The following is a 72,089-nucleotide window of genomic DNA, read 5'->3' as shown; positions in this document are numbered from 1 at the left end:
TCTTCCTCCACTAATCTTAACTCTTTTGAAAGCTCTTCAACTATCAACAAAATCAGATCCAAACTGCATTTATTCAAAATTTGGTACCATCTGTTTAGGAAGGCTTTATTGTTCCTGCATAACATAGGGTTTAAAGCTATTCTCAGTCCCCTTGGTATGCGCTTATTCCTGTGATAGTGTATTAAAGTTGTTGCGTGTAACCGCTGGCTTATTTCTCGTTTACTGATTTATTCCAATTGTTTAAGTAACTGATTGACTGTGTTCAACTGTGGGCTGAAAGCTCTAGTTTCCTTGATTAATCCATAAATGTGCTCCACTTCTTCTGGAGTATAAGCTAATGTTTCAGCCTTGTTTGCTGTTATCTGTGCAATTTCCTCTAGATTCATTATATGTATGTATAACCAAGAGCTTTTTTGTAAAGAATGAATTTACATAAAGGATAAATTGAAAGAAAAGATGAAAATACATTTGTTTGAACTGGGAAAATAATTTGATCAATGGTGTAAAAATTATTTACTTAATTGGAAAAAGATGGATTAAGACCTAAAACAGGTCTGAGTACAATTGTGCACACCACCACTTGGAAGTGGAAATTCAACTTTCTCCAAATTTGTTCATAATCATTTCTTCACCATGTGGGCACTCCCTGACAAACTCTGGTGGCCAGTCTTTTTCTGCTAGAAGGATATCATAGCCTTTAGATAGGTTATCCCAAAAGAGACCCCTTATTTTCCTAGTTGTGTCCCCTTCTATACGTAGTGTTATTTCGTATAATTTATGTGGCACGCTAACTCTGGTGTCTGCAGTTTCCACCTGAATGTATTTATACGTGTCTACTGTTTCCAGAAGATTCATCAGGATCTTGCAAGCTATTGTCACTTCTGCTGCGCTATCTAGCATTGTCTGGGCCCATTCTCTGTTTTTCAGTTGTGTCCTCAAAATCCTCAGCATGTTTTATTTTAATACTAGCTACCTTCTTTTTTTGGAAATTGTAATTTTTTTACTTTGATGAGCATGTTCCTTGTCTTTGGACTTGACGTGCTCTTCTTTGTGTTCTGACCGTCCTCTTCTTTCCAATTTCTGTGAGGAAGTCTGAAAAGATCGAGAGGGACGTGTATCAATATCTTGATATCTGTCAGGTTTTCTCAAATTATCCCTATTTCTAAGGTTGTATCTTTTTTCAGAGGGTCCCTGTGTGGAGACTTGCCTCCTCGTTCTGGAGATCTATCTCTCCGCTGAGGAGACCTTCCTCTGGCCTGAAAGTGTTCTCTTCTGGGAGTGGTTTGGTTAGTACCCTCCCACCTCTTTTTTGGAGTATTGAGATTATTCTTAATAAAGGTTTTTTCAGGATTTTCAGTTAGTTGTGATTTTAGTGGTTTCAGACCCAAACTATCTCTACCGAGTTCTTCATAGGATTTTTCAATTATTCTGGCAAGTTCAAAAGGTTATTCTGCTATATCTGTTTCTTTCAATTTGTGGCGGATCGCCACGGATGCTGCTTCTCCTTTTATGTTGGCTAGTAGTATAGCCGAGACTTGCTTAAAGTCTTTCAGTAATTTCATACCTAGAGTTAAAGCAGGTTCTGGACCGTATTCATTTTGAATCTGTCTTAGTACGTCTGGTATAACCGCCATGGACGGAACACCATGTGTTTTTGTGTATATCGAAGCAAAGACTGTGCCCCAAGTGTCACAGTCCTCCACATGTGTTGCGATCCCCATTGGAAGACAGATAGTCATAATTCTGTATTTCTCATTAGGAGTAGTATCAGGAAATACTGCCTCTATTTGAGTGATTTGTTGAGCTGACCAGAACAGAATTTGTTCCCGTTTTGCGGGTATTTCGCCAATGACTGATTGTATAGCCTGTGGTGTGATTTTATTTGTATTGCCCTGGTGAGGGGTGTGTTGTGGAATTCTTATTGCTGGTTGGACTGTTAAAGTCCGCATGACATATTGGACCAATTGTCTATGTATTTTAATTAGTTGCTTTAGTTGAACTAAAAGTTGTCCGCTTGACATTTTTTCAATGTCGGGATGTGGTGTGTAGCCGGCTAGAACTGGCCATGTAGCTCCTGGTCTACCTAGTGGACCGAGTCTGGTGAAGTGATTTCGATGTTTTAGGGCGCCATTAAACCAGAGCTGGTGCTCTTGGTATGTTAGTGGAATTTCAACGTCCTCGAAAGGGATGTATTCCGTTGGAGATTCATCTGTTTTGTAGTAGTGAAACTCATGTGTCACAGCATGTGCTGCTGAAAAATGTATCCAGGAATAGAATACCTCTGTCTGCCGATATTCATGGGCCTCTACCACAAATATGACTGTACCACCTCTTGGTGATACTCAACTTTCTATTAGTTTGTAAGTTACACTCTTCCTTACATTGACTGGTATTATTATAGCCTCCGGGTCATTTTCCTGGAGACTTGTGTCTTCCGATAAAAGTTGAGTTGCCAAAGCATCTCTTTCTTCATCACCTTCCGGCATTCTACTGACAGAAAGTTTTTTGTTGCAGAGCAAGTTTCAAGGAAACAAAGATTAGGTGCCCAATATTTTGGAACACTGCATCCTTCAACGTTGACTAAACCAAAAACTAATACATAGGAATCTCTTCCTACTAAGTTCTGGCGGATATTAACCTTTTAGCCACTCCAGACGTCTATTGGAGTTTTTAAGGGAAAAGGGGTCTGTGTGAAAAGCACGACTGAGTTACTCTAGTATCTAGCGTTAGATTATCGCCTTACCAAACGTTGGGCGCCATGTAGTGTAGTTCCTATATTCCCAATAGGCTCTGCGCATTGGAATAACATAAATGATAGTTTAGATGTAGGACTGAGGTCGACTAGGTCTCTACTGAATATGTTAGACTTAATTATGAATGCCAGCTAGCTCAGAGGTCACTAGAAACTTTCTCGAGTGAACAGGAAGGAGTTAACTTTCCTGAAGAGACAAGAAGGGATTAGTTTCTGACAACCGCATAAACATGACAACTTTGCTCCCCCCAGAATAAGGAGTATATCTCCAGAGTCGCGGAAAACAATAGACAGCTATTTCACTCAGTCAATCGTGCATGCTTAGTTTCACCAGGAGTGCAGAGAAATAGAGAGACGGGCGTTTTCAATAAAAGTTGTTATTTATTGAGCAGTCTTCTTTCTCATGCAAGAGAAGTGAATTGCCACAATTGCAATACTTGTCATAAAGTAAAGTGCGTACAGTAAAAGGAGTATTATGAAATAATACTGTAAAAGCATTTATATGATTTCTGAGCCATATGATGCTTAAAATGGATAAAATACATACAATGATAAAAGTTGACTAAACATGCTCAACTAGTGTTTCTAAAATACGCCTACCCCGGTGTACCTAACCTAAGCCTAGTACGTGGGAAGGAGTAAGTAAGATGCAATTTAAGTTAAGATAGTTTTTGCCAAGAATCTGAATCAAGAATTCTCTAAGGATCTAATCAGCTCCGTACCTTGGTTATAGAATGAAGGTGGTCTTGTATCTCTTTCTCAGGACTCGATCTCCCAGCAACCCGCAAGGGTGACTGGAAACACTGGAGCTGGATTTCTCGGCAGGAGAAAAGACAGCGTCTCTCTCAGTGCGTCAATGGGAGGGTCGGCTTCCTTCGGCTCTCGTTACAGCTGGACTTTGGGTAAGTAGATAGCCGTTCTGCTCCAAACCACCGTGTGTTTGCTTAAGACAAACGCTGGTATATTTATACCTGGAAGGTGCCTAGTTTGACGTAAGGTTGGACATAAGACGTCACTAAGAACTTAGTTCTTTCTGGACTCCAGGAGTTCTTGGACAAAACAAAACAAAAGCAGGGGGAATTCCCGGGCTGCTGGAGGCTTGGTTTGTTTAAAGAACGCGTTGTACTTTCTAGGAGTCTATAGGAGTAGCCTTGCTGTATTTGGACTGCATTGGCTATGACTAAATATGAATATGATTCTTATGCCTTTATAAGGATATGATTTGTTATAACCACATAAGGGCATGAATCGGGAATATTTAAATAGGGTCCTAGATACGTTCACAACAACCTCCTCTGCATCCCTGGACAGGCCTCTCCTCCTCTGCACCCCTGGATAGGCCTCTCCTCCTCTGCACCCCTGGACAGGCCTCTCCTCCTCTGCACCCCTGGACAATTTCGTTGGACACTACCGCATGGGCAGGCTGTGAGGTGCTTTATTTTAGCATCCGCTTTCCAGCCATCTTTACCTTGGGAGCCTCCCTGATCTATAGGCCCCCTGGTCCTGCGGGTCCATTTCTCCAGACCTGTGGGGTCGCTATTGTTTTTAGGGCGCTAAGGTTTTCCCACTATATGGTTCTGTAGGACTTTAATATCCATTTGGATCAACCTGATACCAGGGAGGTGATTGACCTGCTGGATATATTACAACCGGCTCAACTCAGTCAGCATGTCAGCCTTCCTACTCATCAGGCCGGCCATATATTGGACCCGATTTGTTCCAATTTCCCCATCTCCATAAGAGATCCTTGCCCGGTGTCCTGGTCTGATCATTTTATATCCTATTTCTCTTGGATGGTATCTAACTCAGAGACACAGGTGCGCTCCTACCAGAAGCCAGCTTTTGGGAAAATTGATCCTCTGGAATTCAAACAGGCTCTGGAACTTTCTAGGCCCGTCTTGTCAGATGAATTGGAGTGTATGTCGGGGTTTACTGGTTGGGTTGCCAGGGCGTCTGATTCTGTAGCCTCTCTTCGGCCCGTCAGACCTGCCAGAGATGCGCCCTCTAAACCCTGGTTCAACTTGAATCTTAAAGCTGCTAAGCATTATTGCAAGATTTTGGTGCAAGCTTGACGCAGGAGTGGTTACTGCCCCATAGCCAAGAGGAAGCTTAGAGTAATGCACAAAATTTACTACAATGCTATTGCCGTAGCTAAAGGGCAATTCTTCGCAGCTTGCATTGATTCTGCCAGGAATAATGCTAAAGAAATCTTTGCCATAGTGGAGAGTTTTACGTCACGGCTGGCTCAAGCGAGTGTGACTCCATCTTCTCTCGCCTGGTGTAACACGCTCTCATGCTGTTTCAGAGATAACATTCAGGCCATCCAGGCTACATTTCCTTCTGGTAATGGTTGCCGTGAGGGGCCTTTGGCGGTGCAACCTGCTGCTTCCACTTGCTTTCTGTCAGCATTTAGAGCAGTCGACCCCCTGGAATCTCTTAAAATCCTCAGGGGGCTCAAGTCCGGTTCTCCTTCGGACTCCTGCCCGGCCAAGCTTTTGGCAGCCGTGGCAGAGAGTGTACATACAGAGGTGAACTTCATCGTCAATCTGTCTCTTCAAACATCGGCTGTTCCTCAGGGGTGGAAGCAGGCGAAGATCTTGCCGCTTCTTAAAAAACCTTATCTGGATCCCCTTAACCCGGGTAACTATCGGCCTATGTCCCTCCTTCCGGCTATTGCCAAGGTCTGTGAGAAGGTGGTCAATAAACAACTTAAAGAATATGTGGAGACTGAGGCACTTTTGTAACCTGCTCAATCAGGGTTGCGAGCCTCTCACAGCACTGAGACAGTTTTAGTAGAGGTGGCTGAGGCTATCCGGGAGTGCCTCGATGCCGGCGGGAGGGCAGCACTAATCTTGCTGGCCCTCTCAGAGGCGTTTGACACGGTCCCACATGCTCTTTTCTTGGCCTGACTAGCAGAGATTGGTGTGTCGAGAGCTGCTTAGGGTTGGCCTAGGTCTTTCAAGGAGGTGCGGGTTGAGCAGATTTGGCTCCCTCCTTTCTCCTCCTCCCCTCAGCTGGTTACTTCTGGTGTCCCGCAGCGCTCCTCCCTTAGCCCTCTCCTCTTTGACATTTATGTTACGCCATTGATATATCTGGCAGAGGAGTTTGTGGCGAAGGTGCTGGCCTATGCGGACGATTTTCAGTTGTTGTTTACCTGGGACAAAACATCAGATTCCATCTCAACGGCACAACAGTGCCTAGTTTCCATCTTCAAATGATATGATATGATATGATATGACATGATATGAGAATGTATGCGTTGCAACCCATATAGGCAGGCCATGCGAGGATTTTTCCTACACTTTTAATATGTATAGCGCAACGTACTAAGAAAGTACCTTAAGCGCTCTTTCCCGATAGTAGTGTATATCTTGCACTATTCTTGAGCATGCCTGTTTTGCGCGCACTTCAAAAGATGTGCTGCTTGTTTGGTGGTTCCAGTTTACGACTTGAGGAATCGCAGCCGGCTCCCCCAAAGGGGACACCTAATAGAGACATGTATGTGAAGTTTGGTCTTTCTGCCATAATGTACAGCACATTGTGGCACAAATACACTAAAAAGGATCCTGAGTTACGTTGGCCACCGCATGGGTCGTTTGATGCGCGAAAGGTTGAGTATGTGGAACAATGCTTGTTTGGACGAAAGTCTAGGCGTGTATCTCGATGACATCTTGCTGGTGGCCAATACTCCTGAACAGTGTGAAAAATGTACTTTATCTTTACTTTCTTTTCTTGCTTCACACCATCATAAAGTCTCTCGGAAGAAGCTGCAATACTGTAGACCAAAGGTAACCTACTTAGGTCACCTTTTGTCTAAGGAGGGACGTGCATTTACATCATATCGCATACAAGCAATTTTAGACACACCAGTTCCTACCACACAGAAAAGAGTACGTGCATTTTTGGGTCTCACTTCCTTTTGTAGACAGTGGATTTTGGGATTTTCACACATTGTTAAGCCCTTGTTAGCACTTTTGACGAAAGATACCCCAGTACCCCTTCTGTGGACAGAAGAATGTGAAAGTGCTTTTCGATAGTTACGACAAGCCCTTTGTTCGGCACCAGTGTTAGGCACACCAGATTACACGAAGCTTTTTACACTTTACGTGCACGAGAAAGATGGATGTGCATTGTCAGTGTTGGTTCAGTTACATGGCGATAAGCAACATCCGGGTGCATATTTTTCAGCAGTTCTTGACCCTGTTGCTAGAGCATTACCTGGATGCTTTCGTTCAGTTGCAGCAACAGCGGTGTCAATTCGACAGAGTGAGGGAATAGTTTTGTCACACAAATTGTTAGTGCTAGTACCACATGCTGTTGACGCCATTTTGAATCAGACAAAGACGCAGCATTTGACTAGCGCTCGTCTTACAGGATATGAACTGACATTGCTAGCCCCCTACATTACATTGAAGAGATGGGCAACTTTGAATCCAGCCACTTTGTTGCCATATCGGGTGACCCAGCCTCAGTCACAAGAAACGCATGATTGTATTTTTCAGACTGAAGAACAGACAAAGGGTCGGATTGATTTGCAAGATACGCCCCTTCCAGATGTAGATGGTGAATTGTGGGTTGATGGGTCCTGTTTGAAATTACCAGATGGTACGACCTCAGCCGCATATGCAATTACTAAGCTTGAGACAGTAGTGGAGACAGCTCGTATACCACAGAAATCGGCCCAAGCAGCTGAATTTATAGCTTTGACATGAGCATGTGAGCTTAGTGCTGGTTTGTGTGTGAACATCTACACAGATAGCCGCTATGCTTTTGGAGTAGCGCATGATTTTGGCCTACTCTGAAAGGAAAGAGGCTTTCTTACATCTCATGGAATACAGATAATGCACGGAGACTTAGTGCATAATCTTTTGACTGCATTGACATGTCTGAAGAAAATTGTTATAGTAAAGTGCAGTGCACACAAGAAAGTAACAGATAAGATTGGACAAGGAAATGCTTTTGTAGATCGCGTAGCACGTGAAACTGCGATGCAGAGAAATACCACTTCTATGTATGTAGTGAAGTCACAAGCTGAAAGATGGCACGATGCTAGGCAGGAAGTGCGAGAGATACAGAAGACAGCCTATGACAAAGAACGTGAACAGTGGTCTAAAGAAGGAGAGTTAGATGACGAAGGTTGCTGGAGAAACAAGCAAATGGATCGATGGAAGCTGCCTGTAGCTTTCGTACAACCTATGGTTCAGATGGCACATGGGCTAGCACATGTTGGAGCTTCCGCAATAACGAAAATGCTTACGCAAGTTTGGGAGCCTCCAGAGATTGCAAGCACAGCTAAGAGAGTAGTACAGTCTTGCTTGATTTGTTTGCAATACAATCCTGGAAAAGGGACACGAGTTCCATCTGGAGGTTTTGTTACACCAACTGCACCTTTTGAAGTCCTGCAAATGGACTACATTCAGCTTGAGCGGTGTAATAATTTAAAATATGTCCTAGTGGTGGTTTGCGCCTTCAGTAAATGGATTGAGGCATACCCAACGAAAGATAATACTGATATTACTACTGCTAAGGTGCTACTGAAGGAGTTCTTCCCGAGGTTCGGTGTTTGTAGACTTTTATGGAATGATAACGGACCTCATTTTGTCGGGGAAGTTATCAAGTATGTCCTGAAGGGATTAGGAATCAAGCAGAAGTTTCATGCTGTGTTACATCCACAATCTGCAGGATTGGTGGAGAGGTATAATGCTACTCTCAAGCTGAAAATTGCGAAAATTCAAGCTTCCACGAATCTGACTTGGCCAGATGCGCTGCCATTGGCATTGTTGTCCATTAGATCAGTACCACATTCTAGAACGGGTCTTACCCCATACGAGGTGGTTTTTGGACGTCCAATGAACATCTGGGGAGTTCCGAAACCAAGCTCTGTGTATGATGTACCTTGTGTTTTAATGAATGACTATTTGGCACAATTAACTGACAGCTTGGTTTCTATTCATCAACAGGTTCGAGAAGCGCTCCCTGATAGATCCCAAGGTGAGGGCCATGAACTCCGCCCCGGTGATTTCGTGATGGTGAAGGTATTTGAGAGGTCAAGCAGCTTGGAGGCGAGGTGGCGTGGACCAGAGCAAGTACGCCTCGCCACGAGGACGGCAGTCCGGGTTACCAACAAGAGGAACTGGGTGCATAGCACCCAATGTCGGAATAAATTGTCGACCTTGGTGGAACCTGCAGTGCTGACCGATCATCGGGATATCTTGACACGGAGAAAGGCCCTGCTGTATCACCTGACGGATCTACGGAGTTCTTCCCGGACCAGATGACTCCAGGAGCAGAGCAATATAATTTGAGATCAAGAAAGTGATTTGCAGTTTTTTTGTTGCGAGACTGGTTGAGCAACCGCTCTGGGTAGTGTAAACGGAGAGCCAATATGACAAGGGAGGGGGATCAGCCCTGCGTAGTGTAGTGACACTTGTCTTGATCTGTGGTGAAGAAACTAATGTCTGCCCAGAGTAAAGAGCTCATTGACTATTTTTGTTTTTTCTATTTTTTAGTTTGAAGAAGACTTTTGTGACTATGAATACCACTAAGAAAAAGATTTTAGGAGTATTAGGTGTTTTTGGTGTTCTAACAGTTATAGCAGTGATCACTTGGTCTGTTGAAATAATGATCCCTGCTCGGAAATTTCTTGTGATTTCTACTACTCCAATCCCGGAAGAGCATCAGCATTTTACTCTTCCATATCATGAGTATAAGCATCGAGAGTCCTATTTGAATAATACCTTTGTTCAGATGCTCCACCACACGCACATTGCAACTAACACTACAAATTGCTGGATATGTGGTATGCTTCCAGCTCATCAGAAGAAAGGCGGAACGCCGTTTATTCCACTTCCTTTTTCGCATAATGGTTCTTGTCGAGCCTGGTACACTCTTCTCTTTTCGAACAGAAAACCTGCAGTAGGTGGACTTCTCTTCCGTTTGAATAAAGAGTGTTACCAAGATGAACATGGGTATCCTCAAGCGAATGGAACTATATGGGAATGGGAAGAATATCATCCGGACAATGCTTCAACGCCTTATGTTTTCACCCATACAAGAGACTCTACCACAAGCAATGAATCTGTAATTACTGTAAAAAGGACAAAGGCAGACCTTTTGTACAAAGTACTGGACGAATTCCAGTAGGAACTAGTGATTGTGTTGTTGTATTAAATAAGGATGGAATTAATGATAGCACCTATTTAGTATGTGGAAGTCATGGGTACCATAGACTACCTATAGGGTGGTCTGGCATTTGTTATGTGTCTTTTCTATTACCCCCTGTTTTTCTTGCACCTGCTTCATATCACCGAGATTTTAAACTGTTCAGAAATATTTCTATGAATCGTTATAAGCAAACAATTCGGATTGATGACATTGACCAAACAGATACTAGTCTGCAGCAGTATGTTGATTTCAATTTAGGCCTGTTTCCTTTTGTAGGTGCTGAATTAAATAGTAGGAAAATACGACGATTGACTAGAGTTGTAGAAGCTGTCACTAATGAAACTGCTGTAGCGCTTGGTAATATTACAGAGGAACTGCAAGTTGCCCGAATTGTAACTCTTCAGAACCGAATGGTTCTAGATGGCATGCTAGCAGATAGAGGAGGAGCATGTAAAGTTATCGGAAGTAGTTGTTGTGTATTTATTCCTGACAATTCGCCTTCTGTATACGAAGCAATTCTTAAACTGCACAAGATAGCTGCTGATATTCATGAGAAAAATGGCACCTGGACTTTTGCTGGATGGTTTTGGGCTTTGATTTCTGCTTAGGGTTGGAAAATACTGACTATTCTATGTATTGCAGTTGCGTTAATTTTCACCTGTTGTATGTGTATCCATTGTGGCCCAATGCTATGTTCTATGTGCATAAATGCTTGCATACCATCCAAACGAAATGCCGTAAAAGCGCAACAATCGTTGGATAAGGAGGTAGCCAATATAATGTGTATAGATATACAAGATGAATGCACAGATTACCCAAAAAGAGCATATGTCTTTAGCTAACGCTAAAAGGGCCGTCTGTTGTAATTTGACAGCGATTAGATTGAACGTTAGCAAAAGACATCTTAGTTCTAGCTGGTATCTTGACATTTAGCGGCGTCCATTTTGAATTCACGGCAGCCATTTTGTCTGCCACACGCTGCCTCGTGTCGACCATGTGCGTTGTCCTACCTTTCTGCTCATGGCCTTTGAATCTGCCCGGCAACAGGCTAATAATAGCATCTCTGTGTTTTGCCACTGACCGTTATGGTCCGCATCTGTTAATGGTTAGCTTGGATTGGAATGTGTTAGCCGAGACCCCAAGACTGTTAGCTCCGCCCACTGATTGATTGTGCTTCTCGATATTACCTTGTATGGACATAAAATGTGCTCTTATGCTTTGTACCGCCTTCTTTTTAACCCCTGTGTGGGTATAAATAAACCATGTGTCCAGTAGCCCTTTGTGCAACTTCTCGCAGTGCCGAAGGGTACTGTCTGAACTTTAGCGCCACCTCATGAGGTGTAATAAACTCTATGTTTTGCATTTCCAGTTTCCGTGCCAACCTTTTCCTTTTGGGTCTGAGGACTTCGTGCGCAGAAGGGCGAACCCCTTGCACTAGCGGGTTTAGCTGAGGCCTGCACAACAGGGGGAGGACAATTCCCTGTCTTTTGTGTAGTTTCACGCCAGAGCAGCATCCAAGGGCTCCAGAACTTTGCAAAATGGGTTTATGCATCAAAGGCACAAAATGTGCCCTTCAGTGCACTCTGGTGGTACTAGGAAGCTCTCTGGTGGTTTGCCTGCCGTGCAGTAAACCTGAGGTAATTAGGCAAGGGAAAAAGCAATCAATATAATAGTGCACTCAAGGCAATGAAGCAAGCCACAATATAAAAACAAAGCATCAGACAAAGTCCCACTCTCCTACTAACTGTGTCAAGAAGGAAAAGTAAGGCAACTTAACTGATGGCGTAGCAGTGAAGAAAGAGGATGGACTACGTTTCATTGTGGGTTTTATAGACTGTCGGACTGTGAATGGATTGGACTATTGGTTACTATGGTTACTCCCTAAGGTTCATGGGAGATGAAGTTTGTGAAGTTGTTGTTTTATTTTACCTTTGAACCTGCTATGTTAATAAAGGTGAAGAAAGATATGCATAATCCCCGTCTCTGGTCCTGACATAGAATTGGGGTCATTTTGGTCCGGCAAAGACCCACTGAGCGGGTGTTTTGCAAGTATGGGAGACTTTGCGTGTTTGTGCTTGCTGCAGGCAATGTTTGTGGTCAGGTGAGCAGTCCCCATTAGGGTAAAAGAGTTTCAACCCCCCCTCAGGGAGGCTGTTTTAGCCAGGGATGCGGCAGCTTCCAAAGTCCATGACTCTGGCCCTAATGCCACATCCTCTCCCATCAGTTACGAGAGTGACACCTCAACTTAACTTACTGACTGGCCTTCTTCCAGTGAAGGATGGGCCTGCGGCCACACCGCCATGAGGAAATGCCCTGCTTCAGGCAGCAGCAGAACAATCTTAATTCCTCCCACCACTCCAATTCACCCATAACGGGAATCGCCGGGCCTTGACAAACAGCAAGGGTCAGGGGATGGAAATTAGCTACTGTAAAAGCGTTGATGGACATGAGCTCCTGTAAAAGCTTTAATCGCTTTGAGGCTTGGAGAGCAAACCATAACTGAGGGAGGTCCACTCGATCACACATCTGTCTTCAAATTGGAGGGGTGCGCAATCATTAAGGCATGCTGGGGTGCTGAAACACCAAAAATTGATACAGGTAAAGTGTCTGGGATCAGACTTTTGGTTGCTATACAAATTACAGTCTACGTGATAATAAATGTCACGAAAATCTACAGTAAAAAAAATGGCCCATCAGTCCATGAAACAGCTCCACAGGCAGCCATCACCATGGTTCTCATACTGACCTGTGGGACCAGTCCTGGTGCTGCCACACTGTCCTACAGGCCGGTCCATCCCTGGACTGGAGGTGGGAACAGAGCATGTGCTCAGGTCAGAGACACTTTGATTATTGTTTCCTGGCATGTGCACCAGAAACAATGCCCATATATTGTAATAAGCTGGGCCCAGAAGACGTTCCCCTGACAACCCAGTCACCTCTCTTGGTGCAGCCAAGACTACAATAAGATTAAACAAATACACGCTGGCTGCACTCAAGCCTCAATGAAAGCCCCTTGAGAAATGCTAAAAAGGTGTGACAAATGTACTTTAGTGCAGGAATGTGGTGAGATGCACTACAATGCATATATGCCAATACACCTGATTCAGGTGAGAGACCACCGATTTTTCAAGCCAAAAATAGCTTTATTTTAGCTATCTCCCGTCTGAAATTGCATTTTCTACAGTAGAAGTCAATGGGGAATTTTCATTCTCCCGATTTTTTTATTTTAAATCTCCCACGTCCCTGTCATGAAATGTTGGCATGTATGACAATGTGTTACACTAAGACAAGATATCTTGTAAATAGCGTCCTGAGAAGAGTGTGGTTACGTGACGACTGGGTTAGCTACGGTTGGTAGTCTGCTTGGTCTGAGAATCTGGTCGTTACAGCTCTGTAGGTGAAGTAAAAGGCCACCGGGAACCCGTCCATCCCAGAAGTTTTGTTGCACGTGATATAGTCAATCATGAAGCCAATTTCCCCAGTGGTCAGGGTTTCGTCTGCTGTATGTCCCTGAAGGTGGTTAAGTCTGGGGATCGACAGTCTATTCAAATACTCATCTAATTCGGGTGCTTGCACTTCCAACACAGCCTGGTATACAGACGTCTGGTACTACAGGAAAGGCTGATTTATATCTGCTTGTACTTCAATATCTCTACCACCGGGGATCTGCTGGCCTTTCTGGGGGTCTTTGGGGTCAACAACCTTAGTAGCCATGCTAGTATCTGATAGTGTAGTGTTCCTATTCTGACCACCGCCTCTTTTTACTCCTTTCGGAGAGGGTTGATTGTGTTCTAGTTTCATGCAGCTACCCCAGATATATTTCCGTTGTTCATATTGTTTGTTCAAGGGAGAGGTTCTGGGCTCGCAAGGCATGTTTTACACCGTGCTACATCTTGATGCACAGGCCTTATGTGAGACCCTTAAAGGTATCCCACTCTATCACTGTTATAAGCAATCGCAATAGAGCGCACACCGCTAGCCCCTCCTCCGGGTCGCACCTAGGGACTCTGGTACATGGAGTTCTTGAGTGGATCACCCCAGTAGGTGCAAGTAGGTACTTGTAAAACTGATGAACTCTAGACCCGATACATGTCCCGGGTTTTTGGATATCGCCGGAGACATGGCTCGGGTTTCGGGATGACTTCCCTCATCAGTAGAGAAAATAGTTAGGGGTAGAAGAGAAGGCCGCCAAACAACCGTCAATGGCTTCGATGCCCGAACCGGCACGCAGGTGCGTCATCCAGGAGCCCGTCGGCTCAAGGGAGCCAACTTGTATAAGCAATCGCAATGGAGCGCACACCGCTAGCCCCTCCTCCGGGTCGCCCCTAGGGACTCTGGTACATGGAGTTCTTGAGTAGATCACCCCAGTGGGTGCAAGTAGGTACTTGTAGAACTGATGATCTCTAGACCCGATACATGCCCCGGGTTTTTGGATATCGCCCGAGGCATGGCTCGGGTTTCGGGATGACTTCCCTCATCAGTAGAGAAAATAGTTAGGGGTGGAAGCGAAGGCCGCCAAACATCCATCAATGGCTTCGATGCCCGAACCGGCACGCAGGTGCGTCATCCAGGAGCCCGTCGGCTCAAGGCTCAAGGGAGCCAACTTGTATAAGCAATCGCAATGGAGCGCACACCGCTAGCCCCTCCTCTGGGTCGCCCCTAGGGACTCTGGTACATGGAGTTCTTGAGTGGATCACCCCAGTGGGTGCAAGTAGGTACTTGTAGAACTGATGATCTCTAGACCCGATACATGTCCCGGGTTTTTGGATATCGCTCGAGACATGGCTCGGGTTTCGGGATGACTTCCCTCATCAGTAGAGAAAATAGTTAGGGGTGTAAGAGAAGGCCGCCAAACAACCGTCAATAGCCTCGATGCCCGAACCGGCACGCTGGTGCGTCGTCCAGGAGCCCGTCGGCTCAAGGGAGCCAATTTGTAGAAACCATTGCAATGGACCGCACACCGCTAGCCCCTCCTCCGGAAAGCCCCTAGGGACTCTGGTACATGGAGTTCTTGAGTGGTTCACCCATGTGGGTGCAAGTAGGTACTTGTTGAACTGATGATCTCTAGACCCGATACATGTCCCGGGTTTTTGGATATCGCCCGAGACATGGCTCGGGTTTCGGGATAACTTCCCTCATCAGTAGAGAAAATAGTTAGGGGTGGAAGAGAAGGCCGCCAAACAACCGTCAATGGCCTCGATGCCCACACCGGCACGCAGGTGCGTTGTCCAGGAGCCCGTCGGCTCAAAGCTCAAGGGAGCCAATTTGTAGAAACCATCGCAATGGACCGCACACCGCTAGCCCCTCCTCCGGATCGCCCCTAGGGACTCTGGTACATGGAGTTCTTGAGTGGTTCACCCATGTGGGTGCAAGTAGGTACTTGTTGAACTGATGATCTCTAGACCCGATACATGTCCCGGGTTTTTGGATATCGCCCGAGACATGGCTCGGGTTTCGGGATAACTTCCCTCATCAGTAGAGAAAATAGTTAGGGGTGGAAGAGAAGGCCGCCAAACAACCGTCAATGGCCTTGATGCCCGAAACGGCACGCAAGTGCGTCGTCCAGGAGCCAGTCGGCTCAAAGCTCAAGGGAGCCAATTTGTAGAAACCAACGCAATGGACCGCACAGCGCTAGCCCCTCCTCCGGATCGCCCCTAGGGACTCTGGTACATGGAGTTCTTGAGTGGTTCACCCATGTGGGTGCAAGTAGGTACTTGTTGAACTGATGATCTCTAGACCCGATACATGTCCCTGGTTTTTGGATATCGCCCGAGACATGGCTCGGGTTTCGGGATAACTTCCCTCATCAGTAGAGAAAATAGTTAGGGGTGGAAGAGAAGGCCGCCAAACAACCGTCAATTCAGTGGGAGTCAGGCTGCTAACTGGAAATTTCCATGAGGAGAGAGCGTTCTATATTATTGAAGAGCAAAAGAGCAGAGTGGTCAGAAGGAGCCAGCTACTGTTCGAGTCAGAAGGATGGAGAAGTCCGTTTGGAGTTTGGAGTGCAGCTGGCAGTTGGACTTAGATCTGGAGATGGTTCTTTAGAGTTGATAAAGACAGTTGGTGGAGTTATATCTGGAGTGCAGTTGGAGCCAGTGGAGTGCAGAGGCCATGAGGAACAACATAAGTTGGCCTGTTGGTGATGGTGGCTTGGTGATGGAGAGAGTCCTGATTCAATCAGAGAGGAACAGAGAGAGAGTTGGATCCCCTTTCTAAGGGTGAGGTGTTCTAAGAATACTTTCATTATAACTGTTCATGCTTAACCATCCTTACTTTTCAGCCCTTATATGAATGTATGCGTTGGTGATTGCTTATTAGTTGTCATTCTATCATTGTGTCATAAAGAGCATTAGTTATTTCTTCTCTGTTCATATGTGTGATTATAAAGATTCTTTCTTGTCATTCTAACATTGTGTAATAAAGAGACCCCAGTGTGCATTAGTTCCATGTGTATATTGTTTCTAAGAAGGAGCCCCAGTGTCTTTTTAGCCTGGTGCTGACGTATAGAAGGCTGGGCGATTCTCTTCTTACAGGTAACTGATGACAGAAAGGTGCATGACTCATGATTAGAGATAATTGCAGATGGGAGTGATTTGGCTTAATAGTTCTTGCTTGGGAAGGTCGGGAGCCTTTTCAATGTGGAAGGGAGATCGGCTCTCATCAGGGACACCCAAATTGTAGGGATAGTCGTAAGACTATAAATGTGACAGTCGGGAGACTATAAAGATACAGTCGGGAGACTATAAATCAGTGATATAATGTGGATTTCCCCAGATTCTAGTAGTATTTCTAACTATATAAGCTTGTCTATTGTAATTTTCCCCATTATCAGGTAGGTATTTTAGGTGTTGTGTTCTATAGGGCCTGAGAAGGGTGGTGGTACGTGGCGGCTGGGTGTGCTATAATTGGTAAGCTGATAACTTGGTCCAAAAAAACGGTCGCTACACCATGTCATGCACTACTACATTTATTTTCGCCTTCTGTGTGGTTACCGTTCAGAATTTATGCACTACACTTTTAAGTGTTATTCACTTATGAAAGAGGGTTCAATCAATCAATCAATCATGGACATTTATATAGCGCACTACTTACCCGGAGGGTCTCAAGGCGCTTGGGGGGGGGGGGGGTGCTGCTACTGCTCGAAAAGCCAGGTCTTGAGCTTCTTCCTGAAGGAAAGGTGGTCTTGGGTCAGGCGCAGGTCGGTCGGGAGGGAGTTCCAGGTCTTGGCGGCCAGGTGGGAGAAGGACCTTCCTCCTGTTGTCGATCTTCGGATGCGGGGGACGGCGGCGAGGGCGTGACTGGCTGATCGGAGGTGGCGTTTGGGAGCGTAGAAGTTGATGCGGTTGTTGAGGTAGCTCGGGCCTTGGTCGTGTAGGGCTTTGTGTGCGTGGGTGAGGAGACGGAAGGTGATTCTCTTGTTGACGGAGTTTCACTTTGTCCCTGAATCACCTAGTGGGAATGATAACGGCCGGAAAACACTTCCTGCACAGCACTGCATAGTGGGTGGTGTATGAACACAGTTCAATGTTGTTTACAATTTGTATTGGTGCCCTGAACTGAGTCAGTGCCCAGGGAGTTTGAAATTCAACCCTTACGGGTCATGGGAGGGTGGGGGCAAGACTGTGACACTTTCATTCTTAGAAGTTTGAACGTTCAAAGCATCACTCGACTTCGCTTTCCCACACACACTAAAGGGCACATTGATCTGTCCAGCCAATGAGTCATAAGTTAGAAAATCCCCTCTGCTGTGCATTAAACAGATATTTCAAGTCACCTCTAAGTTCCATGACCTTAACTCGGAGCTCTGATTTGGCCTAGATGCCAACTGGCCATCTGACATCATCCTGACAGCTCCCTACACACATAAAAGGCACCGACAAATATCAGGGACCACACTGAACTTGTGGAGGTGTAGCATGAGTGTCCCCATTATTGAAAGACTCTCCAGTGTGCCATGACCCACCCAGAGAGCCGCTGCCTGCGTGCATCTGGAGCCGTGGTCTCCCATGGATTGCTCTGGCCACCTGAGGCCGGGGCCGGTCGGCAGTGGAAGAGGGGGAGATATCACAGAGACGGGCCTAGAGGGCTGCTGGTCTAGATAACACTGGTGACCCCCAGAAGGAGATGCCCACTAAGAGACGGGCATGGGCAAGAGGAGCAAACCCTCTGGTCAATCTACAGGCTGCAGGTCTGGGATACATGCCGTGCAGCACCTACCCAGCTACAACAACAGGGTGCACCATCCTCCCATCGCCCTCGGGGGCTACTATGCGACACAGAGGATCCTGATCATTGGAACAGGCACGGAAGGTTGGACATGATGCTTCACCATAGCATAGCTGGTTAACACAAATTGATGCTGTCTTTCTCAGTGCAGACTAACACCTTGGGATGCGCTGAGAACACCTTAAGCGAGCCTGATGCCCTGAGCCGGCATGACCAAAGAGGACATGGAGCATTCAGAACAACGTGAAGAGTCCCACATGTGATGACCTTCCCCCCGTGGTTGTATGTTGGAACAACGAGTTCCACAACCACGACTTCCCTAACAACGAGGTCGCAACCACGACCTCGTCTAAACCACGACTTTTTTCCACGCATTCTTTTACCACGTTTTTTCGTGGAAAAGGAATGTGTGTTTTGAAAAATTGCTTTACATTTACTACCCAGATCCCACAACCCCATTAAAACTAATTGCACCCACCCTAAAAACCTATAAACACGATTACCCACACACACCTGAGGCAAATCTTGTGCTATATATTTCTTTCACCTCCTCGAATATCCCTCACCGCCCTTCCTTTCCTTCAGCGAGAGAGATCTTGTTACAGGGCTTAGTTCCGAAGCCCCACTCTTTTTTTTTTAAACAAAGTAGATTTTGATGAACTTTGGCAATGGGAGAACAAAATATTGATTAATCCAAGGAGCCCTGCTATAATGCGCCTTTTTAACTTACATCTCCGGATCACTGTGCTGTGCATTTCTTCTTATTAATGGCACTCACAAATTTAAATATGTTAAACTCTTCGCCCGGTTGCTCTGGCCTCCTGCCAGGCACACTGCATTGCTGCTGTTTTTCGAACAAAAACTAGCAGCACAAAAAACAGTTTCATGAAATTCTGCCAGAATTCATTTAGACGCATCCCATTTCCGTACACCATTATAATATTCCGCCTTCGCCTGCTCATTTGCACATGCCCTGGCATAGTTTACAGCTGATGAAATCCACAATCTGTGAGGATTGTTAGGCGTGTTGCTGATGTCACGTTCCTAAGGAGAAACATGAAACATGATTGGAGAGTGTCTGCATGCACTCTGCAAACCTGCGCTCGTTTTTCTTTTTTTCTTTGCAGAGTTTTATATAGCGCGAACTAGAACCGAACCGAATCAGTTATCAGAGCGCTTTACATAGCACCAGTTACGTTACATGAGGACACACTTTCATTTTTTTTTTTTAGGCACGGGGAGATTACGTGATTTGCCCAGAATCACAGGGGGTTTTTGGCGTCGTTACCGAGACTCGAACCCAGATCCCCAGGTCCGAGGTCGAGCGCCTTAGCCGTTAGGCCAACCTCTCTCCTCCTTGCTTGGCTGATTAAATCATGAGACCCTGCCAGATCCACAGGCATGGAGAGGGAGCCACACATGCTTAGAAGCGTGACGTGCCTTAGTGGGGGGGAGGGCGGCAGTCGTGGGGGTGGGAGGGGGGTTCCAAGTTAGAAGAGTGCATTGCAGTCCGGGAATCGTTGTTAAGAAGATTTGTGGTTTATTACTTCATTGTTCATGACTTGACGTTGTTCGGACTTCATTGTTTAGGTAAGTCGTCATTACAACTTCGTTGTTTAGGATGTTTCCCTCCCCCCATACTAGAATCCAGGAGTAATCCAATCACCACCCCAGCACGGAGCATTGGACTCCTTCATCGCATTGGTGAGCAACAGAGGGGGAAGAGCGAGGCGTCAAAGGGGAGATTCCTTACACCAATCTGGCAGCAGTGATTGGTGGGGCGGACGTGTCCTACTGATTAGAGGGTTGAAGAGCGGGGCACCAGAGGGGAGATTTCTTATGCCTACCCCGCAGGAGTGGCTGCTATGGCGGACGAGTCCTATTGAATAGAGGGTTGCGCACTGGGCCCTCACCGCACTTCAGACGCAGACCACTCACAACTCGCTCCTGCACAAAGATGGCCAAAATAACAACAGCACAAGGGAGACATGGACAGTGGGGGGAAGGAACCTTTCCATCTTCTCATTGAGCACAAGGCACTACAGACCACTGCCCACAGAGTTCACAAGCCCAGGGAGAGCACTTTGACAAACATTTACTAGCAATCAAAGATGTGAAGGCCTAACTCAGACATTAACTGGACACTCTGGGAATAGAGGTGGGGCTGTATAGGTCAACCTTACAGTCAGGCTGGAGACGTATGAGTGTGTCTTGGTAGGAATGTGCCCTACACTGACCGAGATGCAGTCACACTTCAAGGCCCTGCAGGTGAAGGTCACAAAGCTGTGAGACAGGGTGGAAGATGCAGAGAGTCTCGAAGAAACAACATAAGATTGGTGGGACTCCCAGAGGGGGCAGAGCCGCCCAAAATGGAGCTCTTCTTATAACAATGGCTCATTGGCACAGTACTTAGCAGTAAGAGATTGACCTTCTACTCAAAAGAAATGGTGCATAGGGTCCAAGGTAGAGCCTCGTCCCCGGACTCTTTGCCGCGGCCAGTAGTGGCACAACTCTTCAACTACCGGGATCGCAACCACACCCTACAAGTGGTGAGTACCAGTTGCCCCTGAAAAATTTATATAAAAGCACAGGGAATATATATCCGGACTATACGGCTGAAGTGGAATGCTTCTTGGGTTCCGTCACGCAAGCAGAAGCTGCTTCAACTGGGGCTAAAATACTCGCTTATTTTCCCAGACAAACAGCAAGTAGTAGATGCAGATTCCGCACTAATCTTTGAAACACCGTGGATGTCTGGGAATGGATGAAGACAAAAGGGGTGCCCCAGGTCCCAAGCTGTACACTCCCGCAACAAGACTGGCACAACCCCTGTTATAAGAGAGGGCTGCATAGGTCTTCCTATAGCAAGCCTACAAATGGGCAAGCAGCACGCAAACAAGCCAGGTTCATGGTGGAACTGGAATCTTGCTGCAGCCTCACCCCATCACTCACACTTCAGGTGGGAGCCTTGCTGCACGGGGAGTTGGCCCTCACCTTCAAGAAACATCCAAGCAGAACTGTGAACGGGCCCTGCTCTTGCCCTGATGACAAAGGACAAGGTGATATGACCCCAGAAACACCACTAGGACCCTGCGTTGACAGCCTTAGACTGAACATAGTGAAGGAAAGCACAGGTGCTCTTGAGGTGCAGAAGGGAGGGTGAGAAATGGGGTTACATGATGGCTTGAACTTCGATAGAACTAACGCCCTACAAAGCCAGTGTTGGTGTTGTCATCAAGGTTGCCATCCATGGTAGATGCAAGGATCTTGTGCTGGGTAAGCACTGTGCTGCAGCAGTTCCAATGGCGTCCCCTGCTGTTGGCTCAGCAGATCTGTGGGGTGTCTGCGAGGGAGAGGGAAGCTGATCGAAGCTGTCTGGTCAGTTGGTGGAAAGTCAGGTGTTTGTTGATGTATGCTGGTCCTTCGTTGTACAAGGCCATGTAGGCATGACTCATCATCTTGAACTGGCCTCTCTTCTGAATCAGGAGCCAGTGTAGTTTCTTGAAATGGGGTGTGACTTGGATCCTTCTGGGAGGTTGAGTATGAGTCTTGCCACTGAGATCTGTATCGTCTGGAGTCTCGTCTGGAGGCGTGCAATGACTCTTACGCAGATTGTGTTTCCAGTGTCCAGTCTGCTAGTGATGAGGGCTTGCACGATGGTCCTTCTGGTGTTTGCCGGGAGCCATCTGAAGATCTTGTGGAACCTGCCAAGGGTGTGGCAGCAGGTGGATGAGACTGAATTGACTTGTTTCTTCATGGATAGCTTGCTATCCAGAATGATGCAGAGTTTATGGGCATGGTATGTTGATGCGGGGGGTATGCCGTGCTCCATGGAACACCATGAGTCATTCCATGGTGAGGTGTTGTTCCCAAAAATGAGGACTTCCATCTGGTCTGTGTTGAGTTTTTGACAGGTGTACTTCATCCAAGCCCTTGATAGAAGCCCTGGCAATGCAGAGTATATGGGGTGGGGACTTTAATTCTGCCCATGACACCTCCCTAGATAGATCCTTCCCCCACCACAAACCAAGAATGCAATCAGAATGACCCATGCATTGTGGACTGGCTTATGCTTACCCAGACGTGAAACATCTGGTGACAGATGAATCCTCGTACATAAGAATACTTTTTGTTCTCACCAGTACACTAACTGCACACCAGAACCGACTTGCTCCTATGCAATCCCTCTGTGGCTTCCTTGGTCTTGTGATGTGAATGTCTAGGCCACACACTTTAGTTCCACAACCACCTCAAAATGATGATTCAGTGGGGCAGACAACATGCACCAGTACCTACTAGGAGGCTATATGCCCCGGCCCTACAGGACGGAGTCTTCTGTGATAACATATTGCCATCTTTGAGGCGAAGGAAAGAACTGCCTCTACGACAGTGATAGAGTGGGATACCTTTAAGGGTCTCACATAAGGCCTGTGCATCAAAATGTAGCATGGTGTAAAATATGCCTTACGAGCCCAGAACCTCTCCCTTGAACAAACAATATGAACAACGGAAATATATTTGGGTTAGCTGCATGAAACTAGAACACAATCAACCCTCTCCAAAAGGAGTAAAGAGAGGCGGTTGTCAGACTAGAAACACTACACTATCAGATACTAGCATGGCTACTAAGGTTGTTGACCACAAAGACCCCCAGAAAGGCCAGCAGATCCCCGGTGGGAGAGATATTGAATGTACAAGCAGATATGAACCAGGCTTTCCTGTAGTACCAGACGTCTGTATACCAGGCTGTGCTGGGAGTGCAAGCGCCCCAATTAGATGAGTATTTGAATAGAATGTCGATCCCCAGACTTAACCCCCTTCAGGGACATACACCAGATGAAACCCTGACCACTGGGGAAATTGGCTTCATGGTTGACTATATCAGGTGCAACAAAACTTCTGGGATGGAGGGTTCCCGGTGGACTTTTACTTCACCTACAGAGCAACCCTCTCTCCAAAGCTACTTCAAATGTACCAACAGGCCCGGCAGGAGGGCACATTACCGGGATCCCTATGGGAGGCTATGATATTGGTACTGCCTAAGCCCAACAGGGACCCCCTGGAGCTACGCTCCTACTGGCCACTATACACCAACCACAAGATTTTCAGGAAGGTCCTTGCAAACAGGTTGCTCCCCTGCCTCTCTACATTGGCACCAAGACCAGAATGATTTTGTACCTGGGAGAAAAATATGTCTAAACCTATGGCGCCTCTCCGGCTGATGGAAAAGAATCTTCATGAATTGCCTCCATACACAGCAATCTCACTAGATATAGAGAAGGCCTTCAACACCCTTGAGTAGTTTTACTTAACGAAAGTGCTGATGTGCATGAAACTAGGACCAGAAATACTGCACTGGATAAATCTCCTCTACACCAACCCGCTGGCCCGCATTCGGACAGGCAGAGATCTCAGTTTATTTTGAAGCATGCAGCAAAGATGCCCGCTGTCGATTACTTTTGCCCTACCCATGGATCTGTTTGCTGCCCTGTTTCGTTCACAGGACCCAGCAATCAGTATACCGAGTGAGCCAAATTGAGAGGACATATCACTGTATGCTGATGATGCATTTGTGTACCTCAGGAGCGTCCATTCGTATCTACCACAGGTGATGGATGTTCTAGACGATTTTGGTAGGGCTTCTGGACTGAGGCTAAATTGAACCAAATCCAGCTTATATCCCATGCGCAAACTAACAACTTAGAACAGGAAGTGCTGCCCCAATTAGCACTGGGGTGGCACCCTGACATCTTCAGGTATTAAGCGATGAACTTACCACACCGACAAAGAACGTATACAGGGCAACTTAGGTGATGTCCAAGTTTTGCAGTTCCCTGTCGTTTTGGGGCTCCCTGCAAGTATCGACCCATGGGTAGAGTGGAAGTTGCAAAAATGCTGTTAATACATTTATACTGCTTCTCGACCCCTCTAGTTTACCTGCCTCTGCGCTTCTTCAGGAAATTGGACTCTGTTTCTGTTTTTATGGACTTAATCAGGGACGCGGGCCCCAAGAGAGTCGCGCTTCGTAAGCTATACTCATCCTTGGAACGGGATGGGGGATGTACATTTAAAAGACTAATAAAGAACTACAAACTACTGTGTGACTTGGAAGACGATTATTTCTCAATGCAGCCCTTGTTTGTGATCTCGTTACAGTTCTCACATTATCATCCGCACTAGAAGAGATGGGAGCCTGGGGTGTCTGATCACAGAAAATCATTTAAATATAAAGGGGGTGAAAGACTCTTCACAAAGCACAACACAACTTGTTCATGTAAAAGTTTGTACATTGCACAGGGAGGGTGATTCAGGTAACAGTGTGATTGTTGTATGACAGGAGCGAGCACTCTTAGTTGCTGAGACATGAATCTCTGACGGGTGAATCTTTAGCTCTTTCAACTGTTTGAGAGAGGGTGGCAGTCTCAAATTCTGGGGGCGCAGATACCAACAGCTTCTCTCATAATCTTTGATTTTTGCATCTACAAGTGGTGCAGATGCCACCTAAGAGAGTAACCTTTCCAGCTAGGTAGTGTGCTTTCTAGAGTCAGCCTACTTTCCTTTTCCCAAACTTCGGTCAGCAAAGGTAAATGTGTCTTCTACTATAGTGTTCTTAGCTCGCTTTTGGTAACGTGGCTTGAGCAGTATGGCCTAAGGGGCGCTCGAAGGTAAAGCAAAACAGTGGAAGTCACACATTTCAATACAGTTTATTAAAAATAGACAAGGAACTTAAAGATTCAAACCAAGTTTAGATCAAATAGAATATTTAATAATTATTCAGAAGCAAAATCTAAAGGTGGGCTGTGATTTAAGGATTATTAATTAGCAAAAACAACTGTCAAAACCAAACAAAAAGGTAAATGAATAAAAAACAAGCAGTTCCACTGAATCAATCAGGAAGTCACCTACAAAATTGTAGCGGACTTTGGTAGCTATGCTCGAGAGGACAAAGATAAGTTTAGTTTCTAGTGAGGATTGACACTGGAATTTGATGTGAGGTTTTTGGCTGAATCAGTCTCAGAAGGTGACGAGCTGCACAAAAGTGGCTTGAAGTGCAAAATTCCCACAGAGTAGAGTTGGGTCATCAAAGTGAACCTGAATCCACGGCCATCAAAATGTTTGAAATTTCAAGCAGTTACAACAGCTGCGAAGTCTTCGGAGCTTCCAAGTTATGGAGATGGTTCAAGGTTGAAGATGAGAAAAGAGCCAAAGCATGGAACGTGGCAGGCCTGAGGCATGGTTAAGGGGATTGCAGGTTCCATTTGAAACAAAAAGAAGATAGAAAGAGGCCACTCATGTGGATCTTTGTAATACGAGGCTGTGTCCTCTTGGAACAGAAGTAATTAGGACTATTTAGGATGGGGCCAAGAATGGTTTGCATATGGCTGACCTTGTCTGTAGTTACACAAAGACTAGAGAATGATGTGGCGGGATGTTGCCGAGATTAACTACCAGTTCATCCATCACCTTTAGTTTTTCTCAATGTTCAGCCCTACATGGTACAGACATGAACAGATGTTGGTCCCATAGAGACCTATGGCACAGGGACTCCTGCTGCAGCCTAAAGGTTAAAGAACAAAAACTTCCTCCAATGAATAAATATTATGGGTAACTACTCCACACAATAATCAGTTGTCCCGCAGATTATAAAACATTACCACATAATGTAATTTCACATTTTATTGATATCAAAAGGCTAAATAAAGATAAACACTTAAAAACATGTTAAAAATTGCATGAACTATACAGAAACAGCGGCCCATCTGAGAAACATACAAAGCATAACATACTTGAAATGAGGACAATAATAATCACCTCACGCAAAAACACCATATATGAAAATATATAATATGCAAAAATGAAAAGACGGAAACTAAACAATAAACAAACGCCTGCTGCAGCCCCCTGGTGAGGCTCACTAAGGCTGGAAACAATTTGAGGTTACAGGCATTCCTGAATATAACAGCGTGGCCTCAAAGTTCAGGATTTAATGGACTTTGTGGGTTGGAGCCATGGCTTATTAACACTCAGGGAGCAAAACACGCTGAATGGAATGAGGCCACAAATAGTAACAAAGGAATGAGGTTAATTCAAGCATTTCCATCCCTCGCTGTGTGCTTTTCTCAGTACAGTTCGTTGGACAATCAATGGAGTGATGTCTTTGGGGCTGCGTCATGTAAATGTTTAGCGATGCTGAAAGCTCCTCCTCGGGGTTGACAGTGAGCACCTTTTATTCTCCCCACATTGTCTCTCTTACGTAGAAATGTTACATTTACAACTGAAGTTTTTGTCACATTGAGAGCACAGATCATTTTCTTTCACGTTGTCGCTTCTCTCTTGCTGAATGAAACTGAATCTCCAGCAGACGCTTCTCTGGCATTTAGAAAAATGACGAGGTTTCTTCCAGGTAAGTGGTCACAGGTTGAGTGAGACCAGATTTCCGGCTGAAACTTTTCCGCATTCAGAGAGCTAATAAGGTTTATCCCCAGTGTGAGTTCTCTCATGTCTAGTGAGTGTTATTTTATAACTGAAGCTTTTCTGGCATTCAGAGCACTGATAGGGTTTATACCCAGTGTGGGTTCTTTCATGCACAGTAAGGTTGGATTTCCAACTGAATCCTTTCCGGCTTTCAGAGCACTGATACGGTTTTTGTCCAGTGTGGGTTCTTTCATGTCTAGTGAGATTTATTTTCAATCTGAAGCTTTTGTGGCATTCAGAGCACTGATAGGGTTTGAGCCCAGTGTGGGTTCTCTCATGTTCAATTAAACTCAATCTCTTATAGAATGTTTTTGTGCATTCAGAGCACTTATACGGTTTATGCCCAGTGTGGGTCCTTTGATGCACAGTAAGGTTGGATTTCTGACTGAAGCTTTTCGAGCATTCAGAGCACTGATAAGGTTTGTGCCCCGTGTGAGTTCTCTCATGGTGAGTGAGAGTCTTTTTCAGTCTGAAGCTTTTCTGGCATTCAGAGCACTGATACGGTTTAAGCCCAGTATGGATTTTCTGATGTAGATTTAAACCGGATTTTTGATAGAAACCTTTTTGGCATTCAGAGCACTGATACGGTTTATGCCCAGTGTGCGTCGTTTCATGTTTAGTAAGGGTGTCTTTCTGACTGAAGCTTTTCCAGCATTCAGAGCACTGATACTTTTTTTGTCCAGTATGAGCTCTCTCGTGTTGAAAGAGAGCTGATTTACTACTGAAGTTTTTACAGCATTCAGAGCACTGATACAGTTTATACCCAGTGTGGGTCATTTTATGTACAGTAAGGCTGGATTTCTGACTGAAGCTTTTACAGCATTCAGAGCACTGATAAGGTTTTTGTCCAGTGTGGGTTCTTTCATGTAAAGTGAGATTGGATTTGTTACTAAAGCTTTTAAAGCATTCAGAGCACTGATAAGGTTTTTGTCCAGTGTGAGTTACCTGATGTTGAATCAGACTGCTACTAAAACTGAAGCTTCTTTGGCACATGGAGCACTGATATGGTTTTTGTCCAGTGTGGGTTCTTTCATGTTTAGTAAGGCTGGATTTCTGACTGAAGCTTTTACAACATTCAGAGCACTGATAAGGTTTTTGTCCTGTGTGGGTTCTTTCATGTAAAGTGAGATAGGATTTGCTACTGAAGCTTTTACAGCATTCAGAGCACTGATACGGTTTAAGCCCAGTGTGGGTTCTTTCATGTACTATAAGGTTGGATTTGTGATTGAAGCCTTTCTGGCATTCGGGACACTGATAGGGTTTTTGCCCAGTGTGAGTTCTCTCATGGCGAGTGAGAGTGTTTTTCAGTCTGAAGCTTTTCTGGCATTCAGAACACTGATACGGTTTAAGCCCAGAGTGGGTTCTTTCATGTGAAGTGAGATTGGATTTGTGATTGAAGCCTTTCCTGCATTCTGGACACTGATAGGGTTTTCGTCCAGTGCTAGTTTTCTCATGTTTAGTGAGGTGGGATTGGTGACTAAAGCTATTCTCACATTCATTGCTCTTATTCGAGTTGTTTGTTTCTCCAAGTTGGGTTTGTTCCTGGATACATGCCATCTTTAGACTGAATCTGATTTCTGATTGTGTACTTGTTTATGTTACAACTCAGCATTAACTTCTAAAATACATTTCAGATGCTCTTCTTAACATATCTATTTAACTAATGATAGTTTTTACCTGGAGATCATTTTCCTACCTTTAAAGGCACCGATCTAACTTGTCTTATTAACTTTCACTGAGGAGCCCCTTGTATTGATTAAGAGGCCTCTCATGGATTCATTTTCTCCAAGTTATGCCCAGGTGACGTTTCTCTTGTTTAATTAGTCTCATTTAGTGATCCTAGTTCATCACATTTGATTTAGAAGTTTTAAAAGCACTGATAAGGTATTTGGGCTTTAGTGTTTGCCTGTAAGGTATGTTTGTTCAAACAAGTAATGACAGATGATTAGGGCATGCCAGGGTGGTTTATGAATTATCAATAGCGTAACACTGGCCCCTTTTCTACTTTCTGTGCCAGTACATGCTTTTTTGCTCAATGGCTAAGACAGGTACATGATCCACTTTGGAGGTACAGGACACTTTGAAACCACTCGGATCAACCCAAGAGACAGAGTTTGTGGAGGAAAATCTTCCTATATTGGAAATGATAATCCAGCCTCTTTGCTGTAATGACATCTGAGAAATCGTATTTACAATGACTTTCTTTTAAACAATCTTTTCTTTCCTCTTATCTCCAGGAGACGGGACAAAAGCTTGCACTTGTAAACCGAGGATATTAGTCTTTTTGGCGGTTCTGTCACATCACAACACATCTACGGAAACTGATCTGTTGGGGAGGGGTTCGGTCTCCAAAGCATTTCTCATAAACCATCAAACAGAATTTACATCCTCTGAGTTTTCTCAAGTGCACTGTGTGGGTATCAGTTGTGGAAATTGTTCTCCTTAATCTCGGTTACTGAAGCTTGGTAAACATTTATGGTCCTTTTACTTTAGGGATTTGACAACTTTCACATTCACCAGTTTCTTCCGCTCCAACATCCTCAACATTCCTGGCACATAGAATGTGTTTCTTCTCAAGAGCTCGAGAATGTTTTAACTTTCCTTGAAATAATCCTTTTCATTGTGTTTCACTAAATGTATACCTTCTTTTTTCTGTTCATGCTTCTGTCACCTGTAGAAATGGAGTCAAAAATTGTAAATGAACACAAAGAAAAAATATGTGTAACCTTATACTTTGCACAAAGAAAGTATTAACAAAAACAAGTTTGGAAATCAGTTTGAGTTGCATTTCTGATAGTGGTGAAACAGAGACATTGGAATCACTGGAAATCAAGGATGTGAGAGCAAAAGAAGTGAATATTTGAGAAAGAAACACAGATTCTCAGAAGCAGCCACCACTATCAATTTGCAAGTTCTGTGGCAACGGCTGGGGTCATAGTGAGATATTTGTAATTCTTTCTATGAATTATTAGATGTTATTTAGTCCCCTGCCCACCTAGACTGTTAATCTAATCCTTTTTCCAGTGATCTAGGTAGGGACATTTTATTTAACGGTACAACAGTAAAGGAAACCAAAAAGGGTCAAGAAAAGAAAAACACAAAACAAAGGAAAGAGAAAAAAGGCTATCTTCCACTTTCACCACAGGGGTCCAACACAGGAAACTCTGCGGCAGATGCTTGTAAACATATAAGTTACTTCTAAACACAGTGCCCCAAGGTCAGCACCAGGTGTGGCTCCACCGGTCGCACCACTCTAAAGCAAGCCCTGTGTGCATGTGTGTCCACACACATGTACTGTGTCTTTTGCTTGTAGTAGACAAGACAGAAAAGGGCAGGATGGGAGGACGTAAAGAGATGAAAGTCAGATCCAGAGATGAAAGATGCCGATAGAACAGACAGAAGGATCGAACTTAGCCCAGGGGCATCAAAGCGCTGCGGATCGGGATCATGACCAGGGGTGTCCATAGATACAGGGTTTACAGATTCGTATTTGTAAAGCGCCAGGTCTTCAAGGCCTTACGGATTGAGGAATGAGTTCCCAGAATCGAAATTGAAAGAGGAAGGGAGTTCAACAAATTGTCCACAGCCAGCGAAAAGGCCCTCCCCCCATCTAGATTTCCTGAATCTAGGCACAGTCACCAAATTATTGCTGGAAGATCCTAACTGCTTACCAGGGACATATCTCCGAAACAGTTTTTTAATGCCTTCTGATCACATATTGTAAAAGACCTTGTGTACCAAACACAGGGCTTTAAACTCAATTCTCCGACCCAAAGGAAGCCAAGGAAGGCTCTTGATGGTAGCCGCAACAGAGTGGAATTTAGGAAGGCCCATCACCAGCCTGGCAGCAGCATTCTGCACAAGTCTGAGTCGGTGTAGGAGACCCTTATTGATCCCTACATAAAGGGCATTGCAGTAATCCTAAATGGACAACACAAGGGCCACCACTGCCTGTTTCCGCGTGGAGAGGGAGAGAAATTGACATATCTTTCTGAGAGTTCTTATCATTCCGAGGCAGATGGAGACTTCTATTTATTTGGGGGCCCAAGGAGAGGGAGGTATCAACCATGATGCCTAGATTTTTGGCACCGAGGCCAGGGCGAGGGCAAGATCCAAGCGTATCTGGCCACCAGGCCCTGGACCAAATCTCCTGATTGTCTCCGAAAATTTTAATCTCAGTTTTATCCCCATTGAGTCTTAGATAGTTCTCTGCCATCCATGCTGCTACGGCCTGCATGCAGCTTTAAACATTTGCTACTGATGCTTCAACACTCTCAGGGATGCTAATCATGATCTGAGTGTCATCATCATAGGATAACACTTTTAGGCCAAAAGATCTTACAACCCTGGCAAGCGGGGCTACATACAGGTTAAAAGGGTGGGGCTCAATGAGGATCCCTGGGGAACTCCGCAGAACAGCCGTTTAGGAGCAGAAAGGAATTGGCCCATCCTAACTCTTTGAGCCTGTTCCATAAGGAAAGATGTAAGCAAATTAAGGGGGGAGCATTCAATCCCTATTTCCCGGAGCCTCCCAGAAAATCTAAGGGGCGAGATGGTATCGAAGGCTGTCGTTAGGTCCGGAAGGATCAGTAGGTGGTGTGACCTGTGTCGACCATCGTGCAAATGATGATCTCCAGATAGGTGCTAAGATGGAGGTTCAGGTGTTTCTCCAAGATTTTAGCTGGGACGGGCAGCAGAGAAATAGGCCGGTAGTTCTTTAGTTCCGCCGGATCCTGAGAGGGCTTCTTTAAGAAAGGTTTAACCACGGCCATTTTCCAGGGGGTGGGATAGTGGCCAGAAGTAATAACGACATTGAGAACTACGTCAAAGGAGGAACAATAGTCTCCATTCCTAGTTTCAGGATCTTCAGGGGACAGGGCTCCATAGGGGAGAAAGATCTAATTTACCTTAACATCTGCTCCGTGTCTTCTTGAAGTATAGGGGGAAAGGTGCTAAAGCGGCAATCCTTTGGAGGAGCTACCAGAGAATCCGAAGGACAATCGGCCTTTGACCCTCCGACATTGGATATCTTCAGGGAGGAATATATGTCCTTGATTTTGTCATAAAAAAGCATGCCTTTTTATCACGTAGCTCCTGGGAGACCTCGGTGTTGGCAGAGGCCGAGGGGGCTAGGAGGAAATTAATCACAGTGAAGAGTTCCCTCTGGGATTTGATGGATTGCGTCATCTTGGAATAGTAGATAACCTTTTCCTCATTAATAGCTAGCCTATATTCCTTCAATCTTAGTTTATGCAGGTCCCTTTCGGCTGGGATAAGCTCACAGCACCATATTCTTTCCTGCTGTCGGCATACCTGCCTAATGTTTCTCAACCTTTTGGTGAACCAGGGCGCCGAAGGGAGTTTTCTGGCCACATAATGCTCCTTAAGAGGGGCAAGAGAGTCCAGAGCCGCCAAGAGCCAGTTGGAAAAATCATTATAGATTGAGTTAACACCCAGGTGGGGGAGACAGCAATAATTGCTAAGCTTAATTCGAAGACCCTCCTTATTTATGTGGCTAAGGTTTAATGGGATCATTCACCTCTATCCTAGGATCGTTAGAGAAGATCCCGTCCAGAATGTGTCCTGCGGTATGAGAGGGGCTCCTCACCAGCTGAGGAAGGCCGCAGGAGTGCATAGTTTCCATAGCACAGTGTTTTTTCCAAATGGAAGTTAAAAGCACCCAAAAGAGTGACATTGGATCTAGCCAAATAAGGCTCCATCCGATTGCTGAAGTCCTGATTAAACATTCCTCTGGTTCCGGGTACAAAACTATCAGTGGGTAGGATCTTCAAGGAGAAAAATAGGGCCTGATAGGGATCTGAGGGAGTGGTGAGGGCCTCTGTGAAGTACGAGAAGGTGTCTTTATAAAGTACTCCCAAACCCCCCCATCCTACCTTCCCTATCAAGTCTGGACAGAGCATACCCTGAGGGGATGGCCTCCACCAGGTCAGGTCCTGAACACTCTCTAGCCCAGGTTTCAGTAATAAATACCCAATCAGGCCTACGGGAGGGAGACAAAATCATTAAATTCTGCCCTATGTTTAATCAGAGATCTGACGTTCAGTCACTTTCTAAACGCAGTAGCAGCGCAACAGCGTGGCACCTCTAATCAGGGTGAACCACTATCCGCTGCGTGTCCTGCCCGGTATGCAGATTAAATAGCTGGGCCGGTCAGGAACAACTAGAGCGCTGCCCATCGATCTGGGACAGGAAGTGGAGTAGAGAAGCACGAGTGAAACACTCACTTCCCTCCACACAATTGGCGAGCCGTGGTGGACCGAGGAAGGAGCAAAAGACCACCACAACCCCGCCTCCCTCCCCCTCCCCTCCTCCCCCGCCCGAGATAAAGAAAAAAACGGAAGAGTGCCTGGAAAGAATGCAGTAATCCGACACAAGTAAGCAATTATAATAGTTTTTAAAACATTCCCCCCATTAGAACGCACACAATGATTCAATAACATTTTTAAATCACAGTCACTTTCTAAACGCACTAGCAGCGCAACAGCGAGGCACCTCTAATCAGGGTGAACCATCATCACGTGGTGTAGAGGAGGAGACAAATGTGATAACAGTTAAGGAACTGCTGGGCAAAGCTGACCTAGAAAGGAACTGGGCCTGCACTGCACCCCCCAATATGTTCCAAGAGTGGAATGTGGCTCCATCATATTATTATCAGAAGTTTGATAACAAAAAAAATACTGCACAGAGAGAGTCAAAAGTTGAAGTAAAGTGACAAAAAAAACAGAGATCAAGAAAGGGAATAGAGAAAGAAGAAACAGGGGAAAAGGAAACATAGAGTTATAGGAATCCTTACCTGACAATTATTTTATTTGTTCCCCCAAAGGTGGCAGCCACGCTGCACTGCCTGTCATCCCAGAATACCTGGAAAGGAAGTAAAGAAACAGTTTTGCATCCGACGACTATCACACTTCATCATATTTTACAAATAACCGTCTTGGATTTACAAAACAACCGAGCCCAGGGAGAACCAGGGGCGGACTTCAGCCTCCTTTAACAGCTATTGCTGTGAATGTTCAACAATTAACCACCGTGGTCTCACATACGGCTGTTAACTGTTCAAGTTTCACAGCAACAGCTTTGAAACAAAGGTTTCAGAGTACCGGAGGTGTTTCAACCCCCTCGGTCTCTGGGACACCGTTGTTTTATTAATTAACACATTCTGCCCTCATGGGGCAAACAGTGTAATGACCTTATAGTCAGCCGTCGCTGGCGATACTGCCCATTAAAGGACCGCTCCCTGGTAAAGGCCCTTGCCTGTGGAGCTACAACAAGCTTCAAAGCTATATTAAAGGTTTCAAATAATTACTGAAGGCATAAACATGGTTACTCAGTCAGAGAAATAATTATCATAATATTTGCAGGAGGATCACATAAAGGTAACCTCTAAAGTATATCAAAAGCCAGAATTAGAAATAACTCCAGCTGTAAAGTCAATAGACAGACCACACACAACAAATGTGTGCTAAAATATAAGAATTTTTTTTATAAGATCAAATAGCAAACTGATATAGAATCTGCTCAGTTAGGAATCAAGGAAAAGTTCTTACGTTTTTAGACAGAGAGAACACATTATTGACATGGTTCACGATGAGGTAAAAATGACAGCAATCAATGAATAGTCATGAAAACATGGCACACCAAAATGTAATTTAATAAACCACACCTACAAAATGAATAATTAATTGTGACTCTTCCCCAAAAAGCCACAAGTCATTTTACAAGGTAATTCCCTAACATAATAACTGGATACGTATACGTTTCTGGCCATTCATCATTGACCCAATTTGTACGGGAACATTTGCTGACAGCTTATTAGTTGTTTATTAGAAATGCCTACAACTTGGACTCCTTTCCCAAGAGGGGTGGGTTGGGCGCTCCCGTCAGTCTGACTGTGGAACGGGAGGCACATTTATTGCTTAAAAGTGATGCTGGATTCCCATTTACTTCTTCTACAAAAGGGCCACTCTGGGTTACCTCTATGACTGCATCAAGCGTGCAACCCTTCTCCCGTCTCAGGCACCGTCATTGTGTCTGACTTAGTCCAATAGAAACTCCTAGTGTAGAAGCAAGAAGTGGAAAATCCTTATTAATCACTGGAGGATTTTGTTGAAATCCTGAATTTGTTGAGAATTATTTGGCATTCTATTCTGCACTGGGCTGTGGGACCATCTGAACTGAAGGTATGTTCCAATATATCTGCCTCTGATTCTGCATGCTCGGCACAGAGTTCAGTTGGGCTGGGACCACTGACTGTGACATCCCATTCTGGCCATCTGATTCATGTTCCAGTTTCCCAGGTTCCTGCAAACATCGCAAGGAGTGTGTCTTATTTTGCACATTATTAGAGTTTGAGGTATTTAAATTGCCACTGTCAGTAAAACCAACACCCTGAGCAGGGCCGGACTGGCCGGAAACGGGCTTCGGGTGTTTCCCCGGGAGGCTGGAAGAGTGGGGGCCGATTCTTCAGTGCTGGGAAACGTATTTGTTACTGGGGGCTGGTTTTGCTGTGGTGCTGCTATATCGCCCCCCTCCCCCCCAGCAACAAAAGAGGCAGTGAGCAGGTCCGTCAAAATTGTCAGGCCTGGTTTGGGTTCCCAGTCCGGCCCTGACCCAGAGGGACAACATTTCTTCCTTGCACATACTGAACATCATTACTCTGCACACCAATGCCGTGCATATTCAAATTCACACCAAACCCAGAATCAAAACGAGAATACAATCTGTGAGAATCACTTTCGTCACCCGTTTGGAACATTTTTGTCTGAGCCATCATTATTTTTTCTTTGATATTTTTCTGTTTAGTAACAAAATTCTCACTACAGAACTTTGCGTAAAACAAAATCTCATCCGGAATGTTAGTCTGCATCCCCTCACATTTTGCTGGATATGTACACTAACCTCTGGATGCAACGCTAAAAGATGCGCCCTCTTTTACCCGGTCTTTGCCTTTGCAATATTGTCTGTAACTCTGCATGAATCTCTTATAATATAATAAAATATTTTGAGGCACTTCACTCTGTGGTACTTCAATTGGCCAGTTTACAAGCAACTTACACTCATTCCACAAATGTCTTGGGACAACAATTAACAAACTTAAACTCAGCTCTCGACCACCCCGCCTGGACGAACAGGCCTCACCTCCACTGCATCCATCCTGGAGAGACCCCACCTCCTTTGAACCACCCAAACACAGGACAGGCCTCATCTCCTCTACACCTTCCTGGACAGGCCTCTCCACCTCTGCACCCCTGGACAGGCCTCATCTCCTCTACACCCCCCGGACAGGCCGCACTCACCTCCTCTGAGCCCCCTGGACAGGCCTTGCTTCCTCTGCATCCCCCGACAGGTCTCGCCTCCTCTGCACCTACCTCCAAACAGGACTTACCCCCTCTACATCCCATGGACAGTCGTCCCCTCCTCTGCACCTGCTGGACAGGCCTCACCTTCTTTGTGCCTCCCCCTTGACAGGCTTCACTTCTTCTAACCTCCCTCTGACTGGATAGGTCTCACCTCCTCTGCCCCCTCCCCCCAATCCACAGGTCTCACCTCCTTTGCCCCTCATCCCCTCCCCACAGGTCTCACCTTCTCTGTACCACCCTCACAGGTCTCATCTCGGCTGCACCCCCCTGGACAGAACAGGTCTTACCTCCTCTGCACCCCTGGACAGGCCTTACCTCCTTTGCACCCCTTGGACATTCCTCACCTCCTCTGCACCTCACTAGACAGGCCTCACTTCCTCTGCACCCCCCTGGACAGGCCTCACCTATTCTGCACCCCCCAGCTCTGGGCAGGCCTCCCCTCCTCTGCACTACCTTGGACAGACCTCGCCTGTAGCATCCCCCTTCCCTGACAGGCCTCACCTCCTCTGCACGGCACCACACCACAGAACAGGCTTCTTTTGCAACCCCCTACCAGAAAAGCATCACCTCCTCTGCCCCTTGGACAGGCCTCACCTCCTCTGCACCCCTGGACAGGCCTCACCTCCTCTGCACCCCCTCAGGACAGACCTCATCTCCTCTGCACCCCCAACCCTTGCAGGACATGCCTCATCTCCTCTGCCCCCACATGGACAATGTGAGAAGTTGGCCTGGTATATGCTGTCCACTAGTTATAATGGGCACCTTGTATCAGTGCAAACAACCCTTGATAGCTATGGAGAGCAGCCTTCAGGCTAAGTCTTGAAGGAATGTAAAGCAGCTTTTTTTACCAGTCTATAATCTCATGAATGACCAAACGAAAGGAGAACCACACCAGGTTGCACAGGCCCGAAGAGAGACACTGCTCCCCTGGACAAGCCTCACCTCCTCTGCACCCCTGGACAGGCCTCACCTCCTCTGCACCCCTCTAGACAAGCCTCTCCTCCTCTGCACCCCTGGAAAGGCCTCACCTCCTATGCACCCCCTGGACAGTCCTCGCCTCCGCCACCCAATGAACAGGCCTCTCCTACTCTGCACTCCTGGACAGGCCTCACCTCCTCTGCAGCCCTGGACAGGCCTCACCTCCACTGCACCCCTGGACAGGCCTTACGTCCTCTGTGCCCCTGGATAGGCCTCTCCTCATCTGCTTCCCTGGACAGGCCTCTCCTCCTCTGCACCCCCTGGACAGGCCTCGCACCTCCTCTGCACCCCTGGACAGGTCTTACCTCCTCTGACCCCTGGGCAGGCCTCACCTCCTCTGCAACCCTGGACACGCCTCACCTCCACTGCACCCCTGGACAGGCCTCACCTCCTCTGTGCCCCTGGACAGGCCTCTCCTCCTCTGCTTCCCTGGACAGGCCTCTCCTCTTCTGCACCCCCTGGACAGGCCTCGCCTCCCCTGCACCCCTGGACAGGCCTCACCTCCTCTGCACCCCTGGACAGGCCTCTCCTCCTCTGCTTCCCTGGACAGGCCTCTCCTCCTCTGCACCCCCTGGACAGACCTCTCCTCCTCTGCGCCCCTGGAGAGGTCTCTCCTCCTCTGCACTCCTGGACAGGCCTCTCCTCCTCTGCGCCCTGGAGAGGTCTCTCCTCCTCTGCACTCCTGGACAGGCCTCTCCTCCTCTGCGCCCCTGGAGAGGTCTCTCCTCCTTTGCACCCCTGGACAGGCCTCACCTGCTCTACACCCCTGGACAGGCCTCTCCTCCTCTGCTTCCCTGGACAGGCCTCACCTCCTCTGTGCCCCTGGACAGGCCTCTCCTCCTCTGCTTCCCTGGACAGGCCTCTCCTCCTCTGCACCCCCTGGACAGGCCTCACCTCCTCTGCACCCCTGGACAGGCCTCGCCTCCTCTGCACCCCTGGAGAGGTCTCTCCTCCTCTGCACTCCTGGACAGGCCTCACCTCCTCTGCACCCCTGGACAGGTCTTACCTCCTCTGCACCCCTGGACAGCCCTCTCCTCCTCCGCACCCCTGGACAGACCGCCCCTCCTCTGCACCCCTGGACCGGCCTCGCCTCCTCTGCACCCCTAGACAGGCCTCACCTGCTCTGTGCGCCTGGACAGGCCTCACCTCCTCTGCGCCCTCTGGACAGGCCTCTCCTCCTCTGCACCCCTGGACAGGCCTCACCTCCTCTATACCCCTGGACAGGCCTCACCTCCTCTGCACCCCTGGACAGGCCTCTCGGTGAAGGATTCTCATTAAGGACAGAGGAGCCTAGAGTTCATTGCACCCCATACAGCGCCTCTGACTCCTCCCTGAGCCTCGGGGCGCTATGTACTGGTTACAAAGAGAGACGCTGCTCCCCTGGACAGTCCTCACTGCCTCTGCACCCCTGGACAGGCCTCTTGGTGAAGGATTCTCATTAAGGACAGAGGAACCCAGAGTTCATTCCACCCCATACAGCACCTCTGACTCCACCCTGAGCCTCGGGGCGTTATGCACAGGCCCCGAAGAGAGACACTGCTCCCCTGGACAGGCCTCTCCTCCTCTGCTCCTCCCCTGGACAGGCCTGTCCTCCTATGCACTCCCCTGGACAGGCCTCACCTCCTCTGTACCCCTGTAATGGCCTCGCCTCCTCTGCACCCCTGGACAGGCCTCACCTCCTCTGTGCCCCTGGACAGGCCTCACTTCCTCTGCACCCCTGAACAGGCCTCACCTCCTCTGCACCCCTGGACAGGCCTCACCTCCTCTGCTCCCCTGGACAGGCCTCACCTCCTCTGCTCCCCTGGACAGGCCTCACCTCCTCTGCACCCCTGGACAGGCCTCCTCTCCTCTGCCCCCTGGACAGGCCTCACCTCCTCTGCTCCCCTGGACAGGCCTCACCTCCTCTGCTCCTCTGGACAGGCCTCTCCTCCTCTGCACCCCTGGACAGGCCTCACCTCCTCTATACCCCTGGACAGGCCTCACCTCCTCTGCACCCCTGGACAGGCCTCTCGGTGAAGGATTCTCATTAAGGACAGAGGAGCCTAGAGTTCATTGCACCCCATACAGCGCCTCTGACTCCTCCCTGAGCCTCGGGGCGCTATGTACTGGTTACAAAGAGAGACGCTGCTCCCCTGGACAGTCCTCACTGCCTCTGCACCCCTGGACAGGCCTCTTGGTGAAGGATTCTCATTAAGGACAGAGGAACCCAGAGTTCATTCCACCCCATACAGCACCTCTGACTCCACCCTGAGCCTCGGGGCGTTATGCACAGGCCCCGAAGAGAGACACTGCTCCCCTGGACAGGCCTCTCCTCCTATGCACTCCCCTGGACAGGCCTCACCTCCTCTGTACCCCTGTAATGGCCTCGCCTCCTCTGCACCCCTGGACAGGCCTCACCTCCTCTGTGCCCCTGGACAGGCCTCACTTCCTCTGCTCCCCTGGACAGGCCTCACCTCCTCTGCACCCCTGGACAGGCCTCACCTCCTCTGCACCCCTGGACAGGCCTCACCTCCTCTGCTCCCCTGGACAGGCCTCACCTCCTCTGCTCCCCTGGACAGGCCTCTCCTCCTCTGCACCCCTGGACAGGCCTCCTCTCCTCTGCCCCCTGGACAGGCCTCAGCTCCTCCGCTCCCCTGGACAGGCCTCACCTCCTCTGCACCCCTGGACAGGCCTCTCCTCCTCTGACCCTGGACAGGCCTCTCCTCCTCTGACCCTGGACAGGCCTCTCCTCCTCTGCTCCCCACTCAGGCTCAACAGGAGGAAGAGCTGAGCTCTCCTGACGTCACCGTGAATGCCAGGGGGCGTGGGGTCTGATCCACGGATTAAAAATTGCAGCCAAGTGAGTTGGCAGCTCTCCTACCTGAGAAGAAACCTGTCCGGGCTCTCTCCTCCTCCTGGGGCTGGGGGGGGCAGATCTGGGGTCTGAAGATGGAGGTATCTGCCCACCAGACAGGGCTCCTTCCTCCTCTGCAGCAGGCTGGACACACGAGGAGAGGCCGGAAGTGATGTCACCGCTGCTGGTGCTGTCTCTGTCGCCGCGACCCGGAAGAGGAAACCCATCTCCCTTCCATCTAATGTGCAACTCATTGGTTTTTCATCAGCAGGCGAGGAGCGCCCTCTGGTGGCCACAGACGGAACTGCCACCTACTGGCTCCAGCAGTGAATACATTTCACACAAACAAGCATTTATACCTATAAAAACCTGGGATTTCAGATGTCACAGACGTGAATGTTTTTAAGGGTCAGACAGTTCAAGTACAGGGCCTTACACTTGGCTGCTGCTGTAAAAAAGTATTTATAGCTTCACTTCAGATGAGCATCTTCCAAACACTGATGTAAAGGACTAAAGAGTATTTACAGAAAGGTGACAACTGGAAGCGTCTGAATTTCAATGAATATATCTGAATTTCAATGAATATATATGTATTTCAATGAATATATCTGTATTTCAATGAATATATCTGTATTTCAAAGAACATATCTGTATTTCAATGAATATATCTGTATTTCAAAGAATATATCTGCATTTCAATGAATATGTTGGTATTTTAATGAATATATAAGTATTTCAGTCAGTTTTGCAATTAAACTGGGCAGCTTATTTATTCTTTTAAATAATTTATTTGCAGTTTTTCAAATCCACAACGTGCTAGATAGCAAAGTAAATAGAGGTAAATACCATGGAGTTTTATACACCAGATCAGTGACAATGCGGCATAGGTTATGTGTCAAAGCGACAATTGAAGGAACAGCTTATTTCTAATTTTCCTGTGCCTGTGGCTTATTCCTTATATTTAATACGGTTTTATATCCTCGAACAAGACTGAAATGTAGGCCCTAATTAGGTTTTGAGTTTCTGGTTTAAGAGCACAACGGTCTCCTAAAATATTAAGATAGTGGCCTCTTGCAGGCTTTGTTGTTTTGTTTACAGTAACCACCATCCTCTCTCAACAAAGATTCACTGACAAAAAATAAAGCAATTTATCTTTCAATTAATTAATTCCTAAGATAGGGCAACCAAGTATGAACCAGAAATTTCTCACACAGTTTGCAGTGTATCATAGAAATGAGTGGGTGTTACTGGTCTGAAGAACAGGGGAGGGGCCTTTCATTACTCGAAAATATTCTACTCCTTCACATAGGCCCCTATATCATAGTACTCTCGTCATCAATACACCATTGATTAGTGAGTGCCTCAACTCTTTGTAGCATTGTCATACAAGCAGCCTTGAGTGCCTCGACAGTGACATTAATTCGGAGGTGCATACATCAGAGCCCTCAAGCCTCACTCATCACGAGTGACACTAGCACATTTGGAGGTCGGTCTGAAGTCTCACTCAAACCAGGCCCTCTCTTCAAAACTATGGGGATTAACTAGAACTTCACAAGTGACTACTCGGCACAGAGCAGGCCCTCTGTCCCACATTTGGTGGCAAAACCTTTCTCATATTTCACCATGAGTACTGCACACAGTTCAGTAGAATGTTACATTGAATGTCTATTTTAGTGAGACTTGCTTGTAATTTTATCACTTTACATGTGCTCTGATAATGTCTATAAATTTAGTAAAGTCTCTTCCTTTGGTATTGTCAAAGTCAAATGTTAAGTGACACCAGTCCCTGTGTCTTTTTTTTATACCTCAATTCTCTATTGATTTTTAATATACAATGAGCATATAACAGGGATGGAAGTTTATCGATTCAGCAGAGTCCAAGATACTGTGTAAACTAGAACTTATGAGAAGACATTGAAAACAGGAAAAACAGTAAATGAAATAAACCCTCTAGATAGAGGTGATGTGGCTCAGAAGATCCCACAGATGATCAGGGAGGGAGGATGAGGGAGAACACGAGGGGAAGGGACATGGGAACAGGAAAAAAAATATGTTAGGGTGCCAGGCCCAAAGGTCGCCACCAAAAAAGACAACTCCCACTATGAAGGCCATAGCCAGCTGACTCTTACAGTGGTGGGTAAATCCTGGAATACTAAAATTTTGTGAAGCAAGGTCAGACGGGCCATCAATTGCGGTGCCGCCCCTAGGTTGGTCATCAAGGTATCCCAAACTGAGCCCAAATAGCACAAAGCACTGTACAGTCCACAGGAAATGTAAAATATCACAGGCGAGTGCGTCACACCTTCAGCACCTCCAGCACCTGGAATCCTCCACCATATGTGCTTTATAGATCCACTCCGGTGTCCAGTGCCAGTGGTGTAGGAACTTGAAATAACTGAATTTCAACCTGACCTCCTGGAGGAAACTGCCATGGTCTTTTCAAAGGTCGTGCCAGTCCTGCTCAGACAGTGAGAGGCACAGCCTCTGCTCGCACAAACAGCATAAAGTGTGGGAAGTGGTGCTCGAAAAAAGGCTGTCCACAGCTGTAACATACAATCCCACCATGGTGTCCTTATATCCTTTCCACATCAGGATATATTGCAACATTGGGTCAGTCTCAAGATCATAAGGGGGAGCACCCAGCATGTGTCGCAGGCTCTGCAGGAGCTGTCGGTACTGTCAGTGATGCCACTGTGGCAGCCCATAATCACGCATGAGAGTAGCAAATGGGGCCAACTCACCGTCCCCTACTATATCGTCAACAGAGCATATCCCTCTGGTCTTCCACTGTGTAATCAGAGTTCAGATCATACTTTATTCCAAGCAGCTCCTTGAGAAGAGCAGGGATCAGCAATGCGCTATACGTCTGAGCCAGGTGAAGCGGGAGGTCAGTCAACCACCACTGTTATGCCTCATAGTAGCAGCCAAATCGTTCCTCGAATTACCTCTCAAGGGCCTTCCTGCCCTCTCACAGCACCTGTGCATAGGAGATGGACCCAACGTTTTCCTCCAAGTTAGGGGAGAGGAGTTGGCCTAACCGCTAGGGCGGTCGACCTCGAACCTAGGGAAATGGGTTCGAGTCTCAGCAATGACGCTGAACATCCTGTGATTCTGGGTAAATCACTTAATCTCCCCGTGCCTAACAAAAATGAATGTGTCCTAATGTAACGCAACTGGTGCTATGTAATTCGCTCTGATACCCTATTCGGGTCAAGTTCGCACTATATAAAACTCTATTTAAAAAAAAGCACTGGCTTAGATATTAGTACCATCTGTGCTTGTCTTCAGGGCCTTTATTATTATTATTATTATTTTGAATTTGTATATCAGCGCACAGCTACCCGAGAGGGTTTCCCGGCGCTGTACAAGAACAGCAGAGAAGTAGAGCAGTCTATTGCCTGAAAAACCATGTTTCCAAGGATCTGCGAAACGAAAGAAGATTAGGTTGCAGACGGAGGGGCAATGGCAGGGTGTTCCATAGGGTGGGGCCCAAGTAGGCAAAAGACCGCCCACCCATGCGAGAAAGTTTGATTTTTGGTATTTGAAATTTTTCTTGGGTGGAGGATCAAAGACTACGGGAGGGAACATAAGGGCAAACTAAAAGTTGCAAATAGCTGGGCTTAATGCGGAACATGTAGGTTAGGGCTTTGAATTTGGACCGCTTTTCCACAGGCAGCCAGTGGAGGTCAACCAGCAGTCCGGCTGTGGGAGTAAATTTGGGAGCGCGGAAGAGTAGTCTAGCTGCGGATTTTTGAACTCGCTGTAGTTTTCGTATTACCTCTTTGTTAACGCCCAGGTAGAGTATGTTCCCATAGTCCAGCCTAGAGGTGACAAGGGCCTGGACTACGGTACGCTGGGCGTGAGATGGGAGCATCCACACAATCCTACTCAACCATTTCAAAATGGTTAAACATGTGGCAGCAACCTTGGTGGCTTGCTGTCGCATGGAGGCCCAGGTTACGTACATGGGTGGACGGCAGAGGGAGTGGATCCATCTCAGGTGGCCAATGTTGGGGGCCCCAGAGGTCTCGATCTTTACCCAGGAGCAGGACCTCAGTATTATCGCCATTGAGCTTTACAAAATTGGCATTCATCCAGGTCACAACTTTACAGAGGCCGGATCTAAGAGCAGAGGGGTGGGTGGTGTTACCTGCTGAAAGAGAGAAGAGAATCTGGGTATCGTCGGCGTAGGAAAAAAGCGACAGACAAGACTCCTCTACCATAGCCGCCGGTGGTTTAACATAAATGTTAAATAGTAGAGGGCTGAGAATCGAACCCTGGGGGACTCTGTGAGGAGATGGACGAGGCTTTGATTTTGATGTGGTGGAAAAGACCTGGAATGTGCGGCCAGTGAGAAAAGAGCTAAGCCAGTTTAAGGCTGCCCCGGTGATACCCGACGATTGAAGGGCCTTAATGAGTACGGTATGAGAAACCGTATCAAAGGCCACACTAAGGTCAAGCAGTATCAAGGCCATGGTTTCTCCTGCGTCAATCATATGACGCAGCATTTCTGTCACTCCAAGGAGAGTGGACTCTGTAGAATAGCCAGACCGGAAACCGGACTGGGAAGGGTGTAGGAGCCCATTTGTTTCAATGAACTTAGATAAATGTCCTTTAATATGTCTCTCCAGGATCTTAGAGAGAGAAGGCAGAAGTGAAATAGGACGGAAATTGGAAGGAAGAGTGGGTCTGCATTAGCCTTTTTTAATATTGGGACGGCCATAGCATGTTTCCAGTCAGGGGATACAGTTGAGTTCGTAAGAGATGAGTTGAGAAACTGAAGAATATGGTCAAGAGAAGGTGATTCAATTTGTCGCAAAACTGTAATAGGCAATAGATCACAAGGAGAGCCTGATTTGATATTGCTGAGATGTTGAATGAAAGATTTCATGTCCAAAAGTGGCCAGGAGTCAAGATTATCCGTTGTCTGTGTTGAAACAGAGCGATTATCAGGCACTAAGGAAGAGCAGATAGCTGACTCCGCAAAGGAAGGGACAGGAGGGGTGGCAGTGCTAGCCAGGGCCGAATATATAGTGTCTACTTTTTTAAGAAAGAATTGAGCAAGCTCTTCGCATTGTGTGGTATTGAGAATAGGAGGTGGTGGCAGGGTGGTAGCGCCCGATAGATCCTTGACAAGGTTGAATAAGGTTTTAGTACAATTATTCACCTGCGTAATAGACAAGGAGACATAGTTAGCACGTGCAGCCCTGCAGTGGGAATGGTAACAATGCTTAATGGTAAGATAAGCAAATGTAGCTTCAGATGAATGCGTTTTTCGCCACAGACGTTCAGAATTTTTACATTTCGTTTTCTCCCTTTTTAGTTCATCATTGAACCAGGGGGCGGGGGGCGGTGATTATTTAGCTTCTTGGTCAAAGGTGGGAGGCAGATATCAAGGGTAGTCTATATCTAGTTGTGGAACGCTAACAAATCCAAAGTAAAATTATATAGGGTTTAGGGACATTATTAGACAGCAATAAATTAAACTTAGTCATGTCCAGGTTTTTCCAATTCCTAAAGGGTATAGCCATGGGTCTGCTATTTGTGGGTGCAAGGTGGGGGGCAACTACATTAAAGCCCACTAAAAAGTGATCAGTCCAACTAAGTGGAATGGCCGCTGGGTAATGTAAAGAAGGCAAATTGGAGAGAATAGTGTCAAGGAGATGGCCAGCTTTGTGTGTAGGCCCCCAGTTTTGAAGTAAAATGTTCAAAGCTGCTAGATCCGAAACCAAGGTATTACCAGTAGTGCAATTGGGATCCTCTAGATGGAGGTGGAGATCACAAATGATTGTGAAATTAGCTGAGTGTAACAGAAGTTTAAAAGTTGCAGCTTCACAATCAGGAATTGATAGTTCATCAAATTTGCAGCACAGATTTTTTTTTAAAAATAATAGCAACTCCTCCGCCCACCCTGTCTCAACTATCTTTTCTTACAATCACATAGTTTGGGGGCAGGGCTCTGGCCACATCAGGTCCCGAATAACTGTTAAGCCATGTCTCCGTTAAGAAGATGGCATCGGGTTGGAGATCCACCAAGAGATCAAAGATGTCTGCCTGATGTTTGGGGAGGGATCGACAATTAATGCTAAAAAAAAGAAAAATATTTGGGGGAGCTGGCTTACATTTCTTGGCTAATTGGGTAGGCATGTAGGCAGAAGTGCTGGGTGTAGTGGTGTGACTGAAGTCAGTGGGGGGGTTTAAAAAGAAAGCTACAGCCTGGACAGACTGAGGTGTTGGTGTTAGCATCCCAACAGACGCACATTGATCGGGGGTAAGTGCGAAGTTTGCGTAGCTGAGTGGAGGAAAACTTGATTTTGGTGTTGTTTTGAAGGTTACCAGGGGCAGGGATTTGGGCCCCAGGTCCCGGCCTGGTGCAGACGGGCGCAGACGGGCTTGCCTTTGGCGCGCCACCGGCGCGCCCGCTGAGCGCGTCCGCTACGCGCGTCGGCTACGCGCTAGTTCCATGGGCTGTTTTTAAAGAGCCCGCCAGGGCAGGGGACGCAAGCACTAGAGCGTCCCTTGCCAAAGATGACGGCAGCAAATGGCACAACCCGGAAGTGGGTAAAAAATGAGTGCTCAAAGTTTCCCCTTGGCCTCCCTCCACTCAAACAGTCCGCTCTTGACTGCGGTGGACCGGGGGGCCAGAGGAAAAAGTGCACAATGCCACACCAGTACGAGGCAGCAAAAATGAAAGTCCCACAAGTACACACAGGTAAAATATAAAAATTTCAAAGGCAATATTTCCCACAGTTTTTTAAAAGGTAACAAATCACGGAGGCATTAAAAATTAAAAGGATGCAGAGTGCAAAATGGTAGTCAGCAACAGAAGCAACTCGCAATTCTAACTGTTCAAGTTATATCATGCTGTATGCATACGCCAATGGGCCTGAGGGGTTTGCAACCGTCGAAGTTTATGGTCGAGTTCTAGAAGATCATGATCAGAGGTACTGTTTGGGAGGATCAAGGCGTGAACGTTTAAAATGGACGCAGGAGGTGAAAGTATAGTCTGCGTCCCTCAGGTGCGCCAACCACCATGGATCCATCAAGGCATGATCATCAATAATGTCAGAGAGGATGAACCGGTCTCGGGGCTGCCTGGTCGTATGGTTTCTGGACTTGTCAAGGTGCCATATTCCAGCACCCCCCTCATGAATATCCTGGCTGTCCCAAAGGAGAGCATGAGTTTGGTCAGCCGTCCGGGCATAGATAGAGGCCACACACAAAGACTCATTGAACATCTGAACCTGAATTTTCCGTAATGTACGGAGCAATAGCATTCATGTCGCCGTGGTTTTATTGACAAAGGCATCCAACTGAAGGTTGGGTCCAAACATGACACCCAGATTGCGCGCAGACTCGGCAGCCGCCACAGTGCCTAGGATGGAGGTAGGCCAGAACTCCCCTGGTAGAGGGCGAGGCAGCCGATCCAGAGTGCAATTGAGAACCTCCGTTTTCGATCCATTAAACTGGAGCAAGTTCTGGTGCAGCCAATCTGCCGTAGAGGTCCTGCAACGGTGAAATGTTTCCCTGGAAACCGCATCCTCGCCTTCAAAAGAAAAAATAAGTTGAGTGTCATCGGCATAATTGATGACCGATATGCCGAATGACTTAATCAATCTTATCAACGGGCGAAGATACAGGTTAAATAGGATCGGGCTGATAGCCGAGCCCTGAGGTACGCCCTGATTTACTTTTTTGACAGCTGACTGAAAAGGTGGCAAAGCCACAGCTTGTTGCCTATTACAGAGGTAGGAAGTCAACCAGTGCAAGGCCTGACCGGTCACCCCGGCCTTCTGCAGCCTGCTTAGTAGCACAGCATGGTCAACCGTATCGAACGCGGCCGACATGTCGAGCAGCACCAAAAATGCCGCTCTTCCCATGTCGACACGCGAACGTAGGGTATCCAAAACTGTCACCAGAGCTGACTCCGTGCCGTGGGCCGGCCTAAATCCAAATTGGGCCACGTCCAGGCAGGCGTTGGATTCAAGGAAGCTAGACAGGACCCTAGTGACCAATTTCTCCAGTATTTTTACAGAGAAAGGTAGAAGCGAAATGGGTCTATAATTCGCCGGGCACAAAGGATCCAAGTTGGCTTTTTTTAGCAGAGGTGAAACCACTGCGAGCTTCCAGCTGCCTGGAACCGTGGCCATAGCTAAGGACTGGCAGCAGATGGCATGAAGCGGGGAAAACAGCTCCGCCTGGAACACTTTCCAAAATTTATGGGGTAGCGGATCTAATGGAGATCCAGAAGAGACGCTGTTGGCCAGCAGACAAAAATCCTCCAAGGAAGGAGTAGGAAAGCAGGTCAACTGAGGCTGTGCCACCTCTTCACTAGCGGCGTCAGAGGCCGCTATGCTAGCAAAGTCCGAGGTGGGAGAAGATGGAGAGCTAGGCGGACAAGAGGCCGAGAGCCTATTCAGTATATTCCTGATTTTTTCCTCGAAAGCAGAAGCTAAGGAATCACATAGCTCCTGGGATGCCGGAGTGATGTTTGAAATACAGGCAGGATTAGATAGATCATTAACTATTTTGAACAAAGTTTGAGACTTGTTAGCTGCCTTGGCCAAGGTATCCTCCAGGTATTTCGCCTTAGCATTCCTAATCAGCATTTTATAATCTTGAAGGGATTTTATATAGAACAGTTTATCTGGTTCAAAGTAGTGCCTTCTCCACGTTCTCTCCGCCCGTTTACAGCGTAGTTTCTGTTGGAGGAGGTCATTAGAAAACCAGGGCGAGACCCTCCTAGGCTTATATTTTGCTTTACGCAGAGGAGCCACCTTATCCAGTGAATCTACAATCTGCTGACAAAGAGCAGAATAACTTTCCTCCACATTCTCCCCCAAGGAAAAAACCCTAGGAAGTAATGTGGGTAGACTGGAACACTTCAGGATCCGCGACCATTGCCGACTAAGCTTTAAATTACCAGGGCTGCTCTTACTCAGCGGACCTGCTGGTAAAGAGATGGAAAAGTGGATAAATGCATGGTCCGTCCAGCATTGCTCCACTACCCCCTTAATCGACACCTGCGAGTCATCCGCAAAAATCATGTCCAAGGTATGCCCTTTTGCATGGGTAGGGGAGAGCACCAGCTGCGTAAGATGTACATTATTGCAAGCCTGGCAGAGTTCTCGATAGGCGAGGTCATGTGGGCCATTGGGCCATAGGTTGAAAGAGCCCAGCACTAAAAACCTGGCAACTGTGATGAATGTTCCTCCTTCTTCGCCTCTAAGACAGAATCCATTATATCAGATCTACTCAAGGACCTAATATCCACCTCAGACTTGAAAAAGAACCCATCACTGCCCCTGGCTGGTGATCTTGCGAATAACCTCCCATTATTTAAACTAAAAAACAATGCAGCTTGGTCCCACTTCAACACTTACTGTGAAGACACCATACTAAAGACGCTAAACGCGCTAAAACCCTCCAATCACTTCACTGACCCACTCCCTACGAACTACCTAAAAAACTTAATTCCTCTCATACTACCCATCTGGACCAAGATCATTAACACATCCCTCCTTCAAGGATCCATTCCAGACATCCTGAAAACTGGGCAGGCCTCGCCTTTCCTTAAGAAAACTACAGCGGACCCCTCGGACCCTAATAACTATCGTCCGATCTCTAAAATCCCTATGTTAGCCAAACTCCTGGAAAAATGCATTAATATACATCTGAACAATCACATTGATCGATTCAACTTGTTGAACCAATTTAAATCAGGCTTCAGATCACAGCACCGAATCGGCCATGACACATATATTAGACGACGCTCTAAAAATCCTCGACCAAAATGAAGCCTGTCTATTAATCCTACTCGACCTGTCATCAGCTTTTGACACCATCAAATACGACAACCTGCTTGATCTCCTGAAACACAGAATGGGAATGTCTGGAAATGTATTTAACTGGTTCGCCTCCTTCCTCCAAAATAGATCCCAAAGATTTAAGGTCAACCAATCCCTGTCCATCCCCAAGCCCGTCACACTGGGAGTTCCACAAGGCTCCTCCCTCTCTTCCACCCTGTTCAACCTGTTCATGGAACCTCTTACTGATCTTCTCAGCCTTACTAAGATACACTTCCACATGTATGCAGACGACACCCAAATGTACATCAAGATACACTCACTGGAGGACATCAAACCGCTCAACACCACACTATAAAAAACCCAACTTGGCTGGCCCAAAACCATCTGCAACTTAACTCCCTCAAAACGGAATTCCTTTTAATCGCTCCCCCTAACAAAACTCAAACTATCATGGATTCGATGAAGCACCTAACAGCTCTAAATGGACAACCGCTCATAGTCGACTCAGCGAAATATCTAGGGGTAACGCTGGACAATAACTTAAAGATGCAGAAACACATTAGCGCCTCAACAAAAGGCAAATTACATCTAAAGACCCTTCAAAAACTGAAAACCTTTCCGCCCGCATACGACTTGAAACAAGCAGTTCAAGCCCTAGTAATCCCCCACGTGGAATATGGAGCAGTAACCTTATGCGCCTCCCAAGGTCATCAACAGCCCGCTAAGAGCCACGATCAACTCAGCTGCGAGACTCATCACTGGTTCTAAGAGAAACGCCCACATTTCCCCAGACCTGAGAGCCCTCAACTGGCTACCGTTTGAAGCCAGAATTCATCTCAAAATCGCTTGCATGACGCACAAGGCCCTCTACCACAATGCCCCACAATACCTAGCTCAGAAACTGGTGCTCTCTGCGGGCAGCAGAGCCTCCAGGAGTGCCAATACGCTTCTCCTACAACCTCAACGTTTGCCCAGAAAAAAACTTATTACCGGTCCTTTTCTGGTATGGCTCCGAGGATATGGAACGCTTTGCCCAGTGAAACAAGAATGAACCCTTCAACTGCCTCCTTCCAAAGAGAAATGAAAGCTATCCTCATGGCTAAATTCATGTGAACTCTATGACTATTTACTGTATTTTTGCCTGTATTTATGACTGTATCTTTTATTGGTTGTGTCTTTGTATACTATATCTTGCCTTCTATTGATGACCTGTAAAGCGCTCTGATACTCGCAAGTCTGCTTCATGCTATATAAAACCTTCAAAATAAAAACAAAATAAATAAATACTTACACAAAGCGGGACTGTAATCCAAGTCACAGAGTTTCAAACCCACTACAAGGACAAGACAAGGAGCGTACCGCTGCTGGAGCGCTGCGCGCGCATTTCCGCGCATTCCAGCGATTTTTAGCCAAGCCTGTTATTGTATTTGCTTTATTTTTATTTGTTTACCCTTGCTTTTATCCCCTCACTTGCACATTAATCGGTTGCTCACCGCCGCTTGAGCGGGTCCGGTTCTGGGGCGGGCTGCTGGTTTTGGGCGCCATCTTTGAGTGGGGTGAGTGTTTGCTGTACTCACCATCAGCTATCTGCGTTTTAGTGCGCAGTAGCCAGCGAGGAACGCCTACTTAAGGCGAGTCCTTTTGTGGCCCGCCCTGACAAGGAGCGTACCGCTGCTGGAGCGCTGCGCGCGCATTTCCACGCATTCTAGCGATTTTTAGCCAAGCCTGTTATTCTATTACTTTATTTTTATTTGTTTACCCTTGCTTTTATCCCCTCACTTGCACATTAATCGGTTGCTCACCGCCGCTTGAGCGGGTCCGGTTCTGGGGTGGGCTGCCGGTTTTGGGCGCCATCTTTGAGTGGGGAGAGTGTTTGCTGTAGTCACCATCAGCTACCTGCGCTTTAGTGCGCAGTAGCCAGCGAGGAACGCCTACTTAAGGCGAGTCCTTTTGTGGCCCGCCCTGACAAGGAGCGTACCGCTGCTGGAGCGCTGCGCGCGCATTTCCGCGCATTCTAGCGATTTTTAGCCAAGCCTGTTATTCTATTTGCTTTATTTTTATTTGTTTACCCTTGCTTTTATCCCCTCACTTGCACATTAATCGGTTGCTCACCGCCGCTTGAGCGGGTCCGGTTCTGGGGTGGGCTGCCGGTTTTGGACGCCATCTTTGAGTGGGGTGAGTGTTTGCTGTAGTCACCATCAGCTACCTGCGCTTTAGTGCGCAGTAGCCAGCGAGGAATGCCTACTTAAGGCGAGTCCTTTTGTGGCCCGCCCTGACAAGGAGCGTACCACTGCTGGAGCGCTGCGCGCGCATTTCCACGCATTCTAGCGATTTTTAGCCAAGCCTGTTATTCTATTTGCTTTATTTTTATTTGTTTACCCTTGCTTTTATCCCCTCACTTGCACATTAATCGGTTGCTCACCGCCGCTAGAGCGGGTCCGGTTCTGGGGTGGGCTGCCGGTTTTGGGCGCCATCTTTGAGTGGGGTGAGTGTTTGCTGTAGTCACCATCAGCTACCTGCGCTTTAGTGCGCAGTAGCCAGCGAGGAACGCCTACTTAAAGCTCCTCCCCCAGCATAGCGGGACCGTGTAGCGGGCGCGCCTTCGTTTGGCCGGAGTCGTGCCAGAGTCCTGCCCGTCTGCGCCCGTCCGCGCTCAGGCCGTGCGGGACGCTGCGGGTAGGAGGACTGTGGCAGGTGAGACATCTGTCTTCGAGCCACGATGCTGATATACTCTAGAGAAAGTCTATATTCCATCGGACAGGTTAGTCAGAGGTGTAGCCTCCCGCCTGTTGATCCGCTCTGTGGCCCGTACCGTTGCCGCTGCAACGGTTGGGCGCTTGACCCTCCGGGGCCCATCCTCCGGAAGGGTTCGTTAGTTGCCCACCGTATTAAGGGCCCTCCGCCCTTTCTGCGGGTTCTAAACCTGAATGTTAGATCGGCATTGAGACACCATCAAGACATCTACGATCTAATTGAGGATGAAGCCCCCGATGTCTTTGCCATCACTGAAACCTGGCTCCAGGACGCGGATGCGGCTATTTCCAATCTAGCATGCCCCCCTGACTATTCTATGTTTACTCTTAATAGATCTTCTAGAGGCGGTGGTATAGCTCTCATAGTGAGGTCCTGTTTTTCCTGCGTGTGGAGCGGTCTTAACATTGCCGGGTGTGAAAGTGCATCTTTTAAGATCTCAGTCAGTCCTCAGTTTACGTTCTCTGCGATGGTTGTGTATCGTCCGCCGGGTAGCGATGTGGTGTTCAGAAATTCATTCCCCGATGCTGTTGGCACACTTGTTATAGATTGTGCCAACTATTCCATCTTGGGTGATTTGAACCTACATTTTGATACTCCTTCCAACTTGACGGTACGCAGCATCGCTGCCGATTTAGAGGCCTTTCAGCTCTCCCAGCTGGTTTCTCAGCCTACCCATATGGGGGGACATATCCTCGACCCCTTTTTTACTAATCTGCCGGAGACTAAAATCATATCTATTTCTCCATTAGCGTGGACCGACCATTCCCTGGTGACCATTCAATGTCCTATACCTGTGACCCCTTCCATCCCTACGGGCAGACGGGTATCCAGGAGATTCTGGAACAAACTCAGGCTAGAAGACTTTCATCGCCTTCTAGTTGAAGATCTGCTGGACCCATTGAATGGCGTGCAAGAGGGCTATGACCACTTTTGCTCTTGGATTACCAGGGCTCTAGACACTCTGATTCCCATCGTATCGAGTAAAATCAGTACTAGAGAGTCGAGTCCCTGGTATGACAGCGCCTTACGTGCCTTGAAGGGAGCCTGTAGACGGGCGGAGAGAGCATGGCGGAAGACGTATGAGGCTGATTTAAATGCTGCGTATGCTGCTTCCGTCAAGATCTATCACCGGGCCATCTGTCGAGCCCGTGCGGCATTTTATGCTGCAGAAATTTGCAACAGCTCAAACCCGTCGAAGACCATCTTAAAGGCCGTGAAAGATCTTTTGGCAAAGCGGACTTCCTCTGTGACTGTGGGTTCCATCTCCCACTGCGAATCCCTTGCTTCTTACTTTCTGGGAAAAGTCCAAGCTATCTATCGGGCATTCCCCAGCACAGGGATCGGGCTGGGAAGTTCCAACGGGGCACTTTGTCATACTACCCTGCTTTCATTTCCCCCTCTTTCTCTGGAGGGGTTTGACAAACTTGCTTTGCAAGTTAAATCTGGCTCTCCATCGGATCCAGTAAGACCTGCTCTTTTTAGAGACCAGGCCTTTATGGGACGCTCAGTCGTACGCTCCCTAGTCAACCTCTCACTGGAGTCGGGTGTGGTTCCAACTAAGTGGAAGCAGGCGGTCGTGTCCCCAATCATCAAGAAGCCCTCCTTGGACCCATCGAAGCCCGAAAGTTATCGTCCCATCTCACTGTTACCCTGGCCGGCAAAGATAACGGAGGCTCATGTCAACTTGGCCCTGTCAGAACATCTCGCCCGGACCAACGCCCTTGATCCCACACAGAATGGTTTCCGTGCTGGCCACAGCACGGAGACTGCTCTCCTCGTGATGGTAGAGCATCTACGGGCGGTGCTGGATGCCGGTCAGACGGCGGCGCTGATATTGTTAGACCTCAGCGCCGCCTTTGACACGGTCTCTCACGATATCCTTCTGTGTCGGCTCGAGGAGATTGGTGTCGGGGGCCAGGCGTTACAGTGGTTCCGCTCCTTCCTCGGCAATCGTTCCTTCTGTGTTGCCATCCCTCCCTTCAAGTCCAATTTCCAGCCACTGGCCATGGGGGTTCCGCAGGGATCCTCGCTGAGTCCCACGTTGTTCAATCTGTACGTGAGACCGCTGGCTGTGGTCGCCAGGCAGTGGGGCCTAACCTTGGTCTCATATGCCGACGACACTCAGGTGGCGGTTACTCTCAGCGGGGATGCGGAACAAGATGCCCCCAGGTTTCAGGATGGACTGAAGGCGGTGGCTAGCTGGTTGACGGGGAACTGTCTCCAGCTTAATGCCACTAAGACAGAGGTTATGATTGTCGGAAGGGGAGTGGAACTATGGGGTGATCAATGGTGGCCACCAGAGTTGGGACCAACCCCGACGCCGGTGTCGGAGTTAAAAAATCTGGGAGTCTGGCTGGACGCTGGCCTTACCTTTGTAGGACACACCAAAAAAACAGCTGCCTGTTGTTTTGGCCTGCTGAGAGGCTTAAGACCAGTCCTCAAATATTTTGATGCCCCAACCAGGCAGCTGGTAATCCAGGCCACTATTATCTCTTGACTGGATTACGCTAGCTCTCTCCTGGTTGGGGTTAATCAGGCTGAGCTTACTCGCCTGCAACGGGTACAAAATGCTGCGGCCAGAGCAATTGTTGGCCTGCCCAGATTTTGCTCGGTGTCAAGTGTCCTTCGCTCCTTACACTGGCTTCCAATGAGGAAGCGTATCATTTCAAGGTCCTTTGTTTGACCTTTAAGATTTTGAGAGGTATAGGCCCTGAAATTATGTCCAGCTTTCTTTCTTTTTATGTCCCAACACGCACTCTCCGTTCCCAAGGCCAGGCCTTTGCTGTAGTTCCTAGATACAGGCTTTGCCGCGTGGGGGGACGTTCCTTCAGCGTTAAAGCTGCAATAACCTGGAACTCTCTTCCGGTTGAAATGCGCCTGCTGGAGGATCTCACGGCTTTCCGGAAAGCCATAAAAACCTTTCTGTTTTAGGTGCCCCCTTTAGTTTTCTGTTAGCACCTGTTGTGTTATGCCTTACCTTGTCAAATGCGCCAGGACGCTCCTTAGCTGGAGTAGCTGTGCGCACAACAAATAACAATAACATAACTACTTCCTTAAGTAAGCCTAAAGGAGGTTTTGGCGGTGCCATACCAAAAGAACCAGTGGAGGCCAAGTTGCGTGAAGTTTGAGTGGTTTCCTAGGGTCAGCTCAAACTGCAGCGGTTTAGGGAATGCGACTCTTCCCCCTTCAACAGTTTGACACCAGCCGCTGTACTAGTGGCATCTGTACTGTCAGTAAATTATTTTGAGAGGGCCATCGGTCATAAGCATTCAACGCCCATGATCTTCCAGAAGAAGGTCTGTCTGTCCCTTGTGAACACTCAGCATTTCTGGACAGGAACCGGTGAAGTTTCTGCCCCCACACGGGATCAAACTAGTCCTCGTGGATTTCTGGGACCAGCTGCTCTGAGCCTCCAATCGGGATCGATCAGCAGCCCTAGTTTTGTTGTGTTATCCTGAAGTGTTCACCCCCCTGTCTGCTACAGGTGTTGCTGAAGAGGGTTGTAATACATTGGAACTGACAGAGGGACTGTCTGTTGTTCACTCACCAGTCTCCTACAGGACCTGCTGGAGAGAGTCTAGAATAGGGTGGGTTTGACAGGGAGAGAGTCACGGTATGGCTGACCTTTTCCATGGAGCGGCGCTGTTAGCAGATAAATGTAGACACTCTTGCTAGCAGTACTAACAGTATTGATCAGGGCTTGGCATCACCATCACCATTCCTTTGTAAATCGTACATGTTTTTATTACTTTCATGTTTAACATCTCAAACCTTGATTTCCAAACCTGTGCTGAATATACTCAGCCAGCAGCCCATCTGGTCGTGGGAGGAGGGGCCCAATCCAGTCACTTATTGCGATCAGTGAGGATGATTAAGTCGTGATGAACAGGTTTGACATTGAAATCCATCGGCTTTGAATCTCTGTGCCCTCCCCTTTAAGATTTGACTAACCAACAGTGTTACATCAGGCCCCTCACACCTCTCCGATGAGGAACACCCTAGACCAGTGGTCTTAAAATGTTCTAATGCCACGCCCCCAACCCCACAGCGATCGTCGGGCTCCCCTCAGAATTTTTGAAAATTATTCTATTAATTTGGCAATGTTTAAATATGTCTAGACTTATTTAAACATTGCAGTTAAGTACTGTTTTAAGAATGCAATCAAATACATGATTGCCAAACATACTATTCTGGTCAGGCAGGCTTTAAAATAGCCTTATGGCCCGCTGCCGAGGGCCTACGTCTCGGGACTATAACGGTTTCAGGGCCTTTAACAAGCGGTATATCCCAAGGCAGAAGGGCTATAAGGCTATTGGAACATTCCACCCACTAAGGGTAGAAAGTATTAAATTAAAAAGATAAAAACATGAAGACAAACATTGGAATGTTGGAGCTACGGACTTATACCAGCCATTACAAGCCCGGAGCTGCTTCAATGGAGCTCCCAACATTCCAATGTTCTAATAATGTAGTGTAGTTCCTATATTCCCAATAGGCTCTGCGCATTGGAATAATATATACTGTAGGTTAGACGTAGGACTGAGGTCTACTAGGTCTCTACCGAATATATTAAACTTAATTGTGAGTGCCAGCTAGCTCAGAGGTCACTAGAAACTTTCTCGAATTCACAAGAAGGGATTAGTTTCTGACAACCGCATAAACATGACAACTTTGTTTCCCATGAAATAAGAAATCAATCTCTAGAGTCGCGGAAACAATAGATAACTATTTCACTCAGTCAATCGTGCATGCTTCGTTACACCAGAGGTGCTGAGAAAATAGAGACAGTCATTTTCAATAAAAAGTATTTATTGAACAGTCTTCTTTCTCAAGCATAAGAAATGAACTGCTCCAATAGCAATACTGGTTATAAAGTACAGAGCATATAATACGAACAGTATTATAAAGTAGTACTGTAAAAGCATGATATTGTTTCTATGCCATAAATTGACTAAAATATATAAAATACATACAGTGATAAAAAAATAGCTAAAAGTACTCAACTAGTGGTTCTAAAATACGCCTACTGTACCTGACCTAAGCCTAGCACTAGGGAAGAAGTAAGTGAGGAGTAGTTTAAGTTTAGTATTTCTTTGCAAGAATCTAAGCAAGAATTCTCTTAGGGTCTAATCAGCTCCGTACCTTGGTTTAGAATGAAGGAGGTCTTGTATCTCTCTCTCAGGACTCGATTTCCCAGATACCCGCAAGGGTAGTCCGGAAACACTGGAGCTGGATTTCTTGGCCAGAGAGAAGACAGCGTCTCTCAGTGCGTCTGCTGGAGGGTCGGCTTCCTTCGGCACGTGCGGCTGCAGGGCGTCGGCAAGTAGTTAGTCAATCTGCTCCAAAACCACCGTGTGTTTGTCTGGGCAAATGTAGGCATATGTATACCTTGAAGGTGCTGAGTTTGACGTAACATTGGACTTAATAACGTCATTCAAAGACCCAATTCCTCGAAATCTCCAGGATTTCTTGGATAACTTAATATTCAAGCAGGGGGAAGTCCCTAGCTGCTGAAGGCTGGTTTTTCCAAGAAATCGTTGTTGATTCTCGGAACTTAGTGGAAGTAGCCGTGCCATTTTTGGGCTGTATGGTTCAGGCCTAAATAGGGTAATGATTTCTATGCCTATATAAGGGTCTGATAAAGTATACCTATATAAGGGCATTGTTGGACCCGGTCCTTTGGGCAGGTTCACCCCGTGACTTTTTGCTTTTTCCTAGCCTGTTTTTGGAACCTGGGTTGGTGATTTTAGGCCTCTGCGCACTTTTTCACTGTGGTACAGTGTAAAGTGCGTGTGCTTTCTGTGTATGGATGGTGAGCGCCCTGCCCTCCCATAGGAATGAATGGGAAATATGTATGCCCATGGTAGATTCCTGATGCGTGGGGAGTGCAGGGGCGAGTTTGATATGTGTGAACTCATGAGACTGAATGCTGCATAATGGTATATGCGGCACGGCTGTATCTTGTCCAGAAGCGCCACTTTTAGAAGTTGGCATAATTGTGTAGTGAGTCTGCTAGAACGTGATTGGCTGATGGGCCTGGCCCTGGATGCCTGGGCCTGCTGGTAGATGGACTGTCTGGAGGAGGGGGGTCTTAGTCAGCCGTAGATGAAAGGCCCCCATCTGCTGTTAGGGAGGGGAGGAAAGAGCGTCTGGTGGAACCAGGCTGTGCCTGGCGGCCCACCCCTGATGGCTCTCCCTCCTGATAACCCACTGTCACCTCTGGCCTGAGGCTGACAGGAGAGGGAAACCAGATACACCCAGGGCTTAGGGCTCGCTTACACAAAGACTTCAAAAGACTTCAAAGCCTTTTCTGTGTATAAGAAGGGGCTGTGTTCCCTTCCAATTTGTTCTTGTTTTCTGGACTTGAATCTAGCAGGGGTGGGTGCTGCCCAGCCCCTGGATGCCTGGACTCCTGGGGGGACCCCTCTGCCCTGCCTGGGCTGAGGGGGGGACTTGGATTTACCCCTGGGAAGCTCTGGGACCCTTGGCAGCATGGAGAAGCTGAATTTTCATGGGGAGAGCGCTGGAACTGTATTCCTAGTGCCTGGAGGCGCTGAGCTTCCCCCTGAGCGCCTGGGAGCGCTCTGCCTGTGTTCTAGCGCTTGGGAGCGCTTCATGTCACCCCAGCGCTTGAGAGCGCTCTGTCTGGACTCTCTAGCGCTTAGGAGCGCTTTATGCCGGGTGATAGCGCTGGACGCGCTGAGGTGTCTGGCCCGTATTTATTTGCTTCACGAGAGCCCACCTCGCTTTGTCATTCCCTTTGATCGCCGCCCGCCTGCCTGTCTGGATCGGGCCGCCGCGCTGCCCGCGGCGACCCGGAAGTGACTGACCGGCCGGACGGAAGTCCCGCCCCCGCAGTCCGCGGAGGGAGAAGCAAAGAAGGCGGGAGATGGCGGCGGTGGACGGGGCTCCTCTCAGCTGAGGGAGCCCCAGGGAGACGAGGCGGCCGGTCGGCAGGGCTCCCGTGTGCCGAGGGAGCCCTGCAGAGACAGGAAGTCCGGCCTTCCGAGGAGAGGAGCTGGGAGAGCAGCGCCGGCGAAGGAGAGCCCAGCAGAGGAGCCCCGCCGAAGACAGCCCGGTGAGTGAGAGGGCTGGGGGCTCCGTGAGGCTGCTGGCGGTGCTGGTGGGCGGGGCGCCAGGTCCAGAGCAGTCCCGACTGGCAGTGGACCGCTCCCACGGAGAGACGGTGGTGCGGGAAGGGCGGCCCCGGTTGGCAGCGGGTCGTCCCAACGTAGGATGAAGCCCCAGATAGGCTATGGGGCATTGGGTTGCCAGCCCAGCGGTCGCATCGTGGGGCATTGTGCTCTGAGTCCCCCGAGAGGGACTCCCCGCCCCCAGTAGTGCGGGCACGTGCATCGTCAGGAGGAAGCCCCGAGGGCTTCAAGGGTGGCCCCGGTAGGCAGTGGGTCGCCCCAACGTACGTAGAGCCCTGAGAGGCTCCAATGCCGCATTGATATTTACGAGCCTGCAAGGCTCCAGGCGGCATACTCGTGTTTACGAGCCCTGAGAGGCTCCAACGCAGGCCATATTTGTTTAAGGAGGCTAGATGGCTCCTGGGGCACCTCGGGGCATATTGTCGATGCCCGTCCCCTCCTGGGCTTGTGTAGTTCTGGTGCCAGTGAAAGCACCATGGTTGTTTAAGAGCCCCAGAAGGCTCCCGCGTTCGGCGCAGTGTGGTGGCAGAGCCTGGGGGGGCTCCAACGTGGTGCAGTGTCCTGCCAGAGCCGGTGTGCTCCAACGTGGACGTAGATGTGGGTAGAGCCTGTGTGGCTCCAGCGTGGCGCAGTTTGTGCCTGAGGGCCAGTGAGGGCCCTGGCACAGTTTTGATGATTCTCCAGCGGCCCAGCAATTAGTGGGCGGCTGCACCGTTTAGGCGCAATTTCAGGAGAGAGTCCCTGTGTGGGACAGCGAGGGCACAGTGGTGCCAGGCCTTCACAGCTGCGCAGCACTTAGTGCCAGCTGCAGCGTTCAGGCCCTTGTGAGTGTTCCCAGGGGCCCAGCAAGTAGTGGGCCCCTGCATCGTTTAGGCCCCTGACATTGAGACTCAGGGCGTTCTAGCCCCAACAAGGCCAGTTGGCCTAGGGACAGCCACAGGTGGTGGCTTATGTAGGTTTTGCGCAATTGTATGGTTCTTGCACCTCTGAATGTGATTTCTTGCATCATGTCTTATTCCTGCACCTCTGAATGTTTTTAGACATCATGTGACTATTGCGCTACTGTATTATTCTGGTACCTCGGAATGTAATGTTATTGCATCATGTGCTTTATTCTTAACACCGCTGAATGTGTAGGTTTATGCATTATGTGTTTCTCTTTACTACTCCTCTGAATGTATATCTATGCATCATGGGTAATGTGTTCTTTCTTAGACCCCTAAATGCTGTGTGATACTTAGGTGGTTGTTCTTTTTAGTACAGGTGGTCCTAGTGAGGTCCTGGTCCCCTGCGTGACAGTCTCCTAAGGGTTTAGGGTTGCGTAGGAGGTACTTACCTGTTCCCAGTAGTTACTGGATGTGACCTATAACTGTTACTTTGTGTTACAGTGAAGTTAATATACTTTTATTCTAATTTCTGACAAGTATTTCTATATCTGCAAAGTGTTGATTCAGACAGTGGCCCATGTGGCCCTGTCTTGTAAATAATCCCTTGTGAATATTGCCGTGCCAGTTGGCACAATGTACCTGTGTGATTTCTATCTGATATGTTTTGACAATACAAAAGTTATTTTAATATAACCTTGTGTGGAGTCTCTTTTGTGGTGTGCCTAGATTGTTGCTGCTGTCGTGCGCTGACGCAAATGCTTTACACATCGCCTCCGAGTTTAGCCTAGACTGCTCGCGCCATGCTACCTAGAGGGTGAGCAGGTGTTATCTTGGCGTGTGACTTCCTTGCCCTGACTGGAATGGTGGTTTCGGCCTGGCTTTGGCGTCAGCCTTAGCCTACCCGAAATAGCCGGTTTCCAACAGGCATGAATCGGGAAAATAAACTAGGGTCGTAGATTCGATTACAACAATAACAGGTACAAGTACCCACAGTGTGTTTATTTGAAGTGGGGGTGGGGGTTTTGAAGAACATTTGGAGTTCCGTCCCTTTTGACATATACTCGTAGCTAGGATATAACGGACAAAACATGTTTGTGATGGCCCATTGGAGAGCAGCTTACTGCCGCTCATTATTTTCAGCCTAAAACAAAGCACCGTTATCAGCATAATGCTTCTTTTGATCAGAGCCTAGCGCCCCACCTGGAATCATCTCAGGCCCCTCTAGGAGGGCCCTCCCCCAGTCTGAGGCCCCCTGTCCGAGACATACATTTCAAGCATTTGCAGTTCCTCAAAAAAAAATCACATAAGAGCTGACAGAATGTGAGTGAATGAATCAATCAAGATTTATTTAGGAATTAATTAATATTTCACAAAATTGATACAGCAATAGCACAGAAGAACAAGTAAACAACTGAAATGCATTTTAACATCAAATAATCAATTCATAAACACTGGTAGGAAACAAGAAACTGGTGGATCAAAAGGATAAGATACATCCAACTTCAAAAACAGATTACACGTTTGATTAAACATTCGAAGATACACAAACTGACTAAAAAGATTCTATGGTTAATCACGCCTCTAGTTAAATCAAACCTGTAGAAATATGCTACGAGCAGCATCCTCCAACTTATGGGTGATAGGAATTTTTAGGCTAATGAAGTCACTTTTTGACCTAAAACTCTATAGTTTGTTCGTGTCATACTGTTGGCCAATTACTACAGAACGTCCAGATCATCTGAGGTTAGGAGGAAAGTTAGAGTCTCACACTAGCTTTCTTAAAAAATTAATTTTCATTTTAAGGGCTTTAATCCAGTGAAAATGTATCTGAATACATAACTGTTGGCAAATTGCCACTTAGTTATCATATTATCCATTCCCTCGGACTCAGCAACAAGGTGTTTCAGAAATGTATGACCTATTTACTCTGTATACTGCAGTAAAAGCTAGGGACAGCTGTCTTGTTCATCAACCAAACTACCTTTTAAATCAGTTTGTGCATCCCCAGTGCTCTCCACCTAGATTGAGAAGCCAGTTCTCGGTGAACACCCACCATGTCATGCAGGACAGGTAGCCAAGTCGATAGGGAGTAATCTTTCTTTACTTGAATATCATTGGTTCACAAAGCTTTCCATACCAAAAGTGCCATGGTGGATGGAACTCTGGCGCTTTAGATGTGCTATGCTCTTTCTAGCATTTAACGGTAACTAAAGGTTTCATTTCCAAATTCTGACAGTGACCTCGTCCTAGTCTACCGGACATAGTACTAGTGTGCTAGGCTGTATCTCAAACCAGCTTTATAGGCATATAGGCTAGCACCTGTTTTAAAGAGAACCAGAGGCAGAAAAAGGTTTACACAATCAAAAGAACCAAATACAATCATTTTCATATCAATTAGATATGGTGTACTGGCTTTAGAAGTACTGATGTGAATATGTGCACAGAATGAGGACATTTTAACACAATTCCATACACAGATTTGATCTGGATAAACTGTGTGATGACAGCGATCCTTGTGCCAATCATCCACACTCGAGCTCATCAGGTAACAAAGACAATCATCAGTACAGACTACTTACTTATCCCTATCGTGGCTCAGTCCAGGAGGGCTTTCAGTTCCATTCTAGTCAATTATACATTTAAAGTTAAGCTTTCATAGGACTATGGCATGATTATTCCCCAGAGGAACCCACAGAATTCTCTTTTACAAGTTACATACGACAACAGCTCAAGCAGGTGCTGCTCAGTAACACCAGTGGAGGGCTCCATAGATTCCTTTTGCTCGAACTTTAGCACTATATGTTCTTACAGGGGCTTTAAGGAACAGCCTTCCTTCCATACTAAGAAAAAGCTTAAAACACTCGGTTAGTCCTGGACATAGGAAGACCGACATTCTGGATATGAGTGTGGTATAAAGATTTCGACAAAAAGCCAACACTTAAATAAGCTTAGCTTTAAAATTGCTGACCCTTCTAAGGTGCTCACAGCTTTCTCTTTGTACTCGGCTCCCTTATTCCACGTCCATCACAGATACTGTTGGTCTAGATGTAACACAATCTAACACCCAGTATATAAAGTTGCCCTAAATAAGAACCTTAAAAAAAAAGTCTCTTTGGAATATGACAAATCTATGTTTACATCCCACTTGTAGCAGAATACATACAAGTACTGAACATTTTAAGGCATTTTTATGGATTATTAACAAGGGGAGTGCCAAGCCACAGACACATTTTTAACTTTCCATAGAAATTATACATTGGTTGGAAAGAAATGACTGAATTAAAAGAAGTGCAGCCCAGGTCTTTGTATCACAAGTAGCACTTCTCTCTCTATCAACACAGAAGAAATAGGCCCAACTCAAAGAAACCTTGTCAGTCATGTGAACGCCGAAAGCAGAGCCATTCGGAGAGCAGTCACACTGTTGAGACAGGACCCCCTTCTAATGCCACCTGTGCCAGACTCCCTGCTGACAGCAGTCACGCTGTCGAGACAGGACCCCCTTCTAATGCCACCTCTGCCAGACTCCCTGCTGACAGCAGTCACACTGTCGAGACAGGACCCCCTCTAATGCCACCTGTGCCACACTCCCTGCTGACAGTAGTCACACTGTCGAGACAGGACCCCCTCTAATGCCACCTCTGCCAGACTCCCTGCTGACAGCAGTCACACTGTTGAGACAGGACCCCCTTCTAATGCCACCTCTGCCAGACTCCAAGCTGACTGCAGTCACACTGTTGAGATAGGACCTCCTTCTAATGCCACCTCTGCCAGACTCCCTGCTTACCGCGGCCACACTGTCGAGATAGGACCCCCCTCTAATGCCACCTCTGCCAGACTCCCTGCTGACAGCAGTCACACTGTCGAGATAGGACCTCCTTCTAATGCCACCTCTGCCAGACTCCCTGCTTACAGCGGTCACACTGTCGAGATAGGACCCCCCTCTAATGCCACCTCTGCCAGACTCCCTGCTGACAGCAGTCACACTGTCGAGATAGGACCTCCTTCTAATGCCACCTCTGCCAGACTCCCTGCTGACAGCAGTCACACTGTCGAGATAGGACCCCCCTCTAATGCCACCTGTGCCAGACTACCTGCTGAGGGCAGTCACACTTTCGAGACAGGACCCCCTTCCAATGCCACCTCTGCCAGACCACCTGCTGACAGCAGTCACACTGTCGAGGCAGGACCCCTTCTAATGCCACCTGTGCCAGACACCTGCTGACAGCAGTCGCACTGTTGAGACAGGACCCCCTTTTAATGCCACCTCTGCCACACTCCCTACTGAGGGCAGTCACACTTTCGAGACAGGACCCCCTTCTAATGCCACCTCTACCAGACTCCCTGCTGGCAGCAGTCACGCTGTCGAGACAGGACCCCCTTCTAATGTCAGCTCTACCAGACTCCCTGCTGACAAAAGTCACGGTGTCGAGACAGGACCACCTTCTAATGCCACCTCTGCCAGACTCCCTGCTGACAGCAATCACACTGTCGAGACAGGACCCCCTTCTAATGCCACCTCTACCAGACTCCCTGCTGACAAAAGTCACGGTGTCAAGACAGGACCACCTTCTAATGCCACCTCTGCCAGACTCCCTGCTGACAGCAGTCACGTTGTCGAGACAGGACCCCCTCTAATGCCACCTGTGCCAGACTACCTGCTGAGGGCAGTCACACTGTCGAGACAGGACCCCCTTCTAATGCCACCTCTGCCAGACCACCTGCTGACAGCAGTCACACTGTCGAGACAGGACCCCCTTCTAATGCCACCTGTGCCACACTCCCTGCTGACAGTAGTCACACTGTCGAGATAGGACCCCCTTCTAATGCCACCTGTGCCAGACACCTGTTGACAGCAGTCACACTGTCGAGACAGGACCCCCTTCTAATGCCACCTCTGCCAGACTCCCTGCTGAGGGCAGTCACACTGTCGAGAGAGGACCCCCTTCTAATGCCACCTCTGCCAGACTCCCTGCTGACAGCAGTCACACTGTCAAGACAAGACCCCCCTCTAATGCCACCTGTGCCAGACTCCCTGCTGACAGCAGTCACACTGTCGAGACAGGACCCCCTTCTAATGCCACCTCTGCCAGACCACCTGCTGACAGCAGTCACACTGTCGAGACGTGAACCCATTCTAATGCCACCTCTGCCAGACTACCTGCTGACAACAGTCACACTGTCGAGACAGGACCCCCCTCTAATGCGACCTCTGCCAGACTCGGCTGACAGCAGTCACACTGTCGAGACAGGACCCCCCTCTAATGCCACCTCTGCCAGACTCCCTGCTGACAGCAGTCACACTGTCGAGACAGGACCCCCTTCTAACGCCACCTCTGCCAGACACCTGCTGACAGCAGTCACACAATTGAGACAGGACCCCCTTCTAATGCCACCTGTGCCACACTCCCTGCTGACAGTAGTCACACTGTCGAGACAGGACCCCCTTCTAACGCCTCCTCTGCCAAACCACCTGCTGACAGCAGTCACACTGTCGAGACAGGACCCCCTTCTAATGCCACCTCTGCCAGACACCTGCTGACAGCAGTCACACAATTGAGACAGGACCCCCTTCCAATGCCACCTGTGCCACACTCCCTGCTCACAGTAGTCACACTGTCGAGACAGGACCCCCTTTTAACGCCACCTCTGCCAGACCACCTGCTGACAGCAGTCACACTGTAGAGACAGGACCCCCTTCTAATGCCACCTCTGCCAGACTCCCTGCTGACAGTAGTCACACTGTCGAGACAGGACCCCCTTCTAATGCCACCTCTGCCAGACTACCTGCTGACAGTAGTCACACTGTCGAGACAGAACCCCCTTCTAATGCCACCTCTGCCAGACTCCATGCTGACAGTAGTCACACTGTCGATACAGGACCCCCTTCTAATGACACCTCTGCCAGACTCCATGCTGACAGCACAAATTATCTTGAGTTTAGGGGCGCAATATCATTTCTTTAAAATCAGCATTAAAATACCAATATCCAAATCATTTTTTTAATCTATTACATATCTTAAAAACGTGCCTTTCTTTTTAATATGTAAAACTTAGTCATTATTGTGTACATTTTATAGCATCGTGATTGGTTCTACCTTTATATTATTTTTGTGCAATCAATCTTTTTTTCATTTCTATTGTGAAACAATCATGTCAACATTCGGCTCCATTAGCCATCAAAAAATAATCGTCCAAGAATGTAAAATGGTGATTTTGCTTAACTATCACACAACATGCAGCTCAGTGACTTTTATAAATGATTCCTCACTTGCCTGAAAAGAAACCGCGTGCTCACCCTGTCTATCACACAGCATGCAGGTTGGAGACTTTCATTAATAATCCGTATCTGGTGAACAGATAGTGTGTGCTCAGCCTGGCTATCACACAGATGCAGCTCTGCGACCATCATTATTGATCCTACACTCTTCTGAAGTTTGCTCGGCCTGGATATCACACAGCTGCAGCTCTGCGACCTTCATTATTGATCCTGCACTCTTCTGAAGTGTGCTCGGCCTGGATATCACACAGCTGCAGCTCCGCAACCTTCATTATTGATCCTGCACTCTTCTGAAGTGTGCTCGGCCTGGCTATCACACAGCTGCAGCTCTGTGACCTTCAGTTTTGATCCTGCACTCTTCTGAAGTATGCTCGGCCTGGCCGTCACACAGCTGCAGCTCTGTGGCCTTCAGTGTTAATTCTGCTCTCTTCTGAAGTGTGCTGGGCCTGGCTATCACACAGCTGCAGCACTGTGACTTTTTATTATTGATCCTGCTCTCTTCTGAAGTGTACTCGGCCTGGCTATCAAACAGCTGCAGCTGTGTGACCTTCAGTGTTGATCCTGCACTCTTCTGAAGTGTGCTCGGCCTGGCTATCACACAGCTGTAGCTCTGCAACCTTCATTATTGATCCTGCACTCTTCTGAAGTGTACTCGGCCTGGCCATCACTCAGCTGCAGCTCTGCGACCTTCAGTGTTGATCCTGCGCTCTTCTGGAGTGAAGTACTCAGCCTGGCTGTCACACAGTTGTAGCTCTGTGACCTTCATTATTGATCCTGCACTCTGCTGAAGTGTGCTCGGCCTGGCTGTCACACAGTTTCAGCTCTGTGACCTTCATTATTGATCCTGCACTCTTCTGAAGAGAGGCTGACGTCTTTGTAGCTTTGAAAGTTGACAAAAGATTTTCACACATTTCCTGCAATGACATGGCTTTTCCCGTGTATGTTCGCTGATCAATACTTAATATTGAATATTCATAAAACCTACTTCAACATTCACTGCACTTGAATGATTCCTGTGCGTGTTTTCTGATGCCGTTTTGGACCTGATATATATATCCATTGTCACACACCTTGCACTTAAATGGTTTTTACAGTGTGTATTTGCTGATATTTTCTTAATATTGATGATTCACTAAAACTACTTTTACATTCATGGCAATGATATGATTTTTCCCTAGTGTGTGTTCTCTGATGCTGTTTTAGTTGTGATAATCGACTAAAGCTCTTCATACATTCACTGCACTTGAATGTTTTCTCCAGTGTGTGTTCGCTGATGAATCCTTAATGTTGAAGATTCACTAAAACTACTTCCAGATTCACTGAACTTGATTCATTTTTCCCCTGTGTGAGTTCTCTGGTGCCGCTTTAGTCTTGATAAATATATAAAGCTCTTCCCACATCCATTGCACTTGAGTGGGTTTTCCCCAGTGTGTGTTCTCTGATGCTGTTTTAGGTCTGACAATCGAATAAACCTCTTCTCACATTCACTGCAGTTGAATGTTTTTTCCCGTGTTTGTTTGCAGATGTTTCCTTAATGCTGATGAATCACTAAAACTTCTTCCACATTCACTGCACTGGAATGGTTTTTCCCCTGTGTGTATTCGCTGATGCTGTTTTAGGTGTGATGATTGACAAAAGCTCTTCACACATTCACTGCACTGGAATGGTTTTTCTCCAGTGTGTGTTCCCTGATGCCGTTTTAGGCTTGATATTTGATTAAACCTCTTCACACATTGAGTACAATTATATGGTTTTTCTCCTGTGTGTGTTCTCAGATGGCATTTTAGGTTTGATAATCGAATAAAGCGCTTCAAACATTCACTGCACTTGAATGTTTTCTCCCCTGTGTGTGTTCGCTGATGAATCCTTAATGTTGAAGATTCACTAAAACTACTTTCACATTCACTGCACCGGAATGGTTTTCCCCCTGTGTGTGTTCTCTGATGCCGCTTTAGTCTTGATAAATATATAAAGCTCTTCCCACATTCATTGCACTTGAATGGTTTTTCCCCAGTATGTGTTCTCTGATGCTGTTTTAGGCCTGACAATCGAATAAACCTCTTCTCACATTCACTGCACTTGAATGGTTTTTCCCCTGTGTGTGTTTGCTGATGAATCCTTAATGTTGAAGATCGACTAAAACTTCTTCCACATTCACTGCAATTGAATGGTTTTTCCCCTGTGTGTGTTCTCTGGTGCCGCTTTAGTCTTGATAAATATATAAAGCTCTTCCCACATTCATTGCAATTGAATGGTTATTCCCCTGTGTGTGTTCGCAGATGTTTCCTTAATGTTGAAGATGCACTAAAACTACTTTCACGTTCACTGCACTGGAATGGTTTTTCCCCAGTGTGTGTTCGCTGATGCAGTTTTAGGTGTGATAATTGATTAAACCTCTTCACACATTCAGTGCAATTATATGGTTTTTCCCCTGTGTGTGTTTGCTGATGTGTCTGGAGACCTGACAGCTGGCTAAAGCTCTTCATACATTCAGTGCAATTATATGGGTTTTCCCCTGTGTGTGTTCTCTGATGCCGTTTTAGTAGTGATAAATATATAAAGCTCTTCACACATTCAGTGCATTTATATGGTTTTTCTCCTGTGTGTGTTCTCAGGTGGCATTTTAGGTCTGATAATCGACTAAAGCGCTTCAAACATTCACTGCACTGGAATGGTTTTTCCCCAGTGTGTATTCTCTGATGCTGTTTTAGGTGTGATAATTGATTAAACCTCTTCACACATTCAGTGCAATTATATGGTTTTTCCCCTGTGTGTGTTTGCTGATGTGTCTGGAGACCTGACAGCTGGCTAAAGCTCTTCATACATTCAGTGCAATTATATGGTTTTTCCCCTGTGTGTGTTCTCTGATGCCGTTTTAGTAGTGATAAATATATAAAGCTCTTCACACATTCAGTGCAATGATATGGTTTTTCCCCTGTGTGTGTTCGTTGATGTCTTTGTAGGCCTGATAACTGAATAAAGCTCTTTACACATTCAGTGCATTTGAATAGTTTTTTCCCTGTGTGTGCTTGCTGATGGGGTTTTAATATTGATGACAAACTAAAGCTCTCACTGCATGTGTCTGAGACTTCTCTCTTGGTTAGTGTCTCTGGGTCTGGTATACACTTGTTTACATCCATTGAATGTACTTCCTGAAGGGCCAACATGACTGATAAAGCACTTGTGTTATTCTTGCATTCCCTGTATGAGTCGTATTTTGCCCGTTTGTTTCCGATTAAGAATAAAGTGCAATGGTCACCAACTACTTTCCAATCTCATGACGTGTGTAAGGCTTCTTCGTGGGCGATTGTGTCTTTAGACTGGATAATGGTTCTGCATGCTTGCGGGTAAAGATCCAACGTCCTTCTGGTCGGTGCACACTGGGACAGTGCTCTGTATTTTAGACAGCAGAACCCTTATTTCTTTTAACCTTCAGTTGTCTGACTCCACTCCGTTGCGCTTTTCAATGGTTGCTGTGGATTGGTATGAAACAGTTTGTAATACACCTCTAGCACAGAATGGTGACCTGGTATTATTTAAGGAAGCAGAGCACTGCTGTAACCACCTCATACCGACCTCGTGATCAAAGCTGTTATTGGACATGTTTACACAAGAGGGGGTTTATCAGTGTTGTCTTCATTTTATGGAGGTTATTTCTTCGTTTTGAAGCATGGAGGTGCACAGCTGAGACTCGTGGAATCACTAAATTTCTCGTGTCCCTTGTCCCTTCTTTCAGGATGTCTCAGTTTATGTTCGGTCCGGCTGGCTCTGATGGTACTTATGTTTTCCTGAATACTGGAACTCAATATTTCGGACTTCGTCTTTGCAGATTTACAGTGTTATCTTCCTTATTTTGGAACATTTCGCACAATCAAAGATTGTTTTCTGTCGGATGTAAAAAGATTTAAAATTACTTAAAGGGAAACATAACGGAATATGCATACACAATTTTTAATTGATTGTTTAAATATCTCTTGATTACCATTTTTGAAACTTATGAAGGCATATTTAACCATACACAGAAATTTACATAAAAGTTGCTTTGAATATGTCACATCTTACTTATTTCAGAAAAGGTGTTCATAAGTAAGTTAGTAAAAAAAGGGCGCTCGCAAAGCACTCATACCATAGTTACAGCTTTGGGTAGATGCATATGGTCAAGGTTTTATAAAACAAGAACAGCTCTTTGAGTAAGAGATGGGAGATGGATCAGGAAGACTTGAGACAGAAGGGTGGACATCAGAGTGTTGTGCCACGAATCAAATATTGCTGCTCGCAGAGGTGCCTAGCTTCATCCACTACACCCACAATATGCAGTAGAGCAGCAGTTTAATGATTGTATTTACTTTGTGGTTTTACTTCTCTCACATATATTTTTAAGTTTGTCAGTGTTATCCACTGGGGTGGGAGTTTCCCAGCTGGACGAGGAGATTGAGCTGGGCTGCTCTGTGGTTTAGTTGTCCCACCTCTAACTATAGAGCTTGAGATAGCACGCTAGCCTGGTGGCACATTAGTTGACAACTGTTGGTGCATCAGCGTAGCAAGAGCACAGATGGCGCGCCAAAGCCAAACCTGTTAGCACCCTTTCACCCCTTGACCATGCTCAGCACCCGAAACACTCTCTTAAAAACATCTCTTAAGTCAAACTGCTCTGTCCATATCTCCTACACCTCTGCTGCCCTCCACACAAGGTAGGGCCTGTTCTCAAATGTATTCACCTGCACCTCACATGCATAGACCTGCTTTCAACATTCCATTTCCAGCACAATACCTGCAAACAACATTTTCCAACCAGGTAATTCCCATGACTTTTCATGGGTCTCTCCTCCTACTCATGCTTTTCAACATCACCTGTACAAACCACCGTGGCCACCTTTAGTGGAACAATCCTGATGTGCGCTCATTCTTCCCACAAGATGTAGAATGCAACAGATCAGCACACACTGCACATAAGATAAAGATAAAGTGCCTTCTGCGACTCTCACACATGCCCGGCAATGACACAGTCCCTACACAGCTTTCACAAAGGGCCACAAGCTTAGCACTGCTTTTCAAATACACACAAAATGCCATAGGCACAGCTCAACAATGTAAAATAAAAGTATTTCACAGTGGGAAATGCCCCGCCAAATGATCCAAAGCGTGCAGCATGCCACCAAGGTTCTTTACTATCTCAAATGCATTCGCAGCAGCAAAGTTTGTTGTCACCAAAGTGTTCTTCCTTTGAAAAAGGTGCATTTCCTCTATGAAATATAGAGAGGGGGCAGGCCCAGATCAGTCAGAAGTAAAACATTTATAGCTCAGTAGTATTCTGAGATAAATAACTGGGTAGTAGGACAATGGCTTCCAATAACACGGCAATGAGCACCTCACTTAAGCCAATCTTTAATGATTGTTTGA

General features: G+C 47.1%; 1 protein-coding gene across 1 annotated transcript; it reads right to left on the bottom strand.

The window, feature by feature from the left end:
* Positions 1–24,886: 24,886 nt before the first annotated feature.
* On the bottom strand, positions 24,887–70,249 carry LOC144806008 (uncharacterized). Its single transcript, XM_078672466.1, is given in 2 exon segments — positions 24,887–28,017; positions 68,245–70,249. Coding segments are annotated over 2 exon segments (3,021 nt in total). The 5' UTR covers positions 69,857–70,249; the 3' UTR covers positions 24,887–26,608.
* Between the last annotated feature and the right edge of the window lie 1,840 nt (positions 70,250–72,089).

This window comes from Lissotriton helveticus (assembly GCF_964261635.1).
Source record: "Lissotriton helveticus chromosome 1_1 unlocalized genomic scaffold, aLisHel1.1 SUPER_1_unloc_39, whole genome shotgun sequence".
NCBI classification, from domain to species: Eukaryota; Metazoa; Chordata; class Amphibia; order Caudata; family Salamandridae; genus Lissotriton; species Lissotriton helveticus.
The sequence above is the reverse complement of the archived record's forward strand: the minus strand, read 5'-3'. Positions and strand labels throughout refer to the sequence as shown.